At 43.2% G+C, this 72,089-nt stretch overlaps 3 protein-coding genes and 1 long non-coding RNA gene across 4 annotated transcripts; 1 reads left to right on the top strand and 3 right to left on the bottom strand.

Annotated features, from left to right (window-relative positions):
* Nucleotides 1-16,758: 16,758 nt before the first annotated feature.
* LOC149979882 (uncharacterized) lies at nucleotides 16,759-21,659 on the bottom strand. Its single transcript, XM_090189077.1, has 4 exons — nucleotides 21,635-21,659; nucleotides 19,707-19,849; nucleotides 18,198-18,342; nucleotides 16,759-17,969 (listed from the first exon to the last, which is right to left on the bottom strand). Exons 1-4 carry the CDS (start codon nucleotides 21,657-21,659, stop codon nucleotides 17,002-17,004), a joined length of 1,281 nt encoding a protein of 426 aa, XP_090045203.1. The 3' UTR covers nucleotides 16,759-17,001.
* Nucleotides 21,660-23,913: 2,254 nt separating this feature from the next.
* Nucleotides 23,914-40,473, bottom strand: LOC110535120 (uncharacterized). Its single transcript, XM_090189076.1, has 8 exons — nucleotides 40,360-40,473; nucleotides 40,114-40,275; nucleotides 38,937-39,663; nucleotides 33,636-33,809; nucleotides 30,575-30,717; nucleotides 28,782-28,926; nucleotides 28,497-28,533; nucleotides 23,914-24,246 (listed from the first exon to the last, which is right to left on the bottom strand). The coding sequence occupies exons 1-8, from the start codon at nucleotides 40,471-40,473 to the stop codon at nucleotides 24,006-24,008; spliced, it is 1,743 nt and encodes a 580-aa protein (XP_090045202.1). The 3' UTR covers nucleotides 23,914-24,005.
* Nucleotides 40,474-40,886: 413 nt separating this feature from the next.
* On the bottom strand, nucleotides 40,887-49,708 carry LOC149979881 (uncharacterized). Its single transcript, XR_016484708.1, has 5 exons — nucleotides 49,113-49,708; nucleotides 48,581-48,660; nucleotides 48,396-48,472; nucleotides 43,739-43,761; nucleotides 40,887-43,582 (listed from the first exon to the last, which is right to left on the bottom strand). It is a non-coding gene; the product is annotated as an uncharacterized LOC149979881 (long non-coding RNA).
* Nucleotides 49,709-50,825: 1,117 nt separating this feature from the next.
* Nucleotides 50,826-71,755, top strand: hmgcra (3-hydroxy-3-methylglutaryl-CoA reductase a). Its single transcript, XM_036936405.2, has 20 exons — nucleotides 50,826-51,133; nucleotides 53,004-53,200; nucleotides 54,417-54,528; nucleotides 55,186-55,273; nucleotides 56,393-56,477; nucleotides 56,733-56,838; nucleotides 56,982-57,088; nucleotides 57,793-57,912; nucleotides 58,067-58,230; nucleotides 58,436-58,701; nucleotides 59,251-59,432; nucleotides 60,595-60,789; nucleotides 60,976-61,134; nucleotides 61,331-61,488; nucleotides 63,787-63,892; nucleotides 64,296-64,466; nucleotides 66,459-66,599; nucleotides 66,911-67,069; nucleotides 69,372-69,526; nucleotides 70,141-71,755. Exons 2-20 carry the CDS (start codon nucleotides 53,036-53,038, stop codon nucleotides 70,196-70,198), a joined length of 2,697 nt encoding a protein of 898 aa, XP_036792300.1. The 5' UTR covers nucleotides 50,826-51,133; nucleotides 53,004-53,035; the 3' UTR covers nucleotides 70,199-71,755.
* The last annotated feature ends 334 nt before the right edge of the window (nucleotides 71,756-72,089 follow it).

Raw genomic sequence — 72,089 nt, 5'->3', positions numbered from 1 at the left:
ATCATACAATACACATCCAAGTGTCAGTACATCATACAATACACATCCAAGTGTCAGTACATCATACAATACACATCCAAGTGTCAGTACATCATACAATACACATCCAAGTGTCAGTACATCATACAATACACATCCAAGTGTCAGTACATCATACAATACACATCCAAGTGTCAGTACATCATACAATACACATCCAAGTGTCAGTACATCATACAATACACATCCAAGTGTCAGTACATCATACAATACACATCCAAGTGTCAGTACATCATACAATACACATCCAAGTGTCAGTACATCATACAATACACATCCAAGTGTCAGTACATCATACAATACACATCCAAGTGTCAGTACATCATACAATACACATCCAAGTGTCAGTACATCATACAATACACATCCAAGTGTCAGTACATCATACAATACACATCCAAGTGTCAGTACATCATACAATACACATCCAAGTGTCAGTACATCATACAATACACATCCAAGTGTCAGTACATCATACAATACACATCCAAGTGTCAGTACATCATACAATACACATCCAAGTGTCAGTACATCATACAATACACATCCAAGTGTCAGTACATCATACAATACACATCCAAGTGTCAGTACATCATACAATACACATCCAAGTGTCAGTACATCATACAATACACATCCAAGTGTCAGTACATCATACAATACACATCCAAGTGTCAGTACATCATACAATACACATCCAAGTGTCAGTACATCATACAATACACATCCAAGTGTCAGTACATCATACAATACACATCCAAGTGTCAGTACATCATACAATACACATCCAAGTGTCAGTACATCATACAATACACATCCAAGTGTCAGTACATCATACAATACACATCCAAGTGTCAGTACATCATACAATACACATCCAAGTGTCAGTACATCATACAATACACATCCAAGTGTCAGTACATCATACAATACACATCCAAGTGTCAGTACATCATACAATACACATCCAAGTGTCAGTACATCATACAATACACATCCAAGTGTCAGTACATCATACAATACACATCCAAGTGTCAGTACATCATACAATACACATCCAAGTGTCAGTACATCATACAATACACATCCAAGTGTCAGTACATCATACAATACACATCCAAGTGTCAGTACATCATACAATACACATCCAAGTGTCAGTACATCATACAATACACATCCAAGTGTCAGTACATCATACAATACACATCCAAGTGTCAGTACATCATACAATACACATCCAAGTGTCAGTACATCATACAATACACATCCAAGTGTCAGTACATCATACAATACACATCCAAGTGTCAGTACATCATACAATACACATCCAAGTGTCAGTACATCATACAATACACATCCAAGTGTCAGTACATCATACAATACACATCCAAGTGTCAGTACATCATACAATACACATCCAAGTGTCAGTACATCATACAATACACATCCAAGTGTCAGTACATCATACAATACACATCCAAGTGTCAGTACATCATACAATACACATCCAAGTGTCAGTACATCATACAATACACATCCAAGTGTCAGTACATCATACAATACACATCCAAGTGTCAGTACATCATACAATACACATCCAAGTGTCAGTACATCATACAATACACATCCAAGTGTCAGTACATCATACAATACACATCCAAGTGTCAGTACATCATACAATACACATCCAAGTGTCAGTACATCATACAATACACATCCAAGTGTCAGTACATCATACAATACACATCCAAGTGTCAGTACATCATACAATACACATCCAAGTGTCAGTACATCATACAATACACATCCAAGTGTCAGTACATCATACAATACACATCCAAGTGTCAGTACATCATACAATACACATCCAAGTGTCAGTACATCATACAATACACATCCAAGTGTCAGTACATCATACAATACACATCCAAGTGTCAGTACATCATACAATACACATCCAAGTGTCAGTACATCATACAATACACATCCAAGTGTCAGTACATCATACAATACACATCCAAGTGTCAGTACATCATACAATACACATCCAAGTGTCAGTACATCATACAATACACATCCAAGTGTCAGTACATCATACAATACACATCCAAGTGTCAGTACATCATACAATACACATCCAAGTGTCAGTACATCATACAATACACATCCAAGTGTCAGTACATCATACAATACACATCCAAGTGTCAGTACATCATACAATACACATCCAAGTGTCAGTACATCATACAATACACATCCAAGTGTCAGTACATCATACAATACACATCCAAGTGTCAGTACATCATACAATACACATCCAAGTGTCAGTACATCATACAATACACATCCAAGTGTCAGTACATCATACAATACACATCCAAGTGTCAGTACATCATACAATACACATCCAAGTGTCAGTACATCATACAATACACATCCAAGTGTCAGTACATCATACAATACACATCCAAGTGTCAGTACATCATACAATACACATCCAAGTGTCAGTACATCATACAATACACATCCAAGTGTCAGTACATCATACAATACACATCCAAGTGTCAGTACATCATACAATACACATCCAAGTGTCAGTACATCATACAATACACATCCAAGTGTCAGTACATCATACAATACACATCCAAGTGTCAGTACATCATACAATACACATCCAAGTGTCAGTACATCATACAATACACATCCAAGTGTCAGTACATCATACAATACACATCCAAGTGTCAGTACATCATACAATACACATCCAAGTGTCAGTACATCATACAATACACATCCAAGTGTCAGTACATCATACAATACACATCCAAGTGTCAGTACATCATACAATACACATCCAAGTGTCAGTACATCATACAATACACATCCAAGTGTCAGTACATCATACAATACACATCCAAGTGTCAGTACATCATACAATACACATCCAAGTGTCAGTACATCATACAATACACATCCAAGTGTCAGTACATCATACAATACACATCCAAGTGTCAGTACATCATACAATACACATCCAAGTGTCAGTACATCATACAATACACATCCAAGTGTCAGTACATCATACAATACACATCCAAGTGTCAGTACATCATACAATACACATCCAAGTGTCAGTACATCATACAATACACATCCAAGTGTCAGTACATCATACAATACACATCCAAGTGTCAGTACATCATACAATACACATCCAAGTGTCAGTACATCATACAATACACATCCAAGTGTCAGTACATCATACAATACACATCCAAGTGTCAGTACATCATACAATACACATCCAAGTGTCAGTACATCATACAATACACATCCAAGTGTCAGTACATCATACAATACACATCCAAGTGTCAGTACATCATACAATACACATCCAAGTGTCAGTACATCATACAATACACATCCAAGTGTCAGTACATCATACAATACACATCCAAGTGTCAGTACATCATACAATACACATCCAAGTGTCAGTACATCATACAATACACATCCAAGTGTCAGTACATCATACAATACACATCCAAGTGTCAGTACATCATACAATACACATCCAAGTGTCAGTACATCATACAATACACATCCAAGTGTCAGTACATCATACAATACACATCCAAGTGTCAGTACATCATACAATACACATCCAAGTGTCAGTACATCATACAATACACATCCAAGTGTCAGTACATCATACAATACACATCCAAGTGTCAGTACATCATACAATACACATCCAAGTGTCAGTACATCATACAATACACATCCAAGTGTCAGTACATCATACAATACACATCCAAGTGTCAGTACATCATACAATACACATCCAAGTGTCAGTACATCATACAATACACATCCAAGTGTCAGTACATCATACAATACACATCCAAGTGTCAGTACATCATACAATACACATCCAAGTGTCAGTACATCATACAATACACATCCAAGTGTCAGTACATCATACAATACACATCCAAGTGTCAGTACATCATACAATACACATCCAAGTGTCAGTACATCATACAATACACATCCAAGTGTCAGTACATCATACAATACACATCCAAGTGTCAGTACATCATACAATACACATCCAAGTGTCAGTACATCATACAATACACATCCAAGTGTCAGTACATCATACAATACACATCCAAGTGTCAGTACATCATACAATACACATCCAAGTGTCAGTACATCATACAATACACATCCAAGTGTCAGTACATCATACAATACACATCCAAGTGTCAGTACATCATACAATACACATCCAAGTGTCAGTACATCATACAATACACATCCAAGTGTCAGTACATCATACAATACACATCCAAGTGTCAGTACATCATACAATACACATCCAAGTGTCAGTACATCATACAATACACATCCAAGTGTCAGTACATCATACAATACACATCCAAGTGTCAGTACATCATACAATACACATCCAAGTGTCAGTACATCATACAATACACATCCAAGTGTCAGTACATCATACAATACACATCCAAGTGTCAGTACATCATACAATACACATCCAAGTGTCAGTACATCATACAATACACATCCAAGTGTCAGTACATCATACAATACACATCCAAGTGTCAGTACATCATACAATACACATCCAAGTGTCAGTACATCATACAATACACATCCAAGTGTCAGTACATCATACAATACACATCCAAGTGTCAGTACATCATACAATACACATCCAAGTGTCAGTACATCATACAATACACATCCAAGTGTCAGTACATCATACAATACACATCCAAGTGTCAGTACATCATACAATACACATCCAAGTGTCAGTACATCATACAATACACATCCAAGTGTCAGTACATCATACAATACACATCCAAGTGTCAGTACATCATACAATACACATCCAAGTGTCAGTACATCATACAATACACATCCAAGTGTCAGTACATCATACAATACACATCCAAGTGTCAGTACATCATACAATACACATCCAAGTGTCAGTACATCATACAATACACATCCAAGTGTCAGTACATCATACAATACACATCCAAGTGTCAGTACATCATACAATACACATCCAAGTGTCAGTACATCATACAATACACATCCAAGTGTCAGTACATCATACAATACACATCCAAGTGTCAGTACATCATACAATACACATCCAAGTGTCAGTACATCATACAATACACATCCAAGTGTCAGTACATCATACAATACACATCCAAGTGTCAGTACATCATACAATACACATCCAAGTGTCAGTACATCATACAATACACATCCAAGTGTCAGTACATCATACAATACACATCCAAGTGTCAGTACATCATACAATACACATCCAAGTGTCAGTACATCATACAATACACATCCAAGTGTCAGTACATCATACAATACACATCCAAGTGTCAGTACATCATACAATACACATCCAAGTGTCAGTACATCATACAATACACATCCAAGTGTCAGTACATCATACAATACACATCCAAGTGTCAGTACATCATACAATACACATCCAAGTGTCAGTACATCATACAATACACATCCAAGTGTCAGTACATCATACAATACACATCCAAGTGTCAGTACATCATACAATACACATCCAAGTGTCAGTACATCATACAATACACATCCAAGTGTCAGTACATCATACAATACACATCCAAGTGTCAGTACATCATACAATACACATCCAAGTGTCAGTACATCATACAATACACATCCAAGTGTCAGTACATCATACAATACACATCCAAGTGTCAGTACATCATACAATACACATCCAAGTGTCAGTACATCATACAATACACATCCAAGTGTCAGTACATCATACAATACACATCCAAGTGTCAGTACATCATACAATACACATCCAAGTGTCAGTACATCATAATCAACGTGAGTGAGCCACTAAAGTCGGTCAATCGTATCAATCAGAGTATGTAGCGTACTTTGCAGTGTCCTGAGGCAGCAGCATCATGTAGAGGAGTGAGGCCCTCCAGACCTCTACTGGTAACATCAGCCCCAGCCTGCAGTAGCTCCTTGACCACAGCCTCGGAGCCTGCAGCACTGGCCTCATGCAGCGCCGTCCAGCCTGACACACACACACACACACACACACACACACACACACACACACACACACACAGGCAGGCAGGCAGGTTACGATGCATTATAAGCATTCGTCGTCATTTTACAAACAGTAATAAAGACAATAAAGGATTGTGTAACTAAGTGTACTAATGGACATAAAGACACAACGCTAAAACGATAGTAAAAGAGGACTGGTTTCCCCCACAAAAACTGGGAACATGTTGGGGATCAGTTTGATATTACATGAAAAGGTTGTCATTTTTAAGTACTGTACTGGGGAACGAAAGCAGCCATGGATCTGACCAGATACGTTTGGTAAATGTATTATTATATTTTGATAGTTTTTGTAATGATGTGTGTTTGTATTGTGCAGGGCTCATTTTAAGAAGAAAAAAATAAGACTTGGTTTCAATGACACCCTGCTAAAAATAAAGGTGAATAAAAATGAAATAGTCTATACTGCCCTACCACGCAAAAAGGCAGTAACTGCTCATTTGGTCAAAAATGAATTAATGTCATTTTTTTGCTACATTAAATACATGCTTAATCACGCGGACAAGTATCTCGCCTCTACTGTGTTGTGTTTTGGAGAAAATGGGGTGGTCATGTTAGCAGTAACTGCATAGTAGTTACTGTGAAACCAAGGTAAATAAAAGCCATATTTATCAGTTCCACACTATGAGCAGTTACTGCCTTTGTGCTTGGTAGGGCAGTATAGAGTCTGGTCCGTTACAAACCTGCGTGATCTATCTGATTGACATTTAGGCCTGCTTCCAGAAGGCCTCTCACTAGAGCCAGGTCTCCTTTCTTGCATGCCAGGTGAAGGTGGCTCTCTCCCATACTGTTTCTCCTGTGTAGATTCCTCAAGGGAATCTTTGTGCCAGGCATGGGACCTACTGATAAAACTTTGATAGAAAGATGAACATATAAATAAAATATGTATGAAATATAAATAAAATATGATTGATCAAGGTGACAACAATGGGAAAGTCACAGACACAGAATTATGTAAGATGTTCTATTTGATACAATATTTTAATTTTACCATCTGTTTGCCATACACATTTGGATATTGACCAAGTTATTATCATTTTGTCTCTGTACGCCAACTTTCAGCAGACTTCCAGCTTTAATTTGAGGGTATTTTACATCCAAATCAGGCGAACGGTGTAGGAATTACAGCATTTTTTACTTGTGGACCCCCCCCCCCCGCCATTTTAAGGGACCAACAGCTGCTCAGCTGTTCCATGGCCAGGTGTGTTATTCCCTCATTAGTTAATTTACAAGTAATCAGATAAAAAGGTCTAGAGTTGATTTCAAGTGTGACATTTGCATTTGGATTTTGTTGCTGTTTAACCCTCAATATGAAGGCCGAAGAGCTGTCATTGCCAGTGAAGCAAGCCATCATTAGACTGAACAACCAAAACAAACCCATCAGAGAGATAGCAAAACCATTAGGTGTGGCCAAAAGTATTTTATTTATTTAACCTTTATCTAAGTACCCTAACCCGGACGAGGCTGAGCCAATTGTACGTCGCCCTATGGGAGTCACCAATCACTGCCGGTTGCGATACAGCCTGGAATAAAACCAGGGTCTGTAGTGACGCTTCTAGCACTGAGATGCAGTGCCTTAGACCGCTGCGCCACTTGGGAGCCCCAAATCAATTATTTGGTACATTCTTAAAAAGAAAGAACGTACTGGTGAGCTCAGGAACACAAAAAGGCCCGGGAAGACCACAGAAAACAACTGTTCTTCCCCGGTGAAGAAAAACCCCTTCAGTTGGCCAGATCAGGAACACCATCCAGAAGGTAGGCGTATCTGTGTCAAAGTCAACATTCAAGAGAAGACCAGAGTAAATACAGAGTGTTTACCACAAGATGTAAACCACTGGTAAGCCTTAAAAACAGGAAGATTAGAGATTAGAGTTTGTCAAACAACATCCTATCGACAGACGAGACAAAGATCAACTTGTACCAGGATGATGGGAAGAGAAGAGTATGGAGAAGGGAAAGGTACTGCTCATCATCAGAGCATACCACCTCATCTGTGAAGCATGGTGGAGGTAGTGTTATGTGGGGTGGGCATGTATGGCTGCCAATGGAACTGGTTCCCTTGTATTTATTGATGATGTGACTGCTGACAAAAGCAGCAGGATTCATTCTGAAGTGTTTAGGGCTATATTATCTGCTACAGATTCAGCCAAATGCTTCAAAACTCATTGGACGGCGCTTCACAGTGCAGATGGACAATGACCCGAAGCATACTGCGAAAGCAACCCAATACTTTAAGACAAAGAATTGAAATGTTCTGCAATGGCCAAGTCAATTACTTGACCTGAATCTAATTGAGCATGCATTTCACTTGCTGAAGGCAAAACGCTCCAAGAACAAGCAGGAACTGAAGACAGCTGCAGTAAAGGCCTGGCAGAGCATCACCAGGGAAGAAACCCAGCATCTGGTGATGTCTATGGGTTCCAGTCTTCCGCCAGTCATTGACGGCAAAGGATTTGCAACTAAGTATTAAAACAATTTAATTTATGCTCATGTTAGTTTGTCCAATTACTTTTTGAGCCCCTAATATTGTGGTGACCACATAAAAAAGTGCTGTAATTCCTACACCGTTCACCTGATTTGGATGTAAATATCCTCAGAATTAACTTTAATCTCATCTTGATAGTCAAATCCATTGTGGTGGCATACAGAGCCAAAATAACAATAACTTCTTCAATGTGCAAATATTTATGGACCTGACTGTATTTATGAATCAAATGAACAATGTTGAAAAAGTGAATCTATTCATTAATACAATATTCCAATACCTGAACTAGACGAGGTATCAGCACCACCTGTTATGTAACTAGTACTTCTGTTTTGCGATGCCCAAGGGTTTGGCTTTGGCTTCAACAACAGCTTGGCCTGCCTCTTGCCAGGTCTGGCTCTACTGCTCTTGGCTTTCCTCTTGTGTTGACTACAGCTGTTGTGGTGTTTGGCGCGGCCCGTATCACTTTGCATAGTGTTCATCTCTGGTTCATCTTCCTTCACACCGTCTTTAGCTTGGCAGTCATCTAAAGCGGGTAACAGGCTAGTGGAGTCCTCCATTACAGTAGTGGTATATCCATTACCATTCATCTCACACGCCTCAGAGTAATCTATTAATGTATCTAAAGTCTCAACTTCAGTCCCGGGGGTTTGGTTTTCTACTCCTCTCACCTGATCTTGGACGGAACCAATTGGCGCTTCTGAATCAAGTTGAACATGAGCTTTCGCCACCTCCTCCTTTTCAACTTGTCCCAGATCATTGTTCTTTGTCTCTGCTTGGTCCAGCTCAGAGACCACGGTGATGTCAGAGTCAGCGCCATTGTCTTTATTGTCGGAAGACAAAGTCTTGTCAGTAGATGCATCTGGGTCTCTAGACACTCTGTGTGTTACAGAGCCTCCCTCCCGTTGTCCACCATCAATATGACATCTCTCACCATCTCTATCAGTCACAGCAGCCGTGGTCTCTCTGTCCAGTCTGTCTCCAATCAGCTGGAGATCGAGACCAGTGCATTTTAGCAGGTTGGCTTTTAAACCAACATCTGATCCAATGGAAGAAGCTTTGGGGATTTGACTTGCTCTCTGCATAAACAGTGTATTGATATTGGTCTCTGAACATTCTGATATCCCCACAGGGCCGTGGAGCTCCTCAGCCACTAGGAGGGATGGTGAGCTAGTGTTGCAAGAGCCAAGATATTCATCATTATCATCCTCCATCGCTGATGGTGCCTCTACTGGTTGTATCTGCTTCTCGTCAACAATGGAAGCTTGTCTCGTGACATCCAGGTGTGTTGTTGCTGTAGCGTCTGAATGAGGCGAAAGAAGAGACACGCTACACTGCTCCTCCAAGTCTTCCTTGGACAGGAGACCATTGTCTAGCTTACACTGATCATCAACACATGGAGATGATGTCCCAGCCACACAGGCATTCACAACGTCAGTGGTTTCCAAAGGGACAGGTGCTTTGGACAGGGACAGGTGTTCAACAAGTGAGACGTTGTCTATGAAGGTACAGCAGGTGTCATCCTGGTCTATTTGGCTCAGGTCAACCTCTACCGCAGATCTGGTCTTGTCCATGGGGTCAATCTCTGGCCTAGCAGGTCGGTGGGTGAGGGTGACCTTTGACTTATCGGTGGAGATGCTGTTTCTTGTGGCATCCAATCCAGCTAGCGGCACTAAGGCTTCAGGACATGTATTCTGGTCAGGGTTTTGACTGGTTTCCTCTGCCCAGATAGTGTTATTGTGTTGGTATCTGTCAGCACTCGTTGTTGGGTTAAAATTGAAATATTCACCTAGATTGAACCCTGCTTCGTCTGTGTGGTCAGTATGCTGGGAAAGATGCCCCTCTTGAGTTAGAGTTATCTCCTCTCTCTGGCTCTGGCAGTGGTCAGTATGCTGGGAGAGATTTGTATCTAGAGTGATCTCCTCTCTCTGGCTCTGGCAGTGGTCAGTATGCTGGGAGAGATTCGTATCTAGAGTGATCTCCTCTCTCTGGCTCTGGCAGTGGTCAGTATGCTGGGAGAGATTCGTATCTAGAGTGATCTCCTCTCTCTGGCAGTGGTCAGTATGCTGGGAGAGATTCATATCTAGAGTAATCTCCTCTCTCTGGCAGTGGTCGGTATGCTGGGAGAGATTCCTATCTAGAGTGATCTCCTCTCTCTGACTCTGGCAGTGGTCAGTATGATGTGAGAGATTCCTATCTAGAGTAATCTCCTCTCTCTGGCAGTGGTCGGTATGCTGGGAGAGATTCCTATCTAGAGTGATCTCCTCTCTCTGGCTCTGGCAGTGGTCAGTATGCTGGGAGAGATTCATATCTAGAGTGATCTCCTCTCTCGGGCTCTGGCAGTGGTCAGTATGCTGGGAGAGATTCATATCTAGAGTAATCTCCTCTCTCTGGCAGTGGTCGGTATGCTGGGAGAGATTCCTATCTAGAGTGATCTCCTCTCTCTGGCTCTGGCAGTGGTCAGTATGCTGGGAGAGATTCCTATCTAGAGTTATCTCCTCTCTCGGGCTCTGGCAGTGGTCAGTATGCTGGGAGAGATTCATATCTAGAGTTACCTCCTCTCTCTGGCTCTGGCAGTGGTCAGTATGCTGGGAGAGATTCCTATCTAGAGTAATCTCCTCTCTCTGGCTCTGGCAGTGGTCAGTATGCTGAGAAAGATTCCTATCTAGAGTGATCTCCTCTCTCGGGCTCTGGCAGTGGTCAGTATGCTGGGAGAGATTCATATCTAGAATAATCTCCTCTCTCTGGCAGTGGTCAGTATGCTGGGAGAGATTCCTATCTAGAGTGATCTCCTCTCTCTGGCTCTGGCAGTGGTCAGTATGCTGGGAGAGATTCCTATCTAGAGTTATCTCCTCTCTCTGGCAGTGGTCAGTATGCTGGGAGAGATTCCTATCTAGAGTTATCTCCTCTCTCTGGCTCTGGCAGTGGTCAGAATGTTGGGATAGATTCCTATCTAGAGTAATCTCCTCTCTCTGGCAGTGGTCAGTATGCTGGGAGAGATTCCTATCTAGAGTGATCTCCTCTCTCTGGCTCTGGCAGTGGTCAGTATGCTGGGAGAGATTCCTATCTAGAGTAATCTCCTCTCTCTGGCTCTGGCAGTGGTCAGTGTACTGGGAGAGATTCCTATCTAGAGTAATCTCCTCTCTCTGGCAGTGGTCGGTATGCTGGGAGAGATTCATATCTAGAGTGATCTCCTCTCTCTGGCTCTGGCAGTGGTCAGTATGCTGGGAGAGATTCATATCTAGAGTTATCTCCTCTCTCTGGCAGTGGTCGGTATGCTGGGAGAGATTCCTATCTAGAGTGATCTCCTCTCTCTGGCTCTGGCAGTGGTCAGTATGCTGGGAGAGATTCCCATCTTTAGTTAGAGTTAGCTCCTCTGAGGATTTTGTAATTTCCTGCTTTTCTGTGTTCCATTTCTTTCCTTCCTCTTTTCCTTTGAAATCTGCTGTCTCCAGCAGGAAACCTGCACTTTGACTTCTCAACACAACCGAATCAACAGAGTCACGAAGACTTCCTGTTGTCGCCTGACCATTTCCTGTCTGGGCCGCCAATAGAACACTGTCCAGGTCGAACGGGTTGCTCTGCAGGAGCAAATCAAAGATATCCTTCCGTTTGGTGGTGATGCGTTTAATGACTTTTCTAGGTGTGGATGTGTCTGATAAAATGGCGTGATTAGGCCTCGAGTCTTCTTCCCCTGCCTGGTCCTCCAGGTTCCTCTTCATAGCTGGTGCTGTAGACCGCGTCCCATCCTGGACAGAAGGCAGTGGACGGTTTGGACCAGTAGAGCCATCGCCATGAGGCTCCTCTTTCTCTCCCAAGACCCCTGCAACTGAGCACAAAACACCTAATTAAAAAAAAAATAAAAAAATAGATGGTAGAACCAAAATAACCCTACGGGATGGGCATCTCAAATGGTGCAGAACACCTTAATAATAACACAACAATCAATTTATCACTGCCGTTCAGGAGTGGGGAAAAAGGTTAAGCATTGTAGGTGTTGTGTTTAACTGCAGAAAATAGCCAACATTTGACGAAGCAACATGTCAACTTTAATAGCAAAAAAGCACTTTATAATTTCAGGATAATTTCTCTTAACATTAACAAGTATTATGATACAATAGAAGGAGAAACGTTGAACGTGAGATTACAAATAAATAAGATACTTTGTTACACTTTTACAACGAATGATTTAATTGTACCAGCTACTACTGTAGCTACTCTACAAAAAAACAATACATATCATACAATATATTATCCCAATGGCACAAACATATTAACACTTGTGAAAAATTTACTTGGAAAAATATATTCAACAAACATGCACATAATCTTTCAAAACTAAACACAAGATAAAACTGAATTAATTTAAAAAAAAACTTTGAATCCAATATGATCCAACATTCATAAGACTGAGAAAGGTTTTTACTACAGTTTCAACTGGGACAATAGACGAAACACAACAACAAATGTGATGTCATAGACTAAACACGACAACAAATGTGATGTCATAGACAAAACACAACAACAAATGTGATGTCATAGACAAAACACAACAACAAATGTGATGACCAAGACAAAACACAACAACAAATGTGATGTCCTAGAAACACAACAACAAATGTTATATCATAGATGAAACACAACAACAAATGTGATGTCACAGACAAAACACAACAACAAATGTGATGTCATAGACAAAACACAACAAATGTGATGTCAAAGACAAAACACAACAACAAATGTGATGTCATAGACGAAACACAACAACAAGCTATAATCCAGCTCAACCAGAGTCCTCCCTGCTCCTCACAGCTCCCTCTCTATAGAACTCCAGCGTGGTTTCATGAGTCCAGTCTTCTGTTTCGTCCGACGAAAAGTTAAAAACCTCTCCCGTGTAGTCAACGGTCTCGTCACTCTCGCTGTCACTAATAGCAACACTGTCCTCTCCTTGTACCTCTGGATCAGGGTTGGGGACATAGAGCGGACTCCTTCTCCTCAGGACCTCTGGGATTGGTTGAGGGCGAGGAGGAGGAGTAAAGGTTCTTCTGGTGGCCAGGTCTGTATGGGGACCATAGAAATCGAATCACTAGAAACAACAAAGCCCTGACCAATATGGATTTTTTTCATGCTTATTTTTTCATTTAAAAAAATATGTTTTCCCCAATTTCATGGTATCCAATTGGTAGTTACAGTCTTGTCTCATCACTGCAACTCCAGTACGGATTTGGGAGAGGTCAAGGTCGAGAGCCCTCTGAAACACAACCCAACCAAGCCGCACTGCTTCTTGAAACAATGCCTGCTTAACCCAGAAGCCAGCCACACCAATGTGTCGGAGGAAACACCGTACCCCTGGCAACTGTGTCAGCGTGCACTGCGCCCGGCCCGCCACAGGGGTCGCTAGAGCGTGATGGGACAAGGACATCCCTGCCGGCCAAACCCTAACCCGGACGGTGCTGGGTCAATTGTGCGCCGCAAACATGGATCTCCTGGTTGCGGCCGGGCTGCGACAGAGCCGGCCAGGATCTCTAGTGGCACAGCTACTAGATCTTTAGTGCCTTAGACCACTGCGCCTCTCGGGAGGCCTGACCAATAGTGATTTGACTGGTGGGTACACTCAATGGAGAATGGTAAGAATGTCCGTTCTAGTAATGCTAGTTCTATGATGGGGACTAGTACAGGGAAGAATACATGACTGTACTGCAGGGGGATATGAGAACCAGTGTATTGGACAGAGACAGAGACAGGAGGTGATAGAAAGGGCCCTACATCACTACAGCCCTACCTACAGCCCTACAGCCCAACCTACAGCCCTACATCACTACAGCCCAACCTACAGCTCTACATCACTACAGCCCAACCTATAGCCCTACATCACTACAGCCCAACCTACAGCCCTACATCGCTACAGCCCAACCTACAGCTCTACATCACTACAGCCCAACCTACAGCCCTACATCACTACAGCCCAACCTACAGCCCTACATCACTACATCCCAACCTACAGCCCAACATCACTAAAGCCCTACATCGCTACAGCCCAACCTACAGCCCTACATCACTACATCCCAACCTACAGCCCTACATCACTACAGCCCTACATCACTACAGCTCTACATCACTACAGCTCTACATCACTACAGCCCAACATCACTACAGCCCAACATCACTACAGCCCAACATCACTACAGCCCTACATCACTACATCCCAACCTACAGCCCTACATCACTACAGCCCAACCTACAGCCCTACATCGCTACAGCCCAACCTACAGCCCTACATCACTACAGCCCAACATCACTACAGCCCAGTGGTGGAAAAAGTACCCAACTGTCATACTTGAGTAAAAGTAAAGATACCTTCATAGAAAGTTACTGAAGTAAAAGTAAAAGCTACCCAGTAAAATCCTACTTGAGTAAAAGTCTAGTTGGTTTTAAATGTACTTAAGTATCAAAAGTAAAAGCATAAATAATGTAAAATGTCTTATATTAAGCAAACCAGACGACACAATTTTCTTGATTTCTTTTAATTTACGGATAGCCAGGGTCACAGCTCAACACTCAGACATAATTTACAAACAAAGCATTTGTGTTTAGTGAGTCCATCAGATCAGAGGCAGAAGGGATGACCAGGGATGTTCTCTTGTGAATTGGACCTTTTTCCATTCCTGCTTAACATTGAAAATGTAACCAGTACTTTTGGGTGTCAGAGAAAACGTAAGGAGTAAAAATACATTTTCTTTAGGAATGTAGTGGAGTAAAAGTTGTTGAAAATATAAATAGTAAATTAAAGTACAGATACCCCAAAAAACAATAAGTATTACTTAAAAGTATTTTTACTAAAGTACTTTACAACACTGCTACAGCCCTACAGCAGCACTACAGCCCTACATCACTACAGCAGCACAACAGCAGCACTACAGCAGCACTACAGCCCTACATCACTACAGCAGAACTACAGCCCTACATCACTACAGCCCTACATCACTACAGCAGAACTACAGCCCTACATCACTACAGCCCAACATCACTACAGCAGCACAACAGCAGCACTACAGCAGCACTACAGCCCTACATAACTACAGCAGCACTACAGCCCTACATAACTACAGCAGCACTACAGCCCTACATCACTACAGCAGCACTACAGCCCTACATCACTACAGCCCTACATCACTACAGCAGCACTACATCACTACAGCAGCACTACAGCCCTACAGCAGCACTACAGCTCTACAACAGCACTACAGCCCTACAGCAGCACTACAGCAGCCCTACATCAGCACTACAGCCCTACATCACTACAGCTCTACATCACTACAGCCCTACATCACTACAGCAGCACTACAGCCCTACAGCAGCACTACAGCCCTACATCACTACAGCCCTACATCACTACAGCAGCACTACATCACTACAGCAGCACTACAGCAGCACTACAGCCCTACAGCAGCACTACAGCCCTACAACAGCACTACAGCCCTACAGCAGCACTACAGCAGCCCTACATCAGCACTACAGCCCTACAGCAGCACAACAGCCCTACAGCATCACTACAGCGGCACTACAGCCCTACATCACTACAGCTCTACATCACTACAGCCCTACAGCGGCACTACAGCAGCACCACAGCCCTACTGCAGCACTACAGCCCTACATCACTACAGCCCTACATCACTACAGCCCTACATCACTACAGCAGAACTACAGCCCTACATCACTACAGCCCAACCTACAGCCCTACATCACTACAGCCCAACCTACAGCACTACAGCCCTACAGCAGCACTACAGCCCTACAGCAGCACTACAGCATCACTACAGCGGCACTACAGCTCTACATCACTACAGCCCTACATCACTACAGCCCTACAGCAGCACCACAGCCCTACAGCAGCACTACAGCCCTACATCACTACAGCAGAACTACAGCCCTACATCACTACAGCCCAACCTACAGCCCTACATCACTACAGCCCAACCTACAGCCCTACATCACTACAGCCCAAAATCACTAAAGCCCTACATCGCTACAGCCCAACCTACAGCCCTACATCACTACAGCCCAACCTAAAGCCCTACATCACTACAGCCCAACCTACAGCCCTACATCACTACAGCCCAACCTACAGCCCTACATCACTACAGCCCTACATCACTACAGCAGAACTACAGCCCAACAACACTACAGCCCTACATCACTATAGCCCTACAGCACTACAGCCCTACATCACTACTATAGCCATACATAGACATGACAGTTTTCACAGAGACACGCAGACACCTGGTTCAAATACCTTTAGTAGAGGTTGTTGTGTCTCTCTGCTGGTCAGTGTTGTAGGTTTCAGACCTGGTTGTCGTCCGTCTCTGCTGGTCAGTGTTGCTGGTATCAGACCTGGTTGTTGTGTCTCTCTGCTGGTCAGTGTTGCTGGTTTCAGACCTGGTTGTTGTCCGTCTCTGCTGGTCAGTGTTGCTGGTTTCAGACCTGGTTGTTGTGTCTCTCTGCTGGTCAGTGTTGCTGGTTTCAGACCTGGTTGTTGTGCGTCTCTGCTGGTCAGTGTTGCTGGTTTCAGACCTGGTTGTTGTGCGTCTCTGCTGGTCAGTGTTGCTGGTTTCAGACCTGGTTGTTGTGTCTCTCTGCTGTTCAGTGTTGCTGGCTTCAGACCTGGTTGTTGTGTCTCTCTGCTGTTCAGTGTTGCAGGTTTCAGACCTGGTTGGTGTGCGTCTCTGCTGGTCAGTGTTGCTGGTTTCAGACCTGGTTGTTGTGCGTCTCTGCTGGTCAGTGTTGCTGGTTTCAGACCTGGTTGTTGTGCGTCTCTGCTGGTCAGTGTTGCTGGTTTCAGACCTGGTTGTTGTGCGTCTCTGCAGGTCAGTGTTGCTGGTTTCAGACCTGGTTGTTGTGCGTCTCTGCTGGTCAGTGTTGCTGGTTTCAGACCTGGTTGTTGTGCGTCTCTGCTGGTCAGTGTTGCTGGTTTCAGATCTGGTTGTTGTGCGTCTCTGCTGGTCAGTGTTGCTGGTTTCAGACCTGGTTGTTGTGCGTCTCTGTTGGTCAGTGTTGCAGGTTTCAGACCTGGTTGTTGTGCGTCTCTGCTGGTCAGTGTTGCTGGTTTCAGACCTGGTTGTTGTGCGTCTCTGCTGGTATCTCTCCTGGTCAGTGCTGGTCTGATCTGCCTGAACTGGTAACTTCCTGAGCTTCCTCCCTGTTCCACTTTGGGACGGGCTGAGTTGGGACGCGTCTGCAGGTCGTTTTGTTGGTGCTAGGATAAACAGAACAGAACGAGACGGGTGAGAGTTTCCTGGAAGCTTTGTAGGACTAAGATCACCTTGTCACTGGACCAAAAATGACAGTGTTACAAAGCTTTTAGGAAACTCACCCAAGCCTAGAACAATATAACTTTATCATGAAATAATATAGACAACAGCAAAACATTTGGTAGAAACCTAAACCAAAGAAACAGCAGAATAACATGTCTTTGTTTATGGACCTGCTAGTGCCTTTCTCTTGTTATTGGGGATGTTTTTCTCCAAGAGTTTAATCAGAGAGGGTTCTGTGGTGTTGCTAAAGGCTGTCTGTCCGTTGTTGGTCTTCAGTAGAGGGTCTGCCCCGTGCTTCAACAGCAACTCTGCTATCTGTGATACACAAAGCAAACCACAGCTGACCTAGCTGACCTAGTATGTATTTACAGAGGTAACACTCACACGTGCAAACACAGAGCTGGGCCGATAAACCACATTTTTTTTGACACCGACCAAACTGACCACTTATCATGGACATTTTGCTGATATCGTTCATTACAATAAATAACCAATTCATGGGTTGCATGTTTCGTAACGTTAGCTAGTTAGCTAAGGTTGAGGGGAGTACAACAGATTTTAGCTAACTAAAGTTAGCATTGCTAGCATTTTTTTTTTACTAACTTTGCTAGCTAATGACAACATTGGCATCTGTCTAAAGTAAATTTGACGACATGATAATATCTTATTTTTTTATTTAACCAGGTAGTTAGGCCAGTTGAGAACAAGTTCTCATTTACAACTGCGACTTGGCCAAGATAAAGCAAAGCAGTGGGACAAAAACAACAAAGAGTTACACATAAACAAACGTACAGTCAATAAACACAATAGAAAAATCTATGTACAGTGTGTGCAAATGTAGAAGAGGAGGGAGGTAAAGGCAATAAATAGGCCATAGAGGCAAAATAATTACAATTTAGCATTAACACTGGAGTGACAGATGTGCAAGTAGGGATACTGGGGTGCAAAAGAGCAAGAGGATAAATAACAATATGGGGATGAGGTAGTTGGGTGTGCTATTTACAGATGGGCTGTAAATTATATTGGTGGAGAAGGTACGGTGGGATTCGAAATGGTCGGTGATCTGCTGGCAAAGTTGTTTCCTACTAAATATTTGACTATGTTAGTAATGTCATAGTATTGACAAGCACTATTAGAGTAATTTATACTAAACAATCGTTAGCCTCCGTCCAGAATGACTGGGCTTATCATGACTTCAGGGCATCACTATTGTGCGGCTGGTAGAGGGAGGCTTGAGAACGTTCATAACAATGACATGACGAGACCGAGTGCCGGAGGTGCAACCTATGACTAGGGTCCTAATAGAGAAATGTGAAGTTTGAAATGAAATAAGTTTGCTAATATAGGTGATTGTTAATAGGACAATTGATAGGTACAACATTCAAAGCAGTAATAGTAGTTTTATGAATCTTATCGTTTAATTAATTTTATCGTGATAATAATAATAATAATTCAGTCAATTTATTGCGATATGGATTTTTGTCGGTATTGGCCAGCTCTAGAGCACACAAACACAAATTCTCTCACACACGCACACAATTGCTCAGTCTTTCTCTTTCACACAAACATGCATACACACTGAAACTAGTCTGGGTGCTAAAGGCCATCAGTGATTCTGTACTTGATTTGGATGTAGGTGGGCGTGGTTTATAGTGACACACACACAGACATAGATGTACCTGCAGGTGTCCCTGCACTACAGCATCAAGTAGAGGTGTGGTTCCATTTTCTCCAGTACAGTTGACCAGAGCTCCTGCCTGGATCAGGTGCTTACTGATCTCATAGTGACCGTGGGACACTGCCTCGTGAAGAGGAGTCCAACCTGCATGAGAAAACAGACAAATGTTTTATTTTAAATACTATAGTATACTATGGTATAAATACTATAGTATTCCCTGTAGTGTTTTTTGCGGACTTTACTTTAGTATTCCGCAAGAACATTACAGTGAATACTGTAGTATTTTCCATAGTATACTTGTCACAACTCCGATCGAAGGTGGCTCCCCTTCCCGTTCGGGTGGCGCTCGGCGGTCGTCGTCCTACTAGCTGCCACTGATTATTTTCTCCCCCTCCTTATGTGTTTATTGATTACACCTGTTTTGAGTTTGTTGTAATTAGTTGGGCTTTATTGATTATTGTAACCCTGGTGTTTGATACAGACGAACGTGTTGGTTTATGTCTGTGTATAGTGCTGGACTGTTTTCGTTCCCCGTGTCTGGGGCATTTTGGTTTGAGCACCCAGTGTGTGCATTAAAAGAGCACGATATTGAACTCTCTGTTTTCCTGCGCCTGACGTCACACTCACGACACCCAGTACCTTACAATACTGTAGTATATACTACTGTAGTATACAAAACTGTAGTATACACTATAGTAATTCATCTCGTTTTTTCGGATTGATGTATCCTGTAGTATTTAATGTAGTGTTTTTGAGGACTGTAGTATTTACTGTAGTGTTTTTGAGGACTGTAGTACACTAAACAGCTGATTTTTTTATGGAATATCTACATAGGCGCACAGAAGCCCATTAATCAGAAACCATCACTCCTGTGTTCCAATGGCACGTTGTGTTAGCTAATCAAAGTTTATCATTTTAAAAGGCTAATTGAACATTAGCAAATCATTTTGCAATGATGTTAGCACAGCTGAAAACTGTTATGCTGATTAAAGAAGCAATAAAACTGGCCTTCTTTAGACTAGTTGAGTATCTGGAGCATCAGCATTTGTGGGTTCGATTACAGGCTCAAAATGGCCAGAAACAAAGCATTTTCCTCTGAAACTCGTCAGTCTGTTCTTGTTCTGAGAAATGAAGGATATTCCTTGCAAGAAATTGCCAAGAAACTGAAGATCTCGTACAACGCTGTGTACTACTCCCTTCCCAGAACAGCGCAAACTAACCAGAATAGAAAGAGGAGTGGGAGGCCCCGGTGCACAACTGAGCAAGAGGACAAGTACATTAGTGTCTAGTTTGAGAAACAGATGCCTCACAAGTCCTCAACTGGCAGCTTCATTAAATAGTACCCACAAAACACCGGTCTCAACGTCAACAGTGAAGAGTCGACTCCGGGATGCTGGTCTTCTAGGCAGAGTTGCAAAGAAAAATACATATCTCAGACTGGCCAATAAAAATAAAAGATTAAGATGTGCAAAATAACACAGACACTGGACAGAGAAAGATTGGCAAAAAGTGTTATGGACAGACTAATCTAAGTTAGAGGTGTTCGCATCACAAAGAACATTTGTGAGATGCAGAAAAAATGAAAAGATGCTGGAGGAGTGCTTGACGCCATCTGTCAAGCATGGTGGAGGCAATGTGATCTTCTGCTGGTGCTATGGTGGTGGTGAAGTGGGAGATTTGTACAGGGTAAAAGGGATCTTGAAGAAGGAAGACTATCACTCCATTTTGCAACGCCATGACAAACCCTGTGGACGGCGCTTAATTGGAGCCAATTCCCTCCTACAACTGGACAATGACCCAAAGCACAGCTCCAAACTATGCAATAACTATTTAGGGAAGAAGCAGTCAGCTGGTATTCTGTCTATAATGGAGTGGCCAGCAAAGTCACTGGATCTCAACCCTATTGAGCTGTTGTGGGAGCAGCCTGACCGTATGGCACGTAAGAAGTGCCCATCAAGCCAATTCAACTTGTGGGAGGTGCTTCAGGAAGCATGGGGTGAAATCTCTTCAGATTACCTCAACAAATTGACAACTAGAATGCCAAAGGTCTGCAAGGCTGTGATTGAGGCAAATGGAGGATTCTTTGACGAAAGCAGTTTGAAGGACACAATTATTATTTAAATTAAAAATCATGATTTAGAACCTTGTCAACATCGTGACTGTATTTCCTATTAATTCTGCAACTCATTTCATGTATGTTTTCATAGAAAACAAGGACATTTCTAAGTGACCCCAAACTTTTGAACGGTAGTGTAGGTAGGTAGGCAGGGCTGGGGTCTGATAGTTCAGAGCGTCTGCTCTTTTCTATAACCTGTAGGAAACACAATATATTCCATAACAGGCAGGCAGAAGAGCAAATGTTTCATGGTAGGTAGGTCTGATAGTTCAGAGCTTCTGCTCTTTTCTATAACCTGTAGGGAACACAATATGGTCTATACTTGGCATGTAGGTTTACCAGTTATGGGTGGCACAAATTGCAATATGGGGGAGGGGAATGGGCAGGGTATAAGCAAATGAAATAGTTTAGTGTTTACTATAGTTAAAAAAGTGTAGGGTTTTGGTGGACTGCAGTGTTTCTGCTGAAATTACTGTACTATTTACTAGTGTTGCAGATAATACTATCGTATTCTATGGTATTCTACAACAATCTACAGTAAGTACTACACATGAGGGATTCAACACTGTGTAGTATAGTATTCTACAGTATACTACCATTTTCTATCGAAGTACTGTAGAAGTACTGTAGTACTCTATAGTAAACTGTAGTATTTTCTCATGTGGGAAAACCTGGTCACTTGTTGATTGAGCCTTCCATTATGAGTCACTAATACTGTACACATTGAGAAATACTGAATAGAAAAGGAGTGCCCATTTAAGTCAATGTTAGCATAATGGGTGGACTGGCAGAATGTTGACCTGTTGTAAGTGTACTCTAGGAGCAAAGCAGTAATAATATATATATATATATTTTCATAACTGTTAACACGCCATAAATGTACAATATTATTAAGTCTTAGCAGTGTAAAATCACTGTACTAGTTGGAATATTATTGAAGTGCTGTGTGTGAGTATCTATAATGAACAAAAATATAAATGCAACATGTAAAATGTTGGTCCCATGCTTCATGAGCAGAAATACAAGATTCCAGAAATGTTCCACATTCATTAAAATATTATTTCTCTCATATTTTGCGCAGAAATGTGTTTACATCCCTGTTACTTAGCATTTCTCCTTTGCCAAGATGATCCGGACAGGTGTGGCATATCAAGAAGCTGATTAAACAGCATGATCATTACACAGGTGCACCTTGTGCTGGGGACAATAAAAGGCAACTGTGCAGTTTTTTCACACAAAACAATTCCACAAATGCAGGAATGTCCACCAGAGCTGTTGCCTTAGAATTGAATGTTAATTTCTCTACCATAAGCTGCCTGTCGTTTTAGAGAATTTGGCAGTACATTCAAATGGCCTCACAACCGCAGACCACATGTAACAAACCAGCCCAGGAGCTCCACATCTGGCTTTTTCACCTGCGGGACTATCTGAAACCAGCCCCTCGGACAGTTATATATAACCTTTATTTAACTAGGCAAGTCAGCTAAGAACAAATTCTTGTTCAGGGGCAGAACAACAGATTTGTACCTTGTCAGAATGTCTGCTCAGGGATTCGAACTTACAACCTTTCGGTTACTAGTCCAAGGCTACCTGCCGCCCCTATATGTACAGTGGGGCAAAAAAGTATTTAGTCAGCCACCAATTGTGCAAGTTCTCCCACTTAAAAAGATGAGAGAGGCCTGTAATTTTCATCATAGGTACACTTCAACTATGACAAGACAAAATGAGAAAATAAAATCCAGAAAATCACACTGTAGGATTTTTAATGAATTTATTGCAAATTATGGTGGAAAATAAGTATTTGGTCAATAACAAAAGTTTATCTCAATACTTTGTTGTATACCCTTTGTTGGCAATGACAGAGGTCAAACGTTTTCTGTAAGTCTTCACAAGGTTTTCACACACTGTTGCTGGTATTTTGGCCCATTCCTCCATGCAGATCTCCTCTAGAGCACTGATATTTTGGGGGTGTTGCTGGGCAACACGGACTTTCAACTCCTTCCAAAGATTTGGGAAAGGGAAAAACATATTCTGATTGGCTGGACCTGGCTCCCAAGTGGGTGGGCCTATGCCCTCCCATGCCCAATCACGTGAAATCCATAGATTAGGGCCTAATTAATTTATTTATGAACTGTAACACAGTAAAATTGTTGAAATTGTTGCAAGTTGCATTTATATTTTTGTTCAGTATAAATGGCTGCTATATGTCTTACCTGCATTATCGGGCATGTTGACGTTGAGCCCCTGTGACAGCATGTCTCTGACCCCCTGGGTGTCTCCTTGAATGGCTGCAATGTGGAGTAGAGTCTCCCCGTAACAGTTCTTCCGGTGGAGGATATTCAGAGGGGTGACGGTCCGCCCGCTCTGGGACCCCCCAGAGATGTTCCTGGACACAGTGCCCTCGGACACGGACCTCAACGGTCTCCTTTACAGACAACTGATATTAGGCTAATATACCCCAGACAAGGGCTTCCCAACCCTGTTCCTAGAGAGCTACCGTCCTGTAGGTTTTTACTCAAACCCTAATCTAGCACACCTGATTTTAGTAATTAGCTGGTTGATATAATAGCGCCAGTGGGGATGGCTGATATTTTACGGGCACATAACCAACTGTGCTTTTTTGTGTGTTTTTTCATATTGTTTGTAACTTATTTTGTACATAATGTTGCTGCAACAATCTCTTATGACCGAAAAGAGCTTCTGGATATCAGAACACCGATTACTAACCTCGAAAAGGATATACTGCTTCTCCGAGACCAGGCCCAAATCCCTGTCATTCACGTGAAGTAAAGACGGAAATACAGGGGGCAGAGATTGGGGTGCTTTGTGAGAATTCATCGACGAGTGGGTAATGCGCCTCTATCATTCGTTCTATTGGCCAACGTGCAATCACTGGAGAATAAACTGGATGAGCTCCGTTCGAGACTATACTACCAACGTGAAATTAAAAACTGTAATATCTTATATTTCACTGAGTCGTGGCTGAACGACGACACGGATAATATACAGTTGGCTGGGTTTCCGTGCATCAGCAGGACTGAACAGTTACGTCTGGTAAGAAGAGGGGCGGGGGTGTGTGTCTATTAGTCAATAACAGCTGGTGCGCGATGTCTAATATCAAGGAAGTCTCAAGGTATAGATCGCCCGAGGTAGAGTATCCCATGATAAGCTGTAGACCACACTATTTACCAAGGGAGTTTTCATCTATATTCTTCGTTGACGTCTATTTACCACCACAAACCGATGCTGGCACGAAGACCGTGGACTTTAATGCAGGCAAACGTAAATCCATTTTACCTCATTTCCACCATCATGTCACATGTGCAACCAAAGAAGAAAAAAAACTCAAGACCACCTTTACTCCACACACAGAGACGCATAGAAAGCTTTCCCTCGCCCTCCATTTTGTAAATCTGACCATAATTCTATCCTCCTGATTCCTGCTTACAAGCAAAAACGAAAGCAGGAAGTACCAGTGACTCGCTCAATATGTAAGTTGTCAGATGACGCGGATGCTACACTACAAGACTGTTTTGCTAGCACAGACTGGAATATGTTCCGGGATTCATCCAATGGCATTGAGGAGTATACCACCTTAGTCACCGGCTTCATTAATAAGTGCATCGACAAAATCGTCCCCACAGTGACCGTACGTACATATCTCAACCAGAAGCCTTGGATTACAGACAACATCCGCACCAATCTAAAGGCTAGAGCTGCCGCATTCAAGGAACAGGACATTAATCCGGACGCTAATAAGAAATTCCGCTATGCCCTCAGATGAACAATCAAACAGGCAAAGCATCAATACAGGACTAAGATTGAATCTTACTACACCGCTCTGACGCTCGTTGAATGTGGCAGGGCTTGCAAACTATTACGGACTACAAAAGGAAACCCAGACGCGAGCTGCCCTGTGACGTGAGCCTACCAGACGAGCGAAATGCCTTTTATGCTCGCTTCGAGGCAAGCAACACGGAAGCATGCATGAGAGCACCAGCTGTTCTGGACGACTATGTGATCACGCTCTCCGTAGCCGATGTGAGCAAGTCCTTTAAACAGGTCAACATTCTCAAGGCTGCGGGACGTGTACCAGGACGTGTACTCAGAGCATGCGCTGACCAACTGGCAAGTGTCTTCACTGACATTTTCAAACTCTCCCTGACCGTGTCTGTAATACCCACGTTTCAAGCAGACCACCATAGTCCCTGTGCCGAAGAAAATGAAGCTAACCTGCTTAAATGACTACCACCCCATAGCACTCACGTCGGTAGCCATGAAGTGCTTTGAAAGGCTGTTCATGGCTCACATCAACACCCTCATCCCAGAAACCCTAGAACCACTCCAATTCGCATACCGCCCTAAGAAATCCACAGATGACGCAATCTCAATCGCCCTCCACACTGCCCTTTCTCACCTTGACAAAAGGAACACCTATGTGAGAATGCTGTTCATTGACTACAACACCATAGTGCCCACAAAGCTCATCACTAAGCTAAGGACTCTGACGGGCTGCCCCCAGGTGGTAAGGGTAGGCAACAACACATCTGCCAGGCTGATCCTCAACACGGGGGCCCCTCAGGGGTGGGTGCATAGTCCCCTCCTGTACGCCCTGTTCACCCACAACTGCATGGCCAAGCACGACTCCAACACCATCATTAAGTTTACTGACGACACAATGGTGGTAGGCCTGATCAACCGAAAACGATGAGACAGCCTTTAGGGAGGTCAGAGACCTGGCAGTGTGGTGTCAGTACAACAACCTCTCCCTCAACGTGAGCAAGACAAAGGAGCTGATCGTGGACTACGAGAAAATGAGGGCTGAACACCCCAATTCACATTGACGGGGCTGTAGTCGAGCGGGTCGAGAGTTTTATGTTCCTTGGTGTCCACATCACCAACAAACTATCATGGTCCAAGCACACCAAGACAGTCGTCTGCACCATCGAGAGCATCCTGACCGGTTGCATTTCATCCCTGCCTGGTACGGCATCTGCCCAGCATCTGACCATAAGGCGCTACAGAGGGTAGTGAGTACGGCCCAGTACGCTACTGGGACCAAGCTTCCTGCCATCCAGGACCTATATACTAGGTGGTGTCAGAGAAAGGCACAAAAAATTGTCAAAAACTCCAGTCACCCAAGTCATAAGACGGTTCTCTCTGCTACCGCACGGCAAGCGGTACCGGAGCGCCAAGTCTAGATCCAAAAGGCTCCTTACCAGCTTCTACCCCCAAGCCATAAGACTGCTGAACAGTTAATCAAATGGCCACCCAGACTATTTACATCGACATGCTCCCCCCCCCCCATTTGTTTTTACACTGCTGCTACTCACTGTTTATTATCTATACAGAGTCACTTACAGTACATGTACAAATTACCTCGACTAACCTGTACCCCCACACATTGACTCGGTACCGGTACCCCCTGTATATAGTCTCGTTATTGTTATTTTATTGTTACTTTATTGTTACTTTTTATTTATTTACTTTACTTAGTAAATATTATTTTAACTCTATTCCTTGAACTGCATTGTTAGTTAAGGACTTGTAAGTAAGCATTTCACGGTATTCGGCGCATGTGACAAATAAAATGTTATTTGAATTAATAAACTGAATCAGATTAGTTATAACTGGGGTTGGAGCAAAAACCTACAGGAGGGTAGCTCTCCAGGAACAGGGTTGGAGCGAAAACCAACAGGAGGGTAGCTCTCCAGGAACAGGGTTAGAAAGAGAACCTACAGGAGGGTAGCTGTCCAGGAACAGGGTTGAAGCAAAAACCAACAGGAGGGTAGCTCTCCAGGAACAGGGTTGGAGCGAAAACCAACAGGAGGGTAGCTCTCCAGGAACAGGGTTAGAAAGAGAACCTACAGGAGGGTAGCTGTCCAGGAACAGGGTTGAAGCAAAAACCAACAGGAGGGTAGCTCTCCAGGAACAGGGTTGGAGCGAAAACCAACAGGAGGGTAGCTCTCCAGGAACAGGGTTAGAAAGAGAACCTACAGGAGGGTAGCTGTCCAGGAACAGGGTTGAAGCAAAAACCAACAGGAGGGTAGCTCTCCAGGAACAGGGTTGGAGCGAAAACCAACAGGAGGGTAGCTCTCCAGGAACAGGGTTAGAAAGAGAACCTACAGGAGGGTAGCTGTCCAGGAACAGGGTTGAAGCAAAAACCAACAGGAGGGTAGCTCTCCAGGAACAGGGTTGGAGCGAAAACCTACAGGAGGGTAGATCTCCAGGAACAGGGTTGGAGCAAAAACCTACAGGAGGGTAGCTCTCCAGGAACAGGGTTGAAGAGTCCTGTCCCAGACCTATTTAGACCTAGAGTATTTACAATGGCTAGAGCACTTACAGTATATGACATTGTGTTGACTTAGTTTGTTGTGTGTGTTGGGAGTGAAATAAATCACTACAAATGTTTATCAATCATTAATAATGTACTTCAGGTTTGTTGTGTAATACATAAAAATAGGCCATTTAGCTGACACAACTTTAGTAAGCATGCATGCACATTTCGTGTTGTGGCCACAGCAAGAATGGAACCCACAACCCTGGCATTTCAAGTGCCAAGCTCTACCAACTGAGCCATGTGTATAGCCTAAGTGATATGAAATGTGCCTATGACAATTTGACTTTCTAGTTATGTAAAACCTCAGCCACCTTCCCCCCCCACCAACAACTTACATGGGTTCTCCTGCTCTTGACCTCTCAACGCTTCTTCCTACAAGAGACACACAGAGAGAACAACATGTAGGCCTATTTAATTTGGCACCTGGTCTAAAGTAGTGCACTATATAGGGAATAGGGCTCTGGTCTAAAGTAGTGCACTATATAGGGAATAGGGCTCTGGTCTAAAGTAGTGCACTATATAGGGAATAGGGCTCTGGTCTAAAGTAGTGCACTATATAGGGAATAGGGTGCCATTTGGGATAAAGACAGAGACACCCTTGGTTATGGAAAGGTCCAGACCTGCTAGTGCCTTTCTCTTGTTATTGGGGATGTTTTTCTCCATGAGTTTGATCAGACAGGGTTCTGTGGTGTTGCTATAGGCTGTCTGTCCTTCATTGTTCTTCAGTAGAGGGTCTGCCCCGTGCTTCAACAGCAACTCTGCTATCTGGGACACACAAAGCAAAACAAATATTATCTTACAGTGGTAAGAAAAAGTATGTGAACCCTTTGGAACTACCTGGAATTCTGCATAAATTGGTCCTACAATTTGATCTGATCTTCATCTAAGTCACAACAATAGACAAACATAGTTTGCTTTAAACTAATAACACACAAATTATTGCATTTATCTTGTCTATATTGAATACATCATTTAAACATTCACAGTGTAGGTTGGAAAAAGTATGTGAACCCCCAGGCTAATGACTTCTCCAAAAGCTAATTGAAGTCAGGAGTCAGCTCAATGAGACGAGATTGGAGACGTTGGTTAAAGCTGCCTTGCCCTATAAAAAACACTCACAAAATGTGAGTTTGCTACGCAAACAAAATAGATCTCAGAAGACCTTTGATTAAGAATGGTTGACTTGCATGAAGCTGAAAGGGGTTACAAAAGTATGTCTAAAAGCCTTGATGCTCATCAGTCCACGGTAAGACAAATAGTCTATAAATGGAGAAAGTTCAGCACTGTTGCTACTCTCCCTAGGAGTGACCGTCCTGCAAAGATGACTGCAAGAGCACAGCGCAGAATGCTCAACGAGGATAAGAAGAATCCTAGAGTGTCAGCTGAAGACTTACAGAAATCTCTGGAACATGCTAACATCTCGGTTGATGAGTCTACAATACGTAAAACAATAAACAAAAATAGTGCTCATGGGAGGACACCACGGAAGAAGCCACTGCTGTCCCCAAAAAATATTGCTGCACATCTGAAGTTTGCAAAAGTGAACCTGGATGTTCCACAGCGCTACTGGCAAAATATTCTGTGGACAGATAAAACTACAGTTGAGTTGTTCGGAAAGAACACACAACACTATGTGTGGAGAAAAAAAGGCACAGCACACCAACATCAAAACCTCATCCCAACAACAAGTATGGTGGAGTGAGCACCTCAGGGCCTCGACAGCTTGCTATCATTGACGGAAAAATGAATTCCCAAGTTTATCAAGACATTTTACAGGAGAATGTTAGGCTATCTTTCCACCAATTGAAGCTCAACAGAATTTGGGTGATGCAACAGGACAACGACCGAAAACACAGAAGTAAATCAACAACAGAATGGCTTCAACAGAAGAAAATATGTCTTCTGGAGTGGCCCAGACAGAGTCCTGACCTCAACCCGATTTAGATGCTGTGGCATGACCTCAAGTGAGCGGTTCACACCAGACATCCCAAGAATATTGCTGAACTGAAACAGTTTTGTAAAAAGGAATGGACCAAATTCCTCCTGACCGTTGTGCAGGTCTGATCCACAATTACAGAAAACGTTTGGTTGAGGTTATTGCTGCCAAAGGAGGGTCAACCAGTTATTAAATCCAAGGATTCGCATACTTTTCCCACCCTGCACTGTGAATGTTTACACGGTGTGTTCAATAAAGACATGAATAATTATAATTGTGTGTTATTAGTTTAAGCAAACTGTGTTTGTCTATTGTGACTTAGATGACGAGATCAAATTGTATGACCAATTTATGCAGAAATCCAGGTAACTCCAAAGGGTTCACATACTTTTTCTTCCCACTGTGTATGCAGCACAAACACACAAGCAAGCCTAGGGCATCAGTGCCAAGAAGAAGAACAAAGTATGATATATGTACCTGCAGGTGTCCCTGCACTACAGCATCAAGTAGAGGTGTGGTACCATTTTCTCCAGTACAGTTGACCAGAGCTCCCGCCTGGATCAGGTGCTTACTGATCTCATAGTGACCGTGGGACACTGCCTCGTGAAGAGGAGTCCAACCTGTGAGAAACAATAAAGCAACTGATGGTGACTGATGGTCACAGCATAGAGAGATGCCCTACTTGTTTTATTCAAGTCTGTTTAGGGTGAGTGAATTCATTCCTGCATCATTCCTGCATCACTATACACAGGAAATGACCGACAGCAAAAAAGGCAGATGTCCATTTCGATGAACAAAACATGTCTATTCTATTCATTCAGTCTAAAGAAAAATATCAATGAAAGTCTAAAGAGGAAACAGTGTCCCTAAATGTACCTCCTCCAGTCCAGTGTCCCTAAATGTACCTCCTCCAGTCCAGTGTCCCTAAATGTACCTCCTCCAGTCCAGTGTCCCTAAATGTACCTCCTCCAGTCCAGTGTCCCTAAATGTACCTCCTCCAGTCCAGTGTCCCTAAATGTACCTCCTCCAGTCCAGTGTCCCTAAATGTACCTCCTCCAGTCCAGTGTCCCTAAATGTACCTCCTCCAGTCCAGTGTCCCTAAATGTACCTCCTCCAGTCCAGTGTCCCTAAATGTACCTCCTCCAGTCCAGTGTCCCTAAATGTACCTCCTCCTGTCCAGTGTCCCTAAATGTACCTCCTCCAGTCCAGTGTCCCTAAATGTACCTCCTCCAGTCCAGTGTCCCTAAATGTACCTCCCCCAGTCCAGTGTCCCTAAATGTACCTCCTCCAGTCCAGTGTCCCTAAATGTACCTCCTCCAGTCCAGTGTCCCTAAATGTACCTCCTCCAGTCCAGTGTCCCTAAATGTACCTCCTCCAGTCCAGTGTCCCTAAATGTACCTCCTCCAGTCCAGTGTCACTAAATGTACCTCCTCCAGTCCAGTGTCACTAAATGTACCTCCTCCAGTCGTGTCCCTAAATGTACCTCCTCCAGTCGTGTCGCTAAATGTACCTCCTCCAGTCCAGTGTCCCTAAATGTACCTCCTCCAGTCCAGTGTCGCTAAATGTACCTCCTCCAGTCCAGTGTCCCTAAATGTACCTCCTCCAGTCCAGTGTCCCTAAATGTACCTCCTCCTGTCCAGTGTCCCTAAATGTACCTCCTCCAGTCCAGTGTCCCTAAATGTACCTCCTCCAGTCCAGTGTCCCTAAATGTACCTCCTCCAGTCCAGTGTCCCTAAATGTACCTCCTCCAGTCCAGTGTCCCTAAATGTACCTCCTCCAGCCCAGTGTCTTACCTGCGTACTTTGTGAGCAGGGCCTAAATTAACGTTTTGGTCCACCAGCATATGTGACAGGTAGATTTTAAAATCTACCAGCCACTCAGATTTTTTACGACCAGCCTATTTTTTTCTTCTTCTGCTAAATTTATACCAACAAAACACACAAAAAAAATTGATATGCATGCTTTGTAATATTTCTAACACAATACATGTATTACCTGTAAGAAGTAATGTGGTATATTGTTTAACTTAATTTCATTTTTTGTGACCCGAGTCTTTTAACCAAAATATCACAGATGAGACACAAATGTTCACCTGTCCCTTTAAGGGCGGCAGGTTACCTTGGTTATGGGACTCTCGATTCATGTTTGTGCATGTGAGATAAAGTCTGACAAGTAGCAGCGTTGTCTTCTCTTCCCTAACAGTTGAAACTCAAACTGTGAAAAACGAACTAGCTTGTGAACAACACAAGGTAAATAGCCAAGAAACACAAGGAAAACGTCTCACTTCAGTTGACTTTCGTTTCAAGTGAATTAGACCAACTTTTATGCCTGTAAGCAGCGCTTCTAAAAATGTATATTTCACTCAGATCTTCACGGACATCCAGCCCCCAGCCAGGCAGTGTTGCAGCGCGAGGTGGAATAGGCTATATAGGATTCATCGTTTTTTGACTTTGTGTGATTAATTTATGTTAGGAAAATTATGATTAAATGACTGAACAAATCATTTTAAATGGAACTGTAACTAAGTAAACTTATACTCTGTTTTATTATATCTGATTAACAATATGAGTTCATAAGAAGGGATTGTGTGACACGGACAAGGAGTAATTAAAGTTAATGAACACCATTCCAACTAGGTAGAAGCGAATGGGTTGTGGATTAAGTAAACAGATAAGGTAGTTAACCTATGGTTGAACCGACGAAACTGAGCTCTGAGGTGTTTTAGATAAGACAGTGAGTGCATTCCTAGGTTTTCTGTTAATTAGAACTGTCAGCTAAGTGGTGATCGATAATGTTGAGGGGTCAAAAGTTAACTCAGTTGTGTTGTGTGTCCTGTTTATGTGCTGGGGGGGGTCAGAATGAACTTTTAAAGTTCCCTTTGTCCCGTTCGAGAGGAGGAGATTCTGTTAAGCAATTAAAGGACGTCATGTTATTGTATATACAGCCAGAAGAGGACTGGCCATCCCACATATGCTCTCTCTAATTCTCTCTTTCTTTCTCTCTCTCGGAGGACCTGAGCCCTAGGACCATGCCCCAGGAATACCTGACATGATGACTCCTTGCTGTCCCCAGTCCATCTGACTGTGCTGCTGCTCCAGTTTCAACTGTTCTGCCTTATTATTATTCGACCATGCTGGTCATTTATGAACATTTGAACATCTTGACCATGTTCTGTTATAATCTCCACCCGGCACAGCCAGAAGAGGACTGGCCACCCCACATAGCCTGGTTCCTCTCTAGGTTTCTTCCTAGGTTTTGGCCTTTCTAGGGAGTTTTTCCTAGCCACCGTGCTTCTACACCTGCATTGCTTGCTGTTTGGGGTTTTAGGCTGGGTTTCTGTACAGCACTTTGAGATATCAGCTGATGTACGAAGAGCTATATAAATACATTTGATATATAAACTGTTGCTCGTGGCAGCGCGCTCCGAGAATACATTTAAAAAAATTAATTTTAGGCCCTGTGTGTGAGTATCTATAAAGTTATTTGAAACTAACTGAAGTGACAGATTTCTGCCCACCAACCTCCTCTAATGTCTTACCTGCGTTGTCGGCCATGTTGATGTCGGGGCCCAGCAACAGCATGCCTCTGATCCACTGGGTGTCTCCTTGCATGGCTGCAATGTGGAGTAGAGTCTCCCCGTAACGGTTCCTCCGGTGGAGTGCATTCAGACGGGTGATGCCCCGCCTGCTATGGGATTGACCGTGGTTCACACCTGAGGAGAACATAGGAAGGGCGACGCGGTGAAAAAACAGTGTTCAGTGCAACATTTACCATAAACCTCGGGCTTACTGTATTCTGGCAGCATGATTTAATTTGAAACTTCTCTTCAATGATGTGCGTTACAAAGGAGGTGATTATTTAACTAGTTTAGTACAATACATAAATAGTCAACTCGTTTTAATTGTTGAAGAAAAGCTTTTACATCACGTGTCTCCCTAAAGTATAGGTAGATCATAGAGATCCTATGAAATTACTAGAGGGGCTAACTCTAACCCTTACAGTATAGGTAGACTCAGCTAAACCTAACCCTTAAAGTATAGGAAGATTCAGCTAACCCTAACTCTAACCCTTACAGTATAGGTAGACTCAGCTAACTCTAACCCTTACAGTATAGGTAGACTCAACTAACCCTAACCCTTAAAGTATAGGAAGATTCAGATAACCCTAACTCTAACCCTTACAGTATAGGTAGACTCAGCTAACCCTAACTCTAACCCTTACAGTATAGGTAGACTCAGCTAACTCTAACCATAAAGTATAGATAGACTCAGCTAACTCTAACCCTTACAGTAGAGATAGACTCAGCTAAATCTACACTCTAACCCTTACAGTATAGGTAGACTCAGCTAACTCTAACCCTACAGTATAGATAGACTCAGCTAAGTCTAACCATAAAGTATAGGTAGACTCAGCTAACCCTAACTCTACAGTATAGGTAGACTCAGCTAACTCTAACCATAAAGTATAGGTAGACTCAGCTAACCCTAACTCTACAGTATAGGTAGACTCAGCTAACCCTAACTCTACAGTATAGGTAGACTCAGCTAACCCTAACTCTACAGTGTAGATAGACTCAGCTAACTCTAACTCTACAGTATAGGTAGACTCAGCTAACTCTAACCATAAAGTATAGGTAGACTCAGCTAACCCTAACTCTACAGCATAGGTAGACTCAGCTAACCCTAACTCTACAGTATAGGTAGACTCAGCTAACCCTAACTCTACAGTGTAGATAGACTCAGCTAAATCTACACTCTTAACCCTTACAGTATAGGTAGACTCAGCTAACTCTAACCCTACAGTATAGATAGACTCAGCTAACTATAACCCTACAGTATAGGTAGATTCAGCTAACTTTACACTCTAACCCTTACAGTATAGATAGACTCAGCTAACTCTAACCCTACAGTATAGATAGACTCAGCTAACTATAACCCTACAGTATAGGTAGATTCAGCTAACTTTACACTCTAACCCTTACAGTATAGATAGACTCAGCTAACTCTAACCCTACAGTATAGATAGACTCAGCTAACTATAACCCTACAGTATAGGTAGATTCAGCTAACTTTACACTCTAACCCTTACAGTATAGGTAGACTCAGCTAACTCTAACCCTACCGTATAGATAGACTCAGCTAACTATAACCCTACAGTATAGGTAGATTCAGCTAACTTTACACTCTAACCCTTACAGTATAGATAGACTCAGCTAACTCTAACCATAAAGTATAGATAGACTCAGCTAACCCTAACTCTACAGTATAGGTAGACTCAGCTAACCCTAACTCTACAGTGTAGATAGACTCAGCTAACTCTACACTCTTAACCCTTACAGTATAGGTAGACTCAGCTAACTCTAACCCTACAGTATAGGTAGATTCAGCTAACTATAACCCTACAGTATAGGTAGATTCAGCTAACTCTAACCCTACCATATAGATAGACTCAGCTAACTATAACCCTACAGTATAGGTAGATTCAGCTAACTATAACCCTACAGTATAGGTAGATTCAGCTAACTCTAACCCTACCATATAGATAGACTCAGCTAACCCTAACCCTACAGTATAGGTAGATTCAGCTAACTTTACACTCTAACCCTTACAGTATAGATACTCAGCTATTGACATAATCAAGGTGGGCCCTACTGTGGAGGCTACTCTGACAGCCAAGTCCCCCAAATCAACATCCAAGGCCTCTTTAACCAAAACATTTACATTGAAACCAACTATTTTAGATTGGGGACAAAGATCAACGGCAGCAGGGGCCCGCCCTGCCTATCCAAAGATAGGGGAAACACTGCTGCATATACATTAAATGTACCTGTAAATGTATGTATACACTGCTATCTGCATGTCAGTTGTATAGCCCTGCTTACAGCCATGCTCAGCCATCCACACAATCAGAACCTTTTCAATAAGGTCCAGTACAGCAGGTACTAAAACATGGGATCTGAAGTAGGGAGCTGGACAGGGAGTGGGAGGCTTGTGTTCATGCCTGTGTCTTTGTAACACACAGGCCTAGGGACTGGAAAACACTGGTCATTGCTTGTTACTGCTGTAGGATGCATATGCACACACGACAAGGAATGTTTTATCATACACTGGAGTCAATGGTGGCACACATTCCCCTCAACATTCACTTTCCCTCATTATGCCTCAGGCCTCCTATGGGCCGTCCAGGTCAAAGGTTAAGTTGAGTCCTATATAGGGAATAGGGTGGCATTTGGGACATGCCTGTCTACATTTCACAGCTTCGTAAACCTGAACAAATTATACCACCAGATGTAGAGTAACAATACCAGGCATTATGTTTGCTGGTTGCTACTGTAGAATGGCTCCGAGTGCTGTCGAATAGTCGATGGCGTCAGGCTGTAAAATAAGTGACTATGCAAATCAAATGCATGGTGTTCTGTGTGTCTGTTGTTATGTGCCATCGTGTGTGGTGTCTTGGCCCCCGCCCCCAGAAAATAATTCCCTCACTTTTTTTCCAATGAAATTGCAGAAATTAATTTATTACATCCCAGTTGGGAATTAACATCTTAAAATTCCATGACATTCCAGAAATGATTTAACAATTGGGAACCCGACTTTTGACTAGAGCCTTATGGGGCCCTTGACCTGGCAGGGTGCCAATTGGGAACCATGGTAATCACAGAAGAGTCCAAAAAAGCCTTACTGTATATTTGGTTAGGCCCAGAAGACAGGCTTACTGTATATCTGGTTAGGCCCAGAAGACAGGCTTACTGTATATCTGGTTAGGCCCAGAAGACAGGCTTACTGTATATCTGGTTAGGCCCAGAAGACAGGCTTACTGTATTTCTGGTTAGGCCCAGAAGACAGGCTTACTGTATATCTGGTTAGGCCCAGAAGACAGGCTTACTGTATATCTGGTTAGGCCCAGAAGACAGGCTTACTGTATATCTGGTTAGGCCCAGAAGACAGGCTTACTGTATATCTGGTTAGGCCCAGAAGACAGGCGTACTGTATATCTGGTTGGCCCAGATGACAGGCTTACTGTATATCTGGTTAGGCCCAGAAGACAGGCTTACTGTATATCTGGTTAGGCCCAGAAGACAGGCTTACTGTATATCTGGTTAGGCACAGAAGACAGGCTTACTGTATATCTGGTCAGGCCCAGAAAACAAGTGGATTGATTGCTGCTATACTGACTCCACCTAGTGTTCATCTCAAGAACATCACCAAACAGGCACCTTATTCATACATCCAGTCATCCAGTCATCCAGTCATCCAGCCATCCAGTCATCCAGCCATGAATCTGTTATCCCATTCATGCATACTACATCCTCTTCATACAATCTGTCTCTGTCCGTTTGCACTTTAGTCACATGCACTATCTCAGAGAGCACTAGCCAGATTATGACAAAACTTGAGTAAATGATGCGTCTTGCCATGGAGATCAGGCATTTACAAAAGGACACTGATTGGTCAAATGGTGGCGCTATTTGACCTAAAGTCATAAAATTCGGTACATAGGTCCCTCTCCTCACAAGGAACACATTTGCTTCAGGGACCCATAAGGTCCGCCATTTTACATTTTGTGAAAAACTTTCAAGTTCATTTCACTGCTTGGCGAACAACACACATCCTATGACAGTGCCACGTTGAAAGTCACTGAGCTCTTCAGTAAGGCCATTCTACTGCCAATGCTTGTCTATGGAGATTGCATGTATGTGTGCTCGATATTATACACCTGTCAACAACGGGTGTGGCTGAATCCACTAAACTTTTATTTCCCACGCTGGTTGTATAGTCATCTAAAATATAACTGTGAAGGACCCTCTGCGTTACCCTGGACCCTGAGCTTTCTTTTGACGAACATATCTGAAATACTTGGTCCAAAAAAGGATACCGAAAAGCTAATCCAATGCTTTGTGACTTCTAGATTAAACTACTACATTGCCCTACTCTCCGGCTCCCTGGATAAAGCACTAAATAAACTTCAGTTAGTGCTAACTAAACACGGCTGCTAGAATCTTGACTAGAACCCCAAAAATGTGATCATATTACTCCAGCGCTAGCCTCCCTACACTGGCTTCCTGTTAAGGCAAGGGCTGATTTCAAGGTTTTACTGCTAACCTACAAAGCATTACATGGGCTTGCTCCTACCCATCTCTCTGATTTGGTCCTGCCGTACATACCTACACGTACGCTACGGTCACAAGAAGCAGGCCTCTTTATTGTTCCTAGAATTTCTAAGTAAACAGCTGGAGGCAGGGCTTTCTCCTATAGAGCTACATTTTCATTTTTTTTTTTTTACATCTTTACTGAAGACTCATCTCTTCCGTTAGTCCTATGATTGAGTGTAGTCTGGCCCAGCGGTGCAAAGGTGAGCGGCAAGGCACTGGAGTGACGAACCATCCTTACAGTCTCTGCCTGGCTGGCTTCCCTCTCTCCACTGGGATTCTCTACCTCTGACCCCATCGCGCTCCCACATGCCGTCCCCACGTTGTGTCAGGCTTTTTTCCCGCTAAACTCGACATGAGTAGGTTGAGTGACTGACGTGATCTTCCTGTCCAGTTTTGCGCCCACCCAGGCTTGTGCGATGGGGGAGATCTTCATGGGCTATACTTGGCCCTGTCTCAGGGTGGTAAGTCAGTGGGCTGTTTATAACCCTTTGGTGGTGTGGGGGCTGTGCTTTGGCAAAGTGGGTGGGGTTATTTGCTTCCTGGTTGGCCCTGTCCGGGATAACTTTGGTCGCTCCCTCTCTCTCCCTCCAGGAGGACCCGAGTGCCTGGTTCCTCTCTAGGTTACATGTGAATATTATCCTATGCCTACCTCTCAGTGTTCTGGCTTGTTGCTGGTGGAACTATTACCTCCATTTTCCTGCTTCTGACTGTCAGTCTGCCTGGTCTGTCTGGTTGGTCCGCTGGTCTCCTGCTTCTGACTGTCAGTCTGTCTGGTTGGTCCGCTGGTCTCCTGCTTCTGGCTGTCAGTCTGTCTGGTTGGTCCGCTGGTCTCCTGCTTCTGGCTGTCAGTCTGTCTGGTTGGTCCGCTGGTCTCCTGCTTCTGACTGTCAGTCTGTCTGGTTGGTCCGCTGGTCTCCTGCTTCTGGCTGTCAGTCTGCCTGGTCTGTTTGGTTGGTCCACTGGTCTCCAGCTTCTGGCTGTCAGTCTGCCTGGTCTGTCTGGTTGGTCCGCTGGTCTCCTGCTTCTGGCTGTCAGTCTGCCTGGTCTGTCTGGTTGGTCCGCTGGTCTCCTGCTTCTGGCTGTCAGTCTGCCTGGCCTGTCTGGTTGGTCCGCTGGTCTCCTGCTTCTGACTGTCAGTCTGCCTGGTCTGTCTGGTTGGTCCGCTGGTCTCCTGCTTCTGACTGTCAGTCTGCCTGGTCTGTCTGGTTGGTCCACTGGGCTCCTGCTTCTGGCTGTCAGTCTGCCTGGTCTGTCTGGTTGGTCCGCTGGTCTCCTGCTTCTGACTGTCAGTCTGCCTGGTCTGTCTGGTTGGTCCGCTGGTCTCCTGCTTCTGACTGTCAGTCTGCCTGGTCTGTCTGGTTGGTCCGCTGGTCTCCTGCTTCTGACTGTCAGTCTGCCTGGTCTGTCTGTTCTCCTAACAATGAAAAAAGTGGACCAGCAATCACTTGATGTTATGGTTATTGAAATCTTTGTTCACTGTTGACTTCAAGCACCCTTTCACTGTTTTTATGGAAGTGGAGAGAGTTGAGCATGTTTCCCACAGAATTCAAGCCTAATTGAATAGGATCTCTATGGTGTTCCCTTTAACTGTATACTGGTGTCCTGATTCTGTATGTTGTTACCCCTGCTCTGTCTGGCCTGAAAACATGGGACCAGCAATAATTTAATGTAATTGCAATTGAAGTCTTTGTTTACTGTTGACTTTAAGCACCCTTTCACTAGACAGAGTGCCAGTCTGTTTGTGCTGTCATGCCCTCTCCTTGTCACTCTTTGACATGACATCACAAACAGACTGGCACTCCATCTAGCCTCGCACTGTTTTTACGCAAAAAGTGTAAGTGTTCAGGATGTTCACTCCCTTTACCTGTTTGTTCTCCTGTGCCTGGTTGTCATTCTGTCCGTTTGGTCTGATTTCTTCCATTGGTCTGGTCTGTCTACTCCCCTGTGTCTGACTGTCAGTCAGCCTGGTCTGTCTCTTGGGCTCTGCACCTATCTCCTTCTGTGAGAGGTCACAACCACCGCCACCCTGGGGAACATTTTTTTAGGATTATGTCCAAGGGTCCGCTGTGTACCCTTCCTGTGTGAAGTGGTCTTAACTACTGTTATCTACCTGTGTCTTAGCTACCGTGGCTGCTCTCTTCAAACGTCTGGTAGAGGTACCACTCCCAACGTGCTGTGAGGGACTCTCTGACACTGACCCCTCAGAGGGATCCTCTTCTATCATCCCCTCACTGTCTTCTGTAAAAAAAAGCATCAATGAAAAAAAAAACATATGCAGCTAAATAGGTGTTGTTAGCCTTATAGTATTAATCTGTGATGCATCATACAGAGATACTATACTGGCAGAAATAAATGATAGTAGACTTTGGTCATTATATACTGAACAAAAATATAAAACCACAACACGCAACAAGTTACAGTTCAAATTAGACAATCAGTCAACTGAAATAAATGCATTAGCTCCTAATCTATGGATTTCACATGACTGGGAATACAGATATGTATCTGTTGGTCACAGATACCCGTCAGGAGAATTTTCAATCCCAATGATAATAACTGACAATCAAATAGCTTTGACCAATCGCCGAGGTTTAGAAGACCGTGGGTATAATAATAATTAGGCACAGACTCGGCTCATGCAAAAGGTTAGTACAGTTTATTCACGAGAACGTTCTAGTCCATTGTACAAAAACATCAATTTTATACCAGCTCCTTTCGCACATACCTTCACACAAACAGTAGATATCCCACGCACATACCTTCACACAAACAGTAGATATCCTACGCACATACCTTCACACAAACAGTAGATATCCTACGCACATACCTTCACACAAACAGTAGATATCCTACGCACATACCTTCACACAAACAGTAGATATCCTACGCACATACCTTCACACAAACAGTAGATATCCTACGCACATACATACACACAAATCTTAAGCTACGCCTTGCTCAGACAGTCTGTGTTTTTCCACCATACAGATACATTGTTTAATCTGCAACGTGTTTCGTCCTTTTCTGCAAGCCTAACAGTTTCTCCCCTCCACGGGTGGAGACAGAATGTCCTGTAAAGGAACACAGTGGTACAACTCGTCTGTCGATGGCTCCTCTTATCATTTGTTTCACACTTGCACCCTGCTTACATGCTAAAAGGTCCTTGTTCTAATTCTGACTAAAACTACACACATCATCAGATTATAGATTTATGATTCTTATAAATGTCATACAATTATATGGTTTCAGGGTGGAATATATTTTAGTCATTACCATGAAGTATATAATTTCCTTTTCAATACCTTAAAAAAGGCAAGAGGCGTGGATCAGAAAACCAGTTAGTATCTAGTGTGACCACCTCACGCAGTGTGACACATCTCCTTCGCATAGAGATGATCAGGCTGTTGATTGTGGCCTGTGAAATGTTGTCCCACTCCTCTATAATAGCTGTGTGACGTTGCTGGATATTGTCGAAAACTGGAACACGCTGTCGTACCGGTTGATCCAGAGCATTCCAAACATGCACAATGGGTGACATGTCTAGTGAGTGTGCAGGCCATGGGAGAACTGGGACATTTTCAGCTTCCAGGAATTGTGTACAGATCCTTGCGACATGGGGCCGTGCATTATCATGCTGAAACATGAGGTGTTGGCGGCGATTAGGCATCAGGATCTCGGCACTGTATCTCTCTGCATTCAAACTGCCATATATAAAATGCAATTGCGTTCGTTGTCCGTAGCTTATGCCTGCCCATACCATAACCCCACCGCCACCATGGGGCACTGTGTTCACGTTGACATCAGCAAACCGCTCGCCCACACGATGCCATACACGTGGTCTGCGGTTGTGAGGCCGGTTGGACGCACTGCCAAATTCTCTAAAACAACGTTGAAGGCGGCTTACGGTAGAGAAATTAACATTCAATTATCTGGCAACAGCTCTAGTGGACATTCCTGCAGTCAGCATGCCAATTGCACATTCCCTCACAACTTGAGACATCTGTGGCATTGAGTTCCGTGATAAAACGGCACATTTTCGAACGGCCTTTTATTGTCCACAGCACAAGGTGCACCTGTGTAATGATCATGCTGTTTAATCAGCTTCTTGATAAGCCACATCTGTCAGGTAGATGGATTATCTTGGCAAAGGATTTTTTTTTATTTTTTATAAATAACCCTTTCGCGCGTATAGAACATTTCGGGAATATTTTATTTCAGCTTATGAAGCATAGTACCAACACTTTGTAGCGTTTATATTGTATTTATATTTTGTTCAGTGTAGTTTGCACATACTGATTTACCAAATAGCACCACCAGGAGGAAGCAAATATACCATTTCGATTGAGTCTCTGGAAAGTGTCAGACGAGCAATGATGGTGAAGATAAATTATATTATTTACCCGTTATGCTATCAGAGAATGATAATCCCAAAGAAATATTGAGCAACATAATATCCTAGAGACATTAGAGGAGTGATAATAGTTATAGTAGTTATAATAGCTATATTGTTCCTTGGTTTGCATGTGTACAGGAGCTTCTACACGACAAGTTGCATTGGCTTGCATCCCAAATGGATTCCTATTTCCTATATAGTGCACACTGAGCCCTATAGGCCCCTTGTTAAAGTGAGTGTACTACATAGGGAATAAGGTCAAATTTGAGATGCAGGCATTGGGTTACAGTACCAGTCAAACATTTTGGACACACCTACTCATTCCAGGGTTTTTCAAGGTGTGCAAAGCTGTCATCAAGGCAAAAGGTGGCTACTTTGAAGAATCTCAAATATAACATATACTTTTGATTTGTTTAACACTTTTCTGGTTACTACATGATTCCATGTGTTATTTCATAGTTTTGATGTCTTCACTATTATTCTACAATGTAGAAAATAGTAAAACTAAAGAAAAACCCTTGAATGAGTAAGTGTGTCCAAACTTTTGACTGGTGCTTCTACACCTGCATTGCTTGCTGTTTGGGGTTTTAAGCTGGGTTTCTGTACAGCACTTTGTGACATCGGCTGATGTAAGAAGGGCTTTATAAATACATTTGATTGATTCATTGGTTGATACTGTAAGTGCCACCAAAAGCAGTTGCTTCATTCTACAACTGGTGATAAACTACCATAAATGAATAGTCTTCGGTAGGACTAGACAGGGCAGGCACACATTCAGAGTGTAATCTGTGCAAATGCCTGCTAGCGCTCCAGCCTTGAACACTCAAACTCTCTTTCTCACACACACACACACACACACACACACACACACACACCTCCATCATGTCCTTGAGCGATAACACCGTCCATTCCCTTCTCGTCACCTGGATTCCCAGAACTCCTAGCGTTGAAAAGAGAGGAAATAAAGTAAGTAATCAACAAGGAAGTAAGTAGAATGGTATTTACTCATTAGATAAGTGTAACGTTACACAGTTAACCATAAACATGCACTGATAACTAAAACTGAATATGATGTAGCTAAATGGATTATACACACCTTGACAAAAATGGGGATTGGATCTGCAGAAGGAAAACATTTTCAAAACGCATTCGAATCCGACAAATAATCAGACAAAAGAACATGAACAAGAAAGAACAAGCAGGACTTCATTTTGTGTAAAACCACTACTGCTGCACTAACCCAATCGCTTCCTAGGTTCTCATCCAATTGGTGACAGACTTTCAATGCGAATATTCTAGAATCCGCATAAATTAAATATGCAAATTTTCCCCCCAGAGATGTTTCCAACAAATTGACTTGTTGCGGATAAAAGTGTGCGCATTATGAAGTATTGTTAAATTTCCATGTACCGAATAAAAAATACAAGTTAAATGGGTTCCCATCGCATTTAACACTCTACTAATGATTTTTATTACCAAAATAATGCGAGTTATATAGCGAATGTGCCCACTCTGGTATTGGCACTTGCGCTCTAGCCAACAGCTCAGATACTGTGTGGGTATAGCCTACATGATGAGATACTGTGTGGGTATAGCCTACATGATGAGATACTGTGTGGGTATAGCCTACATGATGAGATACTGTGTGGGTATAGCCTACAGCTCAGATACTGTGTGGGTATAGCCTACATGATGAGATACTGTGTGGGTATAGCCTACATGATGAGATACTGTGTGGGTATAGCCTACAGCTCAGATACTGTGTGGGTATAGCCTACATGATGAGATACTGTGTGGGTATAGCCTACATGATGAGATACTGTGTGGGTATAGCCTACAGCTCAGATACTGTGTGGGTATAGCCTACATGATGAGATAATGTGTGGGTATAGCCAACAGCTCAGATACTGTGTGGGTATAGCCTACATGATGAGATAATGTGTGGGTATAGCCTACATGATGAGATTATCATGGAGAAAAGAGCCAGATTATTTTTATTTGTCAATTGGCAGCCAAGCATCGATGATCATGTCACCAGAATAAGACCCTCGATATTAATTGGAAAGGCGTATCAAGTTCATCACCTTGCACTTTCACCACCCTGTGAAGTTTATAACTTTTTATTCATTTCACCTTTATTTAATTTTTTATTTTAATTATTTCACCTTTATTTAATCAGGTAGGCCAGTTGAGAACAAGTTCTCATTTACAACTGCGACCTGGCCAAGATAAAACAAAGCAGTGGGACAAGAACAACAACACAGTTACACATAAACAGACGTAGTGAAAAACACAATAGAAAAATCTATGTACAGTATGTGCAAATGTAGAAGAGGAGGGAGGTAAAGGCAATAAATAGGCCATAGAGGCGAAATAATTACAATTTAGCATTAACACTGGAGTGATAGATGTGCAAGTAGAGATACTGGGGTGCAAAAGAGCAAGAGGATAAATAACAATATGGGGATGAGGTAGTTGGGTGTGCTATTTACAGATGGGCTGTGTCCAGGTACAGTGATCGGTAAGCTGCTCTGACAGCTGATAATTAAAGTTAGAGAGGGAGATTTTAGACTCCAGCTTCAGTGATTTTTGCAATTTGTTCCCGTCATTGGCAGCAGAGAAATGGAAGGAAAGGTGGCCAAAGCAAGTGTTGGCTTTGGGGATGACCAGTGAAATATACCTGCTGGAGCGCGTGCTACAGGTGGGTGTTGCTATGGTGACCAGTGAACTGAGATAAGGAGCCAGTGGGTTTGGCAACGAATATGAAGTGAGGGCCAGCCAACGAGGGCATACAGGTTGCAGTGGTGGCTAGTATATGGGGCTTTGGTGACAAAACAGATGGCACTGTGATAGACTACATCCAGTTTGCTGAGTAGAGTGTTGGAGGCTATTTTGTAAATTACATTGCCGATATCAAGGATCGGTAGGATAGTCAGTTTTACGAGGGTATGTTTGGCAGCATGAGTGAAGGATGCTTTGTTGCGATATAGGAAGCCAATTCTAGATTTCATTTTGGATTGGAGATGCTTAATGTGAGTCTGGAAGGAGAGAACCAGGAACACATCGACAACAGCCACACTCGAAGCATCGTTATCCATCGCTCCACAAAAGCCGCGGCCCTTGCAGAGCAAGGGGAATACCTACTCCAAGTCTCAGAGCGAGTGACGTTTGAAACGCGATTAGCACGCATCCCGCTAACTAGCTAGCCACTTCACATCGGTTACACCAGCCATTAGGCTGATAGTCTTGAAGTCATAAACAGTGCTGTGCTTGCGAAGAGCTGCTGGCAAAATGTACGAAAGTGCTGTTTGAATGAATGCTTACGAGCCTGCTGCTGCCTACCATCGCTCAGTCAGACTGCTCTATCAAATCATACTTAATTATAACTTAATAACACACAGAAATACGAGCCTTTGGTCATTAATATGGTCGAATGCGGAAACTATCATTTCGAAAACAAAACGTTTATTTTTCCAGTAAAATACGGAACCGTTCGGTATTTTATCTAACGGGTGGCATCCATAAGTCTAAATATTCCTGTTACATTGCACAACCTTCAATGTTATGTCATAATTACGTAAAATTCAGGCAAATTAGTTTGCAATGAGCCAGGCTGCCCAAACTCTTCCATATACCCTGACTCTGCGTGCAATGAACGCAAGAGAAGTGACACAATTTCACCTGGTTAATATTGCCTGTTAACCTGGATTTATTTTATGCAGGTTTAAAAATATATACTTCTGTGTATTGATTTTAAGAAAGACATTGACGTTTATGGTTAGGTACAGTCGTCCAACGATTGTGCTTTTTTCGCAAATGCGTTTTTGTTAAATCAGCCCCCAGCGTTGTATCGATTATATGCAACGTAGGACACGCTAGATAAACTACTAATATCTTCAACCATGTGTAGTTATAACTAGTGATTATGATTGATTGATTGTTTTTTATAAGATAAGTTTAATGCTAGCTAGCAACTTACCTTGGTTTCTACTGCATTCGCGTAACAGGCAGGCTCCTCGTGGAGTGCAATGAGAGGCAGGTGGTTAGAGTGTTGGACTAGTTAACTGTAAGGTTGCAAGATTGTATCCCCCGAGCTGACAAGGTGAAAATCTGTCGTTCTGCCCCTGAACAAGGCAGTTAACCCACCGTTCCTAGGCCGTCATTGAAAATAAGAACGTGTTCTTAACTGACTTGCCTAGTTAAATAAAGGTATATATAAAAAATTTAAAAATAGCGGCAAAATCTGCGCCCAAAAATACTGATTGTTATGAACACTTGAAATCGGCCCTAATTAATCGGCCATTCCGATTAATCGGTCGACCTCTAGTCCAGAGTAGTGATGCTAGTCGGGCGGAAGGGTGCGGGCAGCAATCGGTTGAAGTTTTACGAGCATAGTTTTACGAGCATTTAAGAGCAGTTGGAGGCCACAGAAGGAGAGTTGTATGGCAATGAAGCTTGTCTGGAGGTTAGTTAACACAGTGTCCAAAGAAGGGCCAGATGTATACAGAATGGTGTCGTCTGCGTAGAGGTGGATCAGAGAATCACCAGCAGCAAGAGCGACATCATTAATATATACATAGAATTGAACCCGGTGGCACCCCCATAGAGACAAGGCAACTCAGTTAAGAACAAATTCTTATTTATCATGACGGCCTACACCGGCCACACCCGAACGACTCTGGGCCAATTGTGCGCCGTCCTATGGGACTCCCAATCACGGCCGGTTGTGATACAGCATGGACTCGAACCAGGGTGTCTGTAGTGACGCCTCAAGCACCGGAGATACAGTGCATTGGAGTGGCGCAGCGGTTTGTAGCCTAATAAACTGCGTGCTTTCCCGAGTCACAGTGGGAGGACCACACACCATATCATCGCGTGACTCAAAGTTTGCCTCGATATGATGGTTCTTAAATCAATATTTGTGCATAAAGGCATTTCCTCTTCAAATTCCCCCATAAATGTTTCCGCTGATGCAATAAGTTCCAACGTCGAACTAACAAATTATCTGTTGCCATTTATAAAATTGTACTTATATAAAAAAAACTTCCTGCTTCCATCACATCTGTCAAGTCTATTTTTAAAACATAAGGTATGACTTTACTCACATAAAAACTGTGGATGGAAACGTGGTTACAAACACTAACTGCTTTAGTGCCTATTGACGATAGGTATCTTCTGGTCAGAGAAGTTTTGTTAAGATCCCAGACGCTCGTTCTGAACGTTAAAACGCATCGTTTGCGATACGTTTTGTTTTTTTGGGGGGGGGGGGGACATAATGAATGTATCTTTTAATATCAGCGAGAAAATTATTTTCAAAAAAACAAAAGGTTCAAATTACTACACATTTTTATACAGGGTTAGGGTTCTCTCCATGTTATATCGCTTTTTTTATGGCAGACAGACAGACATCTGTGCTAATTAGCTATCTAGTGTACTCCGTACCTGTGTGTAAGCTAACTGGGGAGGAAGTGTAGTTTGTCAACTGGGGGCACACACAGCTTGTGGTACTGTAAAAAACTGCCACAGTAAGTGTATATTTTCTATTTTAAAGATTATTTCTCGCTGATATGAAAGAGGGGCATATCACCATATGTTTTAAAAACATGTTTGAACGTGATGATTGACGTATCTAAACATTAAAAATACAGCACCGGGAATCGTAGTTCACATGGAGCCAACCGTGGGAGAATGTCTCCTATGAAGACCCAACCTAAGTAAAAAAGGTTTTTGAAAGCTACTGTTGCACAAGCTACCTTTTCAGGTGTGAGACGCACTTGGTCCAAGCCATCCAAACGTCTACAAGTCAACATCGCTATCTGAGGAGAAAACCCTAGCGGACAGACATGGTATCACATCAGAAACGATTATATTACAACAGAAACGGTGAGCGGTGTCAAAGATATGGCAGTCCGAGGCCTTGATGGAAGGGCCAACCTACCGTCTGTACAGCCATTGATGGTGTGTGGTGTGGACAAATTATATGAGTAGGGCGAGTCTAGCAAATCTGCAAGCATCAATCTGTAAAAAACAACAGGAAGAAAGTAATTAATGTTAGCTAGCTAAATAGTGGCTAGCTGCTAACCAGCCATAGCCGACCTAGCAGTCGCACAGCTTTTCATTTTGGCACAAGAGAAAACATTTCATAACAATAATTTAGCCAGCTATTTCATCTACGAAAAGTGTGAATTCGGCTGGAGAACTGGGTCGTCACTAGTTAACACAGCCACAAAAGCGTATTTATGGCTAAATCCCGCCTATTTATTTTCAAAAAATCTGACTTCAAACCTAACCCTAACATTAACCATACTGCTAACCTTATGCGAAAAAAAAAAATTATGTTCATGGATTTTTATGTTTCCAAGTTTGACTTTGTGGCTGTGGTAAGTAGCGAGAACTGGGGTTTGCTAGAAGTTATCCAACCAACGTTAGCTAGCTAAAAGTGTCTGCTACCAAGCTAAAAGTGTCCAAACCTGTCCAGGTAAAGATTTGTTTCTTCTTCTCCTTCAGAATCACCAACAATTGACGCCGACTCATTGTCGATATCAGAGAAGCAACTTGTCTCCATAACATGTGTGATAAATTTCCAATTAGTCAATATTTACATCTAGCTAGCCAACCACGTCGACGTTACTAGTTTGGATTAGTAACGGATGAGAGTAGCGCGCGAAAAGAGAAAAAGTGTGACTGCAGACTGTCTCTAGGGCGTTCCTGGTAGGCGTTCCTGGTAGACGTTCCTTGCCAAATTGGAGAAAAGTGGAAATACTTTTTTTTCTGCCACAAGAGGGCGTAGCAGACTGAGTAGTCTACAACAGTATCCCTTGTTTTCCCATGGCAGGAAAAAAGATTGCGCCAAATATAATATTAGGCCTACATTTGAAAAACTCTGAGATTGAGCCTGATTTGGCAATGGCCCTCACTCAGCCTCCAATCAAAACGAGTGGTCACCAAAAATATTTTATCTTAAAAGCAGTGTTTACCAAAACCATTCCGGTTTTAGAGAGGTGAAAGTCGTTGTTCCAGGCCAGCATAGCAGCCTACACCTTTCTACCTCAGGCTGGGAAGAGCTAAATAAATATCAGTTGAACCAGAGGTGTGTGTGTGCGTTCGTGCGTGCGCGCGTGCGTGCGTGTGTGTAATAAACCATCAGCCCATATTATATAATGTCTGTCACCTGCTCTCCTGAAGTTTTTTGACAGCTGCTTTCTTATTGAATGTTCTAATCTAATACATAACTCCTTAGCAACAGAGTCTGAGTGACAATACCACCAATTTATTGAGAAACTCCCATGAAAACTCAACTGAAATTAATAAAATAAGGCAAAACACTGGCAAATATTTATTTTGTTTAAATAAAATGTTACAATGCAGGTATAGTAGCCAACGTTTCCATGAATCGGACACAATTTACCTAATGCAAACGAACGAAACAAATATAGGTTTATATTTGCAGAAATAAATGAACAAATTATGTATCCGACTAGGTCCATAATGTCGGGTCGGAAAGGTTTCAAATCCGCGAAGATAGCACTGAAATACATAGGCTATAGGCTTTTTAAACATTCATTACTAATACATAATCTATTGTAGGGCTAAAAGTTTAAGTCTGAGAGGTTTGGGATCCTTGATCATTATGGCCTATATGCATTGTGAAGCGATTTAGATAAAAGTCTGTCGATGTGTCCTTGAGCAAGGCACTAAACCCTAATTTGCTCAAGGGGCACCTTACTACTATGGCTGACCATATAAAACAACACATTTCACTGCACTTATACATATATATATATATTATATATATATATATTTTAGATCGGAATAAACAAGGACTAAGCACTAGGCTACAGCAGGTCAAGGCTTTTTACACAGTTTTGACCTTGACATTTTCAAATAAAAAAATTCTTCAAAGTAATTAAAACGACTAATTTTAATGATTAACTTTAAACGAAAAACGTGTGCTCTTTCTTTGCATCACGTTTGAAATCAAAATGCCACACCAATTCAAATGGAACGTCCAATGATGCTGAATCGCACCGCCTGTAGCCACTGCCTGTTTCCTATTCCTCGCAGAAATTGGCCCGAGCGCCAGTGGTGAGATCACGCGTCCCCCCTCTGAACACGCCCCTACGGACCGTCGCCTTGGAAACGAGGTAGCCCAAAGTGCTCGCGGAGCAAATCTCCGATTCGATTGGCTAATGTATCGGATGACGCATTCCCATGCCATCTCTCCACGCTCATACAGTAGGAAGCCTGCTCCCTGTTGTCTCAGCCCGAAAGCTGTCTCTCAAGCGAGCACGACCATTTGGGAGCTTGTGTGCATGTACATTATTTATTGTATCAATAAAAATATGCACACTGTATAGGCTAATCTGTACTCGGGCTCAAATTAATCTTCAGACAGAAACTGGGATTTAAAGCAAGGACGATCGGTTTTAAGCGAGGGTTGACTGGCTTTTAACTGCATCCATTTAGCTGTCTTTGAGACTTTTTGACACAGGTAAGCAGTCTCCGATCCTATTGAACCTGCTTGATATTTACACCTGTGTGGACTTGTGCCCAATATTTTCACAGGATAATTTTTTTCGCACCTATTTCTAAGGGTTGTTTTGCAAATTCTGGGATTGCACACACAGGCAGTCAGTGACATAGATATGGCTGCCATCTTCCTCTCTATTAGCAGTAGAGACATTATGTAACTAATATGTTAAAAACCTACCACCGGTATTACCGGTATCAGACGCCGCTATTACTAATCCTACAATATGTTTTGCAATACATGGTTTGTTGGTCAGAAAATGCATGCACCGACTACAACATTCAGATGGTTGAGGTTGTTCTCTGCGTTATCTTGCATTTGTAGCAGCGCGCGCACATCTCTTTAGAACGCTCGATCTAGTACCGAATCTGATACAGTTTTTTGTAGGATAGATAGAGTCGTCTCCTTGTAGCCCAGACTATACTATAGTATAACTACAGTAGACAGAGCCGTCTCCGTATAGCCCAGACTATACTATAGTATAACTACAGTAGACAGAGCCGTCTCCGTATAGCCCAGACTATACTATAGTATAACTACAGTAGACAGAGCCGTTTCCGTATAGCCTACTGTATTTGCTGTGGCTGGTGTTTCTTGCATTTTTAGTCAGTGATGATAGACAGCGACTGTTATCGCGCTGTCATGGTCGGATGATGTTTGAGTTGCATCCATGATGATGCCTATGATGAGGCCATTAGCGTCCCTTTCTTATTGGTTGATGCTGCCAGCCGGTGTCTAAGGTGTGCCTGCCGCTGACTCGTTCAGTCAACGTCATAAGTCACTCTGGTGAAACTTGCTGTAAACCTTATTATACATTATAATAATCTGTTTATTTTGGTTAATGCTGTGTTTTATAAACGTGTTGATCAAGGTTGTGATACTGTTTTATATGCGTAAAGGTTTAATTTGTCATTTTTCTGCTTTGAACTTCAACATATTGTTCAGTCATAGCTTCCGGAGAATTGCCTATTTTTTTAAACTGAATTTAAAGATGGAAAAGTATTTCCTAAATTCCTCTTGCATCATCAGAAAGTGTAGATAACTTAATCCCTGTCCTATCCTATCCTATGCATCATGACACCATACAGTCAGTACCCTATAGGTATATAGGCAGTGTATAGTACACTACACAAATTGTAAAGAAAGGTTTCGGTATATATGAGAATATTTGGTATAGTAAATAGAGTGACTGAAACTCAGCTGATGTTTTTTTTCGTGAACAAATGTCCAATCTATCCAGTCAGTGTGTGTGATTGAGATACTACATCAGATACAGTCTATTATTCTAGGACCAATAAAGGCTAATAATAATTAGCTAATATAGGCTACTGTATTTGACTTACTAAATGTCTTGTTCATGAGTAGACGGATTGGGAACTTGGAAAGTACCACAGTTTTGTGATTTTGACAAATGGGCTCGGTCTGGTCTCCACCCTGGTTTGAGTCAGTGTTTCTATATGGGTTACTCTACTCTCTACCTTCCAGGAAGTCTTCCTCCTCTGTTGGCTTTGTCATCGTCACCCCAGTACAAAGATGAAAGAGCACATCAGGCCAACTAATAGATGACTACCCTATAAAGTTGAAGGGACACTGCGCTCCAAAATTCAAAAAATACTAGCTGTTTTTCTGGTCATTTGTCAACATTGCTGTTGGTGTTTCTATCCTCTCAGGAACTTTACACATTTCGACACTAAGCTTTAGTACTGATAGTATTTGATCTCATACATAGGTTGCCACAAAACAAAATACTGCTCTTCTCTTCTAGGATGCCACTCTCTGTTGCCTCTGTCAGAGTTGGAGCTTCAGTCTTTCTTTTTGTCTTTTTCTAAAGCACATTCACCGTTCCCCAACCCCAGCCCCACCATGCTGACTGGTCTGTTCCGTATGCACGGCATGCTGGTGGCCTCCCACCCCTGGGAGGTGATCGTAGGCACTGTCACCCTCACCATCTGCATGATGTCCATGAACATGTTCACTGGCAACGCCCAGATCTGCGGCTGGAACTACGACTGCCCCAAAATGGAGGAGGTACGGAACCCGGATGGATGGACAGTACTGTGCTGGAGGGGATACCTAGTCAATTTCAAAAACCAAATGTATTCAACCAAAATGTGTCTTCCACATTTAACCCAACCCCTCTGAATCAGAGAGGTGTGTCTTCCACATTTAACCCAACCCCTCTGAATCAGAGAGGTGTGTCTTCCACATTTAACCCAACCCCTCTGAATCAGAGAGGTGTGTCTTCCACATTTAACCCAACCCCTCTGAATCAGAGAGGTGTGTCTTCCACATTTAACCCAACCCCTCTGAATCAGAGAGGTGTGTCTTCCACATTTAACCCAACCCCTCTGAATCAGAGAGGTGTGTCTTCCACATTTAACCCAACCCCTCTGAATCAGAGAGGTGTGTCTTCCACATTTAACCCAACCCCTCTGAATCAGAGAGGTGTGTCTTCCACATTTAACCCAACCCCTCTGAATCAGAGAGGTGTGTCTTCCACATTTAACCCAACCCCTCTGAATCAGAGAGGGGGGGGGGCTGCATTAATCAACATCATTGGCAGTTGTTGTTTGGGGTTAACTGCCTTGCTCAAGGGCAGAGCGGCAGATTTTTCCACCTTGCCAGCTCGAGCATTCTAACCAGCAACCTTTCAGTTACTGTCTGAATCGCTTTTAACCGATAGGCTACCTGCCGCCCCATAGAGCCATAGACTTATGTAAGAAGTGCGGTACAGGGTTAGGAAGGATGGATTTAAAAGGGTTGAGGCATAGAGGGGTAAAGGGTTGGGAGGAGGAGTGAAGGCCTTTGTCGTCTCGGCACCGTATCGGGACAGTCTTAGACTAGAGCTTGTAAGAACTATCGCGGCTACAAGGGCTCCTAGCAACCTAGCCTAGGGACCTATACTGTAGTGTACACTTTCACCGGGTTACCATATATGGTTTGGAGGGTACGTACACACTACTCGTCATTGAGTACAAGTAGGACACCTAACAAAAGGTAGCTTGTTCACGGTACATGAGAAAACCATTTTAACTTGAGTCAAATACCTTTTATTTAAAGTGCATTTTTCATGGGTCACACGTTTTACACGTCCATCAACTTGTCTATTTTACAACACATAGTAGTTAGGCCAACTTTCTGTTCATTGTACTTTTAGTTCCTTCAGTTAATCATCATCGTTTCCTTTAGGGACTTTTATGATGAACTTACTTCATTGATTATGTTGTCTCTGCCTCGCTTCCAGCTGGTTCTAAGCAGTGACATCATCATTCTGACCATCACACGGTGCATAGCCATCGTGTACATCTACTTCCAGTTCCAGAATCTACGGCAACTAGGTTCCAAATATATTCTTGGTGAGCATTTACTGTAAAAAAAATCCTGTAAATATACTGTAAAATACACAGTCAAATGAATCTTGTAAGTGACATAAAATATATTCTTGGTGAGCATTTGTTTGTACTGTAAATATTCTGTAAAGATACTGTAAATATTCTGTAAAGAGACTGTAAATATTCTGTAAAGAGACTGTAAATATTCTGTAAAGAGACTGTAAATACTATGTCCTGTGAACTTTACACTTACACTTTAAAGTAATGTAAATGTAGCGTGTTAATCTAAAGTGAAATATATTACAATATCAAAATATATTCTAGGCAAGCGTCGTCATTCAGGGCAAGCAATATTCAGTTAAATATACAGCATTATAAACCGGTCGTTCAAGCCCTAGATGCTGACTGGCTGAAAGCCGTGTTATATGAGACAATATACCACAGGTATGACACAAAACGACTTGTTTACTGTTCTAATTACAATGGTAACCTGTTTATAATAGCAATTAGGCAACTCGGGGGTTTGTGGTATGTGGCCAATATATCACGGCTAAGGCCTGTGTCCAGGCACTCCGCGTTGCAGAGTGTGACACACCCCCTCAGGCCTTATTACTTAAATATATACTGTCAATTTAAATCTAACCAGTTGCACTTCTTACCATATATCATCTTTGTTTTTAGGCATCGCTGGACTATTCACCATATTCTCCAGCTTCGTATTCAGTACTGTCGTGATTCACTTCCTGGATAAAGAACTCACTGGCCTCAAGTATGTAAACCCAAGAGAACAGTACAAAAACACAATGTTTCTGTCAATATTGATGTCCTATGTTGACTGTTCCCAAGCATGCACACATTGCTCCGGGTTTCGACACGGTTGCAGTAGGCTACATACTGGTTTTCTGTGAATGTATGAACACAGCAGTGTGAGTCGCGTTGGATAAAAACACATCTGATAAATGGTTTATGTTATAAGATATGTTAATACACTCTGAGCCTCAATTTTCCTCTTAAGTATTTGGATTAGTTGGCCTACTGTAATATCACCAAGAGGTCTAATTACTATAGAGGAGAGACAGAGAGAGGGTTTCCTGTTGACGTCTACTGTTGTGCTCCAGTTCAGTACCACTGTAGCTCTTCAGAAAACGTTTGAGTCTCACACACACTGTCGTCCATGTTGTTCTCCAGTTCAGTACCACTGTAGCTCTTCAGAAAACGTTTGAGTCTCACACACGCTGTCGTCCATGTTGTTCTCCAGTTCAGTACCACTGTAGCTCTTCAGAAAACGTTTGAGTCTCACACACACTGTCGTCCATGTTGTTCTCCAGTTCAGTACCACTGTAGCTCTTCAGAAAACGTTTGAGTCTCACACACACTGTCGTCCATGTTGTTCTCCAGTTCAGTACCACTGTAGCTCTTCAGAAAACGTTTGAGTCTCACACATACTGTCGTCCATGTTGTTCTCCAGTTCAGTACCACTGTAGCTCTTCAGAAAACGTTTGAGTCTCACACACACTGTCGTCCATGTTGTTCTCCAGTTCAGTACCACTGTAGCTCTTCAGAAAACGTTTGAGTCTCACACACACTGTCGTCCATGTTGTTCTCCAGTTCAGTACCACTGTAGCTCTTCAGAAAACGTTTGAGTCTCACACATACTGTCGTCCATGTTGTTCTCCAGTTCAGTACCACTGTAGCTCTTCAGAAAACGTTTGAGTCTCACACATACTGTCGTCCATGTTGTTCTCCAGTTCAGTACCACTGTAGCTCTTCAGAAAACGTTTGAGTCTCACACACACTGTCGTCCATGTTGTTCTCCCGTTCAGTACCACTGTAGCTCTTCAGAAAACGTTTGAGTCTCACACACACTGTCGTCCATGTTGTTCTCCAGCGAGGCCTTACCTTTCTTCCTGCTTCTGATCGACCTCTCCAAGGCATGCGCTCTCGCCAAGTACGCACTCAGCTCTAACTCACAGGTACGTGTCGCGTCATACTCCCGTGGGAACACATCAGTAGTAATACACAGCACGTTATTCTGTTATTATACAGCTGTTATATGCTTCACAGCACGTTATTCTGTTATTATACAGCTGTTATAGGCTTTTGCAACACGTTGTGTTTCTGTGATAGCGGACACTCTGTAGTAGTGGCCCGTGTTGAAAAGGCTTTAAAAAGGTTTCCTTAAATACGTTTTGATAAATGTATTAATTGATTGATCACCTGTGTAACAGGACGAGGTGCGCGACAACATCGCCCGCGGCATGGCCGTCCTGGGGCCCACCTTCACTCTGGATGCTCTGGTGGAATGCCTGGTGATCGGGGTGGGCACCATGTCAGGTATGGAAGGGAGCATGGAGCACCAGAGTCCACATATATAATTATAAGTAATTTAGACCAGAGTTGGCTGTACAGGGAATATGATATTATTTTGGATGCAGTATTCCAGGTTTGATTGGTTGATGGACTGATTGATCTTCCAGGTGTACGACAGTTGGAGATCATGTGTTGTTTTGGCTGCATGTCTGTCCTGGCCAACTACTTTGTCTTCATGACGTTCTTCCCTGCCTGCGTCTCCCTGGTCTTAGAGGTAAGGGTTAACACACACACACACACACACACACACACACATCCACAGACACACACACACATCCACAGACACACACACACACACATATCTAAACCCAGACACACACGCATCCACAAACACACACACACACACACACATCCACAAACACACACCCACACACATCCACAAACACACACACACACACACATCCACAAACACATTCACACACATCCACACACACACACCCACACACATCCACAAACACACACACACACATCCACAAACACACACATTCACACACATCCACACCCACACACATCCACAAACACACACACACACACACCCACACACATCCACAAACACACACATCCACACATCCACAAACACACACATTCACACACGTCCACACACACTCACCCACACACATCCACTAACACACACACACACACACACATCCACACACACGCGTCAAATGAAATAGGTGTAAAACGAGAGATGTAGATGTGTAAGGAGAGGAGAGCCATAGCATGAGGAGAAATCTAGACTAAATGCCTTTAAGCAACATGATGAGACAGACACTAAATGCCTTTAAATGAGACAAACACTAAATGCCTTTAAGCAACACTGAGACAGTCTCAGTGCCTATGACAGGTTGTGTGTGTGTGTGTGTGTGTGTGTGTGTGTGTGTGTGTGTATATTCTGACCTGTGTGTGTTCTCTCTTCAGCTGTCCAGGGAGAGTCAGGAGGGTCACCCCATCTGGCAGCTGAGCCACTTCTCCCGCGTGATGGAGGAAGAGGAGGATCACAAGCCCAACCCTGTCACCCAGAGAGTCAAGATGATCATGGTAAGACTACACCGGTGTGTGTGCGTGTGTTGTGGTGTGTGTGTGTATATGGTGTGTGTGTGTTGTGGTGTGTGTGTGTTGTGGTGTGTGTGTGTGTGTGTTGTGGTGTGTGTGTGTGTGTGTGTGTGTTTTAACGTTGCTGTTTGCTCTCCAGTCTCTGGGCCTGGTAATGGTGCACGCCCACAGCCGTTGGATCGCCGACCCTCTCTCCCTCAACTCCAACCTGGACGTCTCCCAGGTGAGCTCCATGTCCCTGGACAACCATTTACCCAAGAGGATCGACCCCGAGAGACCCCTCTGGCAGTTCTACATGTCAAGGTGAGTTCTACCTGGAATTCTAATTTGCTTCTGGAACTGACGAAGTTGAAATGGAATTGATTCCACCCCTGGACTGTGACTCGACCAATCCAGTCTCACCAGTGAAATATAAACATATGTGACATTTTATTAAAGTACAATCCATATTCTCTTCTGTTATTTCATCTGTTGTTTTATTGTCGTTCTCCGTCCGTTGTGTCCCCAGGTTGGTCAGCATGGACATAGAGCAGGTGATCTGTCTGGGTCTGGCCCTGCTGCTGGCCGTCAAGTACATCTTCTTTGAACAAGTCGAGCTGGAGTCCACCCTGTCTCTGAAGAGCCCCCTGTCCCAAGGGCCCGACCGTGCCCCCCGCTGGAGCGCAGACCAGTGCTGCAGGAAGGAGGTTGCCCCCCCCCACCCCCCCAGGTCCCCCCTCAGGACCGCCACCCCCACACCCCCCGCCCTGGCTGAGGCCACCAAGGAGGAGAGAGGTACGGCAGGGAGGAACAAGACGTGTTGTACAGTGGTGTTATGGTGGTCTGGAAAGGACTGTGAGAAATGCAGTCGTATTAGCTGGTAGCGTTGCTAACATACAGAAATAGATGGAGGTAGTCAGTCCTTTTTAACTAATGCAGTTGATTGGGGACGATAACATGAACATGTATTGGGGTTGACATCTATACAAACATTATACTCCGGTTTCAACCTCAACATTGTGTGAAATACACATAGAAACAGTAGCCTAAAAGTAGGCTTATTCTGCTGGAGTGCAATGAGGAGATTCAGGATCTTTCCCCCAGCCGTTTCCATGACATTTCCATTGTTCTGGTCGAGTTCCACTGCGTCAATACATTCCTTACGGTGCTGTCTAGCTCTAGAATAGATCTCAACAAGGTGCAACTCTCTCAGCCTCTGGGGCTTTGCTCTGAACTCGTTGGTTAACTTAATTATCGTTCCTTTCCGTCCCTCTTTCCCCCTCCTCCCCTCTCTCTCCTCCCTTCTCCCTCCTCCTCCCCTCTCTCTCCTCCTCCCCACCCTAGCCGAGGTGATCCGGCCGCTGCCTGCCCCGACCACCGAACCCCAGCCCACCTTCCGTCTGGGCTCTATGGAAGAGGAGAGGGAGAGCCAGGCTGAGTGCCCCAGAGCAGAACCCTCTCAGCCCAGCCTACCCTCAGACCCCAGACCATTGGAGGAGTGCCTGACCATCCTGAAAAACCCTGAGGTATGGAGGGATGCACACTTACATAGCTCCACATGCACACTCACACACCGTTTACAACCAGGGCTATGGTCAATTACAGTGCAGAATGGACTGTATTACATACGATAAGTCACTCTGGATAAGATGGACTAAAATGTAATGTAATGAAATGCAGAACTGATCCCCTGTTTCACAATGTCAATCCAACGACTGTTTCCATGGTGTGGACCTGTAGGAGTATTGTATGTCGGTGCAGTAATAACCCCTTGCTACGGTCTATGGGTTTAACTATATCCCTAATGAGCTTAACTCACTTTACTCATTCACTTAGGCTGAACCTATTAGAGCAGGACAGTAATAGAGGACGGACATTCAGTGAATCCATCGTCTGATCGTCACCTGATCTACCTGTGACCCAGTGGAGGCTCGTGGGGAGAGAACATAGAGGCCAAGTTCCTTTACAGCCATTACAATGAGCCCGTCCTCCTATTTTAAAGTTGTGGGGGGCAATGAGGAGATTTGGGATGTTTCCCACACAGTATCTTTAGCCCACTTGTTTCCATGGCATTTCCATTGTTTTGGACCTCTTTACCACATCTATCAGAGGTAGATCAGGTGACCGTCAGACGATGGGTCACAGGTAGATCAGGTGACCATCAGATGATAGGTCACAGGTAGATCAGGTGACCGTCAGACGATGGGTCACAGGTAGATCAGGTGACCGTCAGATGATAGGTCACAGGTAGATCAGGTGCCGTCAGACGATAGGTCACAGGTAGATCAGGTGACCATCAGATGATAGGTCACAGGTAGATCAGGTGACCGTCAGACGATAGGTCACAGGTAGATCAGGTGACTTTAGCTACATGTGCTGTAATGTTTGTTACCCAGAAGTTTAAAAAAGTTGTCACTTTTCATGTGAATCTGTCCACGAGAGGTTACATGTACTGTAACTTTAAATGTTTGCAGAAAGACTACCTCGACACTTAGCCTGGGTTTATGAATAATTGTGATATTTCAATGTTATTACATACATTTCTTATCACCAAGATCCATTGCATTGTGTAATACTCGAGACTGTTTGAAAAGTGCTTTACACATGCATTTCATTGGGTTTCATTGCACACTGCTGTACACAGAATGTGTGTTTTGAGTTGACAAAGTCTCTGTGCATCCTCCACAGATGGGAGCCCGATTCCTGAGCGATGATGAGGTGGTGGTTCTGGTCAACTCTAAACACATCCCTTCCTACAAGCTGGAGGCCATGATGGAGAGACCAGAGAGAGGGGTATCCATCCGTAGACACATGATCTCCTCCAAGCTCCCCAACTCCTCCGCCCTCTCCTCTCTGCCCTACCTAGACTACGACTACTCTAAGGTGAGGATTTCTAGGCTTTTGGTTGAAGTTGTTGTGTGATTGATACAGAATGTCCTCCCAAAGGGCATTAAAACATCAATGCTTGATGCACAAAACAGTAATTCAGTTCTTTGTTTTTATTTGCATAACCACCTCTGTGGTTGATGGAAACTGAAAAACAATCTTTGTTGATGTTTTGGTTGCCAGGTGATGGGGACCTGCTGTGAGAATGTGATTGGATACATGCCCATACCGGTAGGCGTGGCCGGGCCTCTTCACCTCGATGGGAAGCAGTTCCAGGTCCCCATGGCGACCACAGAAGGCTGCCTGGTGGCTAGCACCAACCGGGGCTGTCGTGCTATCTCCGTAAGTTACAGTGTTATATACTGTAATACAGCATACTGCATTAGACAATGGTAGAATCACTGTACTGTATACCAGTAACTACATATGGAAGTATATATTAAACAGTACTACTAGGAACAATTCAGTGAAGTAGCTGTATCCATTCTATGACCACCCTGACCTTTCCTTAACCTTTGCCCCCTCTCCTCTCCCCCAGTTGGGTGGCGGTGCCAGCAGTCGTATCCTGGCGGACGGGATGACCCGGGGTCCTGTGATTAGGTGCCCGTCGGCCTGCCTGGCTGCAGAGGTCAAGGGCTGGCTGGAGAGCACCGACGGATTCCAGGCCATCAAGGACGCCTTCGACCACACCAGCAGGTCAGAGGTCAAACTGTCTGGAATAAAATATACTTTAGATTTAGGGGATATTGAGTAGGAGTGCCTCAGTTATAGTCTCAGTTATAGAAATAGAATGTAGGTGGAGTCTGTTCTATAGAATGTAGGTGGAGTCTGTTATATAGAATGTGGGTGGAGTCTGTTCTATAGAATGTAGATGGAGTCTGTTATATAGAATGTAGATGGAGTCTATTATATAGAATGCAGATGGAGTCTGTTATATAGAATGTAGGTGGAGTCTATTATATAGAATGTGGGTGGAGTCTGTTATATAGAATGTGGGTGGAGTCTGTTCTATAGAATGTAGATGGAGTCTGTTATATAGAATGTGGGTGGAGTCTGTTCTATAGAATGTAGGTGGAGTCTATTATATAGAATGCAGATGGAGTCTGTTATATAGAATGTGGGTGGAGTCTGTTATATAGAATGTGGGTGGAGTCTGTTACATAGAATGTGGGTGTAGTCTGTTCTATAGAATGTGGGTGTAGTCTGTTCTATAGAAATCAAATCAAATCAAATTTTATTTGTCACATACACATGGTTAGCAGATGTTAATGCGAGTGTAGCGAAATGCTTGTGCTTCTAGTTCCGACAATGCAGTAATAACAAGTAATCTAACTAACAATTCCAAAACTACTGTCTTGTACACAGTGTAAGGGGAAAAAGAATATGTACATAAGGATATATGAATGAGTGATGGTACAGAGCAGCATAGGCAAGATACAGTAGATGGTATCGGGTACAGTATGTACAAATGAGATGAGTATGTAAACAAAGTGGCATAGTATAGTATAAAGTGGCTAGTGATACATGTATTACATAAGGATACCGTCGATGATATAGAGTACAGTATATACGTATGCATATGAGATGAATAATGTAGGGTAAGTAACATTTATATAAGGTAGCATTGTTTAAAGTGGCTAGTGATATATTTACATCATGCCCCATCAATTCCCATTATTAAAGTGGCTGGAGTTGAGTCAGTGTCAGTGTGTTGGCAGCAGCCACTCAGTGTTAGTGGTGGCTGTTTAACAGTCTGATGGCCTTGAGATAGAAGCTGTTTTTCAGTCTCTCGGTCCCAGCTTTGATGCACCTGTACTGACCTCGCCTTCTGGATGATAGCGGGGTGAACAGGCAGTGGCTCGGGTGGTTGATGTCCTTGATGATCTTTATGGCCTTCCTGTGACATCGGGTGGTGTAGGTGTCCTGGAGGGCAGGTAGTTTGCCCCCGGTGATGCGTTGTGCAGACCTCACTACCCTCTGGAGAGCCTTACGGTTGAGGGCGGTGCAGTTGCCATACCAGGCGGTGATACAGCCCGCCAGGATGCTCTCGATTGTGCATCTGTAGAAGTTTGTGAGTGCTTTTGGTGACAAGCCGAATTTCTTCAGCCTCCTGAGGTTGAAGAGGCGCTGCTGCGCCTTCTTCACGATGCTGTCTGTGTGAGTGGACCAATTCAGTTTGTCTGTGATGTGTATGCCGAGGAACTTAAAACTTGCTACCCTCTCCACTACTGTTCCATCGATGTGGATAGGGGGGTGTTCCCTCTGCTGTTTCCTGAAGTCCACAATCATCTCCTTAGTTTTGTTGACGTTGAGTGTGAGGTTGTTTTCCTGACACCACACTCCGAGGGCCCTCACCTCCTCCCTGTAGGCCGTCTCATCGTTGTTGGTAATCAAGCCTACCACTGTTGTGTCGTCCGCAAACTTGATGATTGAGTTGGAGGCGTGCGTGGCCACGCAGTCGTGGGTGAACAGGGAGTACAGGAGAGGGCTCAGAACGCAACCTTGTGGGGCCCCAGTGTTGAGGATCAGCGGGGAGGAGATGTTGTTGCCTACCCTCACCACCTGGGGGCGGCCCGTCAGGAAGTCCAGTACCCAGTTGCACAGGGCGGGGTCGAGACCCAGGGTCTCGAGCTTGATGACGAGCTTGGAGGGTACTATGGTGTTGAATGCCGAGCTGTAGTCGATGAACAGCATTCTCACATAGGTATTCCTCTTGTCCAGATGGGTTAGGGCAGTGTGCAGTGTGGTTGAGATTGCATCGTCTGTAGACCTATTTGGGCGGTAAGCAAATTGGGGTGGGTCTAGGGTGTCAGGTAGGGTGGAGGTGATATGGTAGAATGTGGGTGAAGTCTGTTATATAGAAATATATATATGACAGGAACATAATTATTTTATAGATCGGTCCACTCTATATGTTCTATTTCTATGGTCAACATTTGAAAACAGTTGTGAAGAGAGAAGACTGATGGCCTCGTCTTTTGGTTGTGTTTCCAGGTTTGCTCGTCTGCAGAAGCTCATGATTGGTCTCGCTGGTAGAAACCTTTACATCCGTTTCCAGTCCAGAACAGGAGACGCCATGGGAATGAACATGATCTCTAAGGTGTGTGTGCGTGCGTACTGCGAGCGAATGTGTGTGTTAGACATGTAATGTGTGTGACTATCATGTAATGTGTGTGACTATCATGTGATGTGTGTGACTATCATGTGTCATGTTAATTAGCTGGTTATTGTCTCCCGGTGTGTGTTGTTCTGTATATGTCCTGTGTGTGTGTGTCTCTGTTTGTGTGTGTGTGTGTGTGTGTGTGTGTGTGTGTGTGTGTGTGTGTTGCTCTGTATATGTCCTGTGTGTGTGTGTTGCTCTGTATATGTTGTGTGTGTGTGTGTGTGTGTTGCTCTATATATGTCCTGTGTGTGTGTGTTGCTCTGTATATGTTGTGTGTGTGTGTGTGTCCTGTGCGTGTGTTGCTCTGGGTGTAACCAGCATTGTGTGTCTATCTCGTCAGGGAACAGAGCAGGCTCTGGCCAGGTTACAGGAGCAGTACCCTGAGCTGGTGGTTCTGGCAGTCAGTGGGAACTACTGCACCGACAAGAAGCCTGCAGCCATCAACTGGATCGAGGGTCGGGGAAAGTCTGCTGTGTGCGAGGCCACCATCCCAGCTAAAGTGGTCAGAGAGGTACACCACTTTATACAGTTGAAGCTTAGTATCTTCTGTTTGTTTTGGGGTTTTTTTTCATTCAAAATGTCATATTGATCGTCATTCCAGACCTAGGTCAAGTACATATGTCATATTGATCGTCATTCCAGACCTAGGTCAAGTACATATGTCGTATTGATCGTCATTCCAGACCTAGGTCAAGTACATATGTCATATTGATCGTCATTCCAGACCTAGGTCAAGTACATATGTCATATTGATCGTCATTCCAGACCTAGGTCAAGTACATATGTCGTATTGATTGTCATTCCAGACCTAGGTCAAGTACATATGTCATATTGATCATCATTCCAGACCTAGGTCAAGTACATATGTCGTATTGATCGTCATTCCAGACCTAGGTCAAGTACATATGTCGTATTGATCGTCATTCCAGACCTAGGTCAAGTACATATGTCGTATTGATCGTCATTCCAGACCTAGGTCAAGTACATATGTCGTATTGATTGTCATTCCAGACCTAGGTCAAGTACATATGTCGTATTGATTGTCATTCCAGACCTAGGTCAAGTACATATGTCGTATTGATCGTCATTCCAGACCTAGGTCAAGTACATATGTCGTATTGATCGTCATTCCAGACCTAGGTCAAGTACATATGTCGTATTGATCGTCATTCCAGACCTAGGTCAAGTACATATGTCGTATTGATCGTCATTCCAGACCTAGGGCAAGTACATATGTCGTATTGATCGTCATTCCAGACCTAGGTCAAGTACATATGTCGTATTGATCGTCATTCCAGACCTAGGTCAAGTACATATGTCGTATTGATCGTCATTCCAGACCTAGGTCAAGTACATATGTCGTATTGATCGTCATTCCAGACCTAGGTCAAGTACATATGTCGTATTGATCGTCATTCCAGACCTAGGTCAAGTACATATGTCGTATTGATCGTCATTCCAGACCTAGGTCAAGTACATATGTCGTATTGATCGTCATTCCAGACCTAGGTCAAGTACATATGTCGTATTGATCATCATTCCAGACCTAGGTCAAGTACATATGTCGTATTGATCGTCATTCCAGACCTAGGTCAAGTACATATGTCATATTGATCATCATTCCAGACCTAGGTCAAGTACATATGTCGTATTGATCGTCATTCCAGACCTAGGTCAAGTACATATGTCATATTGATCATCATTCCAGACCTAGGTCAAGTACATATGTCGTATTGATCGTCATTCCAGACCTAGGTCAAGTACATATGTCGTATTGATCGTCATTCCAGACCTAGGTCAAGTACATATGTCGTATTGATCGTCATTCCAGACCTAGGTCAAGTACATATGTCGTATTGATCGTCATTCCAGACCTAGGTCAAGTACATATGTCGTATTGATCGTCATTCCAGACCTAGGTCAAGTACATATGTCATATTGATCGTCATTCCAGACCTAGGTCAAGTACATATGTCATATTGATCGTCATTCCAGACCTAGGTCAAGTACATATGTCGTATTGATCGTCATTCCAGACCTAGGTCAAGTACATATGTCGTATTGATCGTCATTCCAGACCTAGGTCAAGTACATATGTCGTATTGAAAGTATTTGAGGTGTGCTTAATTTAGCTAAGGGTTTGCACTCTATGGGCAATTCCATTGGTTCTGTTGAACCAGTCAAACTGCATCAAACAAAGCTCAAATATTTAACATTATGTATTTGACCCATGTCCATGCACCATATTTCTATGTCCGAGCCGATCTATGCACCATGTGTCTATGTCCGAGCCGATCTATGCACCATGTGTCTATGTCCGAGCCGATCTATGCACCATGTGTCTATGTCCGAGCCGATCTATGCACCATGTGTCTATGTCTGAGCCGATCTATGCACCATGTGTCTATGTCTGAGCCGATCTATGCACCATATTTCTATGTCCGAGACGATCTATGCTTTGTGTTTCTATGTCTTGAGTGTATTTTCCCTGTCTATCTACCAGGTGTTGAAGACCAGCACTGAAGCCCTGGTAGATGTCAACATTAACAAGAACCTAGTAGGATCCGCCATGGCTGGAAGCATCGGTGGCTACAATGCCCACGCAGCCAACCTAGTGGCGGCCATCTACATTGCCTGTGGACAGGTAAGAGAAGAGCAGGACCTGTCTTTTCAAACGGGGATAGTTTAGCTTCATCGGATGATAAATGTTTCAAGTAGGAAGAATTGTACATGTATTTTGTCACATAGTGTTCATGGAGATATTAACATAGTTTTTTAGTCCTGAACTAAGAAGCTATGTTTAATGTGTTAGGACGAGGCTAAATCTGGGTCCAGGAAACCTACCCTATAAATGCTTTTAAATCCAGGAATATGTGTAATCTGGGTCCAGGAAACAAGTCCATAATGTAACAAACTTTTAGTCGGGGCACTAACCGAGCCACCTGTCTCCTTTAGGACCCAGCCCAGACGGTGGGCAGCAGTAACTGCATCACTCTGATGGAGACGTCAGGGCCTACAGGAGAAGACCTCTACATCAGCTGTACCATGCCCTCCATAGAGCTGGGTACCGTCGGAGGAGGAACCATCCTGGCACCACAGCAAGCCTGTCTACAGGTAGGAACACACACACACAACAGTATCTAGACTAGACTACAATATTATATAGATTGGAATATTAATGTATTGTGTACATGAGTCTTTCATTCCATAAAATAACCTCATAGCAAATATACAGTTATCTATGAATAATGTGTGAAACATTAAACGCTCTACATAAATACACACACACACAGTAAATAGTGGTGTCTGCTGCAGAAGATCACTGTCCAATCAGTAAATAGTTGTCTGCTGCAGAAGATCACTGTCCAATCAGTAAATAGTTGTGTCTGCTGCAGAAGATCACTGTCCAATCAGTAAATAGTTGTGTCTGCTGCAGAAGATCACTGTCCAATCAGTAAATAGTTGTCTGCTGCAGAAGATCACTGTCCAATCAGTAAATAGTTGTCTGCTGCAGAAGATCACTGTCCAATCAGTAAATAGTTGTCTGCTGCAGAAGATCACTGTCCAATCAGTAAATAGTGGTGTCTGCTGCAGAAGATCACTGTCCAATCAGTAAATAGTGGTGTCTGCTGCAGAAGATCACTGTCCAATCAGTAAATAGTGGTGTCTGCTGCAGAAGGTCACTGTCCAATCAGTAAATAGTTGTCTGCTGCAGAAGATCACTGTCCAATCAGTAAATAGTTGTGTCTGCTGCAGAAGATCACTGTCCAATCAGTAAATAGTTGTCTGCTGCAGAAGATCACTGTCCAATCAGTAAATAGTGGTGTCTGCTGCAGAAGGTCACTGTCCAATCAGTAAATAGTTGTCTGCTGCAGAAGATCACTGTCCAATCAGTAAATAGTTGTCTGCTGCAGAAGATCACTGTCCAATCAGTAAATAGTTGTGTCTGCTGCAGAAGATCACTGTCCAATCAGTAAATAGTTGTCTGCTGCAGAAGATCACTGTCCAATCAGTAAATAGTTGTCTGCTGCAGAAGGTCACTGTCCAATCAGTAAATAGTTGTCTGCTGCAGAAGATCACTGTCCAATCAGTAAATAGTTGTCTGCTGCAGAAGATCACTGTCCAATCAGTAAATAGTTGTCTGCTGCAGAAGATCACTGTCCAATCAGTAAATAGTTGTCTGCTGCAGAAGATCACTGTCCAATCAGTAAATAGTTGTCTGCTGCAGAAGGTCACTGTCCAATCAGTAAATAGTTGTCTGCTGCAGAAGATCACTGTCCAATCAGTAAATAGTTGTCTGCTGCAGAAGATCACTGTCCAATCAGTAAATAGTTGTGTCTGCTGCAGAAGATCACTGTCCAATCAGTAAATAGTTGTCTGCTGCAGAAGATCACTGTCCAATCAGTAAATAGTTGTCTGCTGCAGAAGGTCACTGTCCAATCAGTAAATAGTTGTCTGCTGCAGAAGATCACTGTCCAATCAGTAAATAGTTGTCTGCTGCAGAAGATCACTGTCCAATCAGTAAATAGTTGTCTGCTGCAGAAGATCACTGTCCAATCAGTAAATAGTTGTCTGCTGCAGAAGATCACTGTCCAATCAGTAAATAGTTGTCTGCTGCAGAAGATCACTGTCCAATCAGTAAATAGTTGTCTGCTGCAGATGATCACTGTCCAATCAGTAAATAGTTGTCTGCTGCAGAAGATCACTGTCCAATCAGTAAATAGTTGTCTGCTGCAGAAGGTCACTGTCCAATCAGTAAATAGTTGTGTCTGCTGCAGAAGATCACTGTCCAATCAGTAAATAGTTGTCTGCTGCAGAAGGTCACTGTCCAATCAGTAAATAGTTGTCTGCTGCAGAAGATCACTGTCCAATCAGTAAATAGTTGTCTGCTGCAGAAGATCACTGTCCAATCAGTAAATAGTTGTCTGCTGCAGAAGGTCACTGTCCAATCAGTAAATAGTTGTGTCTGCTGCAGAAGATCACTGTCCAATCAGTAAATAGTTGTCTGCTGCAGAAGATCACTGTCCAATCAGTAAATAGTTGTCTGCTGCAGAAGATTACTGTCCAATCAGTAAATAGTTGTCTGCTGCAGAAGATCACTGTCCAATCAGTAAATAGTTGTCTGCTGCAGAAGATCACTGTCCAATCAGTAAATAGTTGTCTGCTGCAGAAGATCACTGTCCAATCAGTAAATAGTTGTCTGCTGCAGAAGGTCACTGTCCAATCAGTAAATAGTTGTGTCTGCTGCAGAAGATCACTGTCCAATCAGTAAATAGTTGTCTGCTGCAGAAGATCACTGTCCAATCAGTAAATAGTTGTGTCTGCTGCAGAAGATCACTTTCCACACAGTGAGTGTGAGATGGTTGGCCTGCCCCCAATGTCTTCATGTGATTCCACTCCCACTGTGTTCCTGTAGATGCTGGGCGTGCAAGGTGCTAGTCAGGAGTGCCCTGGGGAGAACGCCAGACAGCTGGCCAGGGTGGTGTGTGGCACGGTGTTGGCCGGTGAGCTGTCTCTCATGGCTGCCCTCGCCGCCGGGCACCTCGTCAAGAGTCACATGACCCACAACAGGTGAGGGTTTGGGATAGTGTGATGAGTGGTGGAATATTTGTGAAAAGTCTGTGGAGATGGTTTAAATGGAAGTAGATAAAAGTGTGTCAGATCTCCTCTACAGGGCAATCGGAAAGTATTCTGACCCCTTGACCTTTTCCCACATTTTGTTACGTTACAGCCTTATTCTAAAACATATTAAATCGTTTTTTCTCCCCTCATCAATCTGCACACAATACCCCATAATGACAATGCAAAAACATAAATAGAAACTTTTGCAAATGTATAAAATAAAAAAAACTGAACTGAAATCACATTTACATAAGTATTCAGACCCTTTACTCACCTTTGGCAGCGATTACAGCATTGAGTCTTCTTGGGTACGACGCTACAAGCTTGGCACACCTGTATTTGGGGAGTTTCTCCTATTCTTCTCTGCAGATCCTCTCAACCTCATTATGGGGTATTGTGTGTAGATTCATTTAATACATTTTAGAAGAAGACAAAACAAACTAACGTAACAGAATATGGAGAAAGTGAAGGGGTCTGAATACTTTCCGAATGCACTATAGCTTAAATTTATCAATACTTTCTGTCACGTTTATTATGTCGTGGGTGTTCGTTATTTTCTACAGGTCCAAGGTAAACCTGCAGGAAACAACCTCAGGCGCCTGTACCAAGAAAGCATCTTGAGATGTTATGGATCATCATGGTTCTCTGGGTGTTGGGGTATAGAGAGGAGAGGTGAGAGGGAGCCCTTCCCTGGGACCAACCCAACAGAACCGAGGACTTCTCTTCCCAGCACAATAGCAGGGCTAAGACCCAAATGGCACCCTGTTCACATTTATAGGGCTCTAGTCAAAAGAAGGACACTATAAAGGAAATAGGATGCCATTTTGGACATACCCAAGAACAAGGAGCATCATGTCTGGACAGAAACACCGATACATATTGCATATTTAACACTATTTCATTGTGTTTTAAAAAAAACAAACATACTGTGGTCATTCAATGTGTTTTCCTCCTCTAACATCAGTGTACTTATCATCATGCCTCATTGTGCTGGAAAGTGGAAACACAACGTCTGAAATCAGACAGATTTTCTCTATCTGGAGTATTTTTGTATCGTGAATGAACTTTTTATTTTTTATTTTAAAGCAGTTGACTATGAAGACTTACTCATCATGTACATGTTAGCACCGGGCGTTGTTGTTTATTATGCTTGGGTTGAAGGTTCAATGCCGAAGCAGTTTACTGGGTAACTAAGAGTTGAGTTTAGCCACAGCAGAACTGTGACACAACGGTGTGGAGTTCTGTTAGCCTGGTCCCAGATCTGTTTGTGCTCTTGTCTTACTGTATTGTCATTGCCAAGCCACACATGTTTAGCATGACAATTCCATACGGAGTCGGCAAGAGAACAGAATCGGACTGGCACCCAGGCTAGAGTTCTGTACTGTAACATAACTCTAATTATAGATTGGCGAATGTCTTCAAAGAAACAAGGACATTCAACGAAAGCTGGAGATTGTAAATGTGAAAAAGTATACCCAAACGTCTTGATTAATGTACTTGCAAATTGTTTTAATTGCCAAATACAACCTTCATAACCTAGAAAAAGTAATTCCCTAAAAACAAAGCTTTAGCCTGTTTCTCTTATAAGAACTTGAGTTGTAAACGGTTTGTAATGCTAGGGAGAACATGTAAAGAGACATTTACCACTTGTTAAAGGTTCGAGAGACACTGGTGTGTATGCAGATGAAGGTGCTATAATAAGCTATGACGTTGGCTTGAGTGGGTAGAGAGTTGTTACTGTGGAAAAGAACAGTGTGAACAAGTGGAACTGACTGTACACGCAAGACAACTAACCGGTTTGGCTTCAAATGTCTGCCACTCAGAAAAATGGATGCCGCCTCCTGTGTAACAAGCGAACGTATGTACACTATATTCTGTTTCAAACCCCATGTATCTGGATGGTCAGAAACGGCTGTTTCAAACCCCATGTATTTGGATGGTCAGAAATGGCTGTTTCAAACCCCTTGTCTTTGGATGGTCAGAAACAATGGGGAAAGGGAAACCATTCATGGTGGATTGTGTGAGTCACAGACTGCTGGTTTGTCCACATTTCTAATGGCGAATGTGGAGATCTGATCTGAGCATTATACTTCTGTAGTCAATAATACGGATGTATTTCGCATATATTTTGTAATAAAAAAAGGGAATTTACAATAAAAATGTACAATAGAAAACAAAGTTACAGTTTTTATTGACTTTATGAAGTTATGATTTTTAAATGTTGTTGTGGTAACTACTGTATTTTAGGTTTAACTAACTAAATAACTACTGCATTTTAGGTTCAACTAACTAAATAACTACTGCATTTTAGGTTTAACTAACTAAATAACTACTGCATTTTAGGTTTAACGAACTAATAAACAACATTGACGAATACGCTGATTCGGTGAGCGAGTTTATTAGCAAGTGCATCGGCGATGTCGTACCCACAGCAACTATTAAAACATTCCCCAACCAGAAACCGTGGATTGATGGCAGCATTCGCGCGAAACTGAAAGAGCGAACCACTGCT

The sequence above is a fragment of the Oncorhynchus mykiss genome, chromosome 11 (genome assembly GCF_057628025.1).
Source record: "Oncorhynchus mykiss isolate SJ-2025 chromosome 11, ASM5762802v1, whole genome shotgun sequence".
NCBI classification, from domain to species: domain Eukaryota; kingdom Metazoa; phylum Chordata; class Actinopteri; order Salmoniformes; family Salmonidae; genus Oncorhynchus; species Oncorhynchus mykiss.
Note: the sequence above shows the minus strand (reverse complement) of the source record. Positions and strands in the feature narration are given on the sequence as shown.

Bases quoted from the DNA above. Each gene is read 5' to 3' on its own strand.
- LOC149979882 (XM_090189077.1), bottom strand. From the start codon at position 21,659: ATGGGCACTTCTTACGTGCCATACG. The intron at 19,850-21,634 runs GTCAGGCTGCTC...TTTCTCATGCAG, and splicing joins CACTTCTTACGTGCCATACG to GTTGGACTCCTCTTCACGAG. The intron at 17,970-18,197 runs GTCCATAAACAA...TGTTTATCCTAG, and splicing joins CAAGAGAAAGGCACTAGCAG to CACCAACAAAACGACCTGCA.
- LOC110535120 (XM_090189076.1), bottom strand. From the start codon at position 40,473: ATGATAGAAGAGGATCCCTCTGAGGGGTCAGTGTCAGAGAGTCCCTCA. The intron at 28,927-30,574 runs GTACATATATCA...TGTGTGTCCCAG, and splicing joins TAGTGCAGGGACACCTGCAG to ATAGCAGAGTTGCTGTTGAA. The intron at 28,534-28,781 runs GTCTGGACCTTT...TGTCTCTTGTAG, and splicing joins CAAGAGAAAGGCACTAGCAG to GAAGAAGCGTTGAGAGGTCA.
- hmgcra (XM_036936405.2), top strand. From the start codon at position 53,036: ATGCTGACTGGTCTGTTCCGTATGCACGGCATGCTGGTGGCCTCCCAC. The intron at 54,529-55,185 runs GTGAGCATTTAC...CTTTGTTTTTAG, and splicing joins AGGTTCCAAATATATTCTTG to GCATCGCTGGACTATTCACC. The intron at 61,489-63,786 runs GTCAGAGGTCAA...TTGTGTTTCCAG, and splicing joins GCCTTCGACCACACCAGCAG to GTTTGCTCGTCTGCAGAAGC.